The sequence below is a fragment of the Mus caroli genome, unplaced genomic scaffold, assembly GCF_978045245.1.
Source record: "Mus caroli unplaced genomic scaffold, Mus_caroli_1 scaffold_13, whole genome shotgun sequence".
NCBI classification, from domain to species: domain Eukaryota; kingdom Metazoa; phylum Chordata; class Mammalia; order Rodentia; family Muridae; genus Mus; species Mus caroli.
The window spans coordinates 120395598-120465571 of record NW_028227268.1 but is presented as its reverse complement, the minus strand read 5'-3'; the positions used below and the strand labels follow the sequence as shown (position 1 = coordinate 120465571).

The window sequence follows — 69974 nt, the reverse complement described above, 5'->3', positions numbered from 1 at the left end:
TTAATTGTGCTTGTTTTTACATTGAATTATATCTTTGTCAAAAATACTAGTTTTAGAGCCCGGCAGTGGTTGGTGCACACCTTTAATCCCAGCACTTGGGAGGCAGAGGCAGGCGGATTTCTGAGTTTGAGGCCAGCCTGGTCTACAGAGTGAGTTCCAGGACAGCCAGGGCTACACAGAGAAATCCTGTCCCGAAAAACCAAAACAAACAAACAAAAGATAGCTTTAGTGATTATCTGTATATTTAGAATGACTTGTTTTTTTGGACTTAATAATACAATATATTTATTAGTCTCCCTTCTGTCAGACTCTGAGCCAGCCACTTACTTTCCCAGGCTTACGGAGAAAGTACAGAAAGAAGAACATACAAGGTAGAAGAGACATGGGAGGAAGGACTGTGGAAGGCAGAGGTGGAAATATCTGCTTCATAGATTGAAGCAGATGAGAAAAGTCACCATTAGGCAAAAGAGTCCCATGGCTTCTGAGGGGGCAAAGCTCAGAATCACATAGGAGATGAGCTGGTACTTTGGAGAAGGGTTCCTGGTATAACCAGTCATGAAACTCCCCAAACAGTTCCAATTCAGCCACCCCAACTCTGGCATCCAAGCCCTAATGAACTCAGCTGTAGTGCTGATGTCCCTTGAAGTGGCAGGGGCTTGGAAGCTGTAGCTCGGGGCAGTGAGCATGGGATGTGAGACTGCCAAGCCAAGGTTCTGCAGCCCTAGAGCTAGAGATGAACTTTGTAGCTGAGCTCAGGAGTGGGTGGAGGTGAACCTGGAGCACACCTACATTGTCAGGGGTGAGGAGCTGAGGAAGGGGAGCCGCTGCAAGCAAAGACAAGACAGATGAGTTTTGTATTTGTTTTTTGTTTTGAGATAGGATATTATCATGTAGTGCTGACTGGACTCACTATATGGTCCTTACTGGCCTTGAGCTCACAGAAATGTGCCTGCCTTTGCCTTCCCAGAGCTGAGATTGAAGGTGTATACCACCATGCCTGATGCTGTCACGTGCTTACTTTTACTTACTAGAAGCCTCACCCTTGGGGAGAAAATTTTGGCTTTTGTTTTTCAAGACAGGATTTCTTTGTATAGCCCTGCCTGTCCTAGAACTCACTTTGTAGACCAGGCTGGTCTTGCACTCACAGAGATCAGCCTGCCTCTGCCTCCTGAGTGCTAGGATTGAAGGTGTGTGCCACTACTGGCTGGCCAATGAGATTTTTTGTTGTTGTTGCACATTCCTTTTTTGGTTTGGTTTCTGTTGCTGTGATGACGCTATGACCAAACAAATTGGAAGAAAGAATTTATTTGGTTTATAGGTTACAGTCTATTATTGAGGGAAGTCAAGCAGGGACCTGGAGGTTGTAACTAAAGCAGAGACCATGCAGGAGTGCTGTTTCCTGGCCTGACTCCTTCCCTCTGTCTCAGTTACCATTCTTCTAAGGCTCAGACCCATCTGCCCAGGGATAGCATCACCCATGATGCAGTGTGCCCTCTTATATCAATCAGTTACTAACTTAAAAAAATGCCTCTCAGACATGTCACAGTTCAATTTGATGGAGACAATCAACTAATTTCCTCTTCCCAGATGTGTGAACTTGACAACTAGTATTAGCCATCACCCTTCCTGAAAATTACAGACCTGTTTTCTTGGAGAGAGAATAACTCAAGAAGTCCCAATATCCTTCTAGTATCTAGACAACTCTTTTATGTTGTGGTGTTTGGGGTTGAACCGAAGGAGTTTCACATTCTCTAAGCACACACTATCACTGGACTACACTGTTAACTTAAGACCTTTCATAAGGATTCTTTGTGGGAACGCTCTTGAATCCTGCTCACTCCAGTAAGTAGGGTCCAACCTCTGTCACCTCTCCCTGCTTGGGGAGCAGCGCCCAAGAGTTATTTCTCTGTTGCAGAGATGGCTGTACAATTCCACCGTGCTACTGTGCTCCAGATACATTTCTGTGACTGGCAGTGGGCCTGGGAGTGGAGACAGAGCTTGTCTGCCCACCAGGCCTTGGTGGTGAAGCTGGCCGGGAAGATGGTCCTGCGGAGGGCCTTTGCACACTGGAAGCACTGTATCCTTCTTTGTACTGGAATGTCCATCTCCCCAGGGTGTCCCTAGTGTGAGGAGCTGGATGCCTTAGACACCCATCCTTACATTGTTCTTCAGGTCATGACTCATGCTCTATTTCAGCTTAATTTCTTGTGTTTGGTGAGCTAGGTAGGTTTCTATTTCTGTGATAAACACCATGACCAACAGCATCTTGGAGAGATGCTGACAGTTTCTACTCTATCATTAAGGGGCATCAGGATAGGAACTCAAGGCAGGAACTGAAGCAGAGGAACGATCATCCCTGGTTTGTTCTCCAAGGCTTGTTCAGCCTGCTCTTTAAACAACCCAGGACCACCTGCCCAGTGGTGGGACCACTTGTAGTGGACTGGGCCCTCCCACCTGAGTCTTTATCAAGAAAGTGTCCCACAGACTTATCTGCAGGCCAGTCAGATGGAAGCAATTTCTCAGTTGAGAGTCCCTCTTTCTAAATAATTCTGGCTGTGTCAAACTTTGAAAAAAAACTAATGAACACATGAGGGAAACTCAAAGCCTCACAGCAGTCATTGTCCAGTGGGGGAACCGCTATGAAAGTGGGTCTTGACAACATGGTGTGATTGTGCTATGGAAGGTTTGTCTGAGAACCATCCTGTGTGCCCATATCTCAGGAACAAGGAGGCAGAAGCATCTTAAATGCAAGGCTAGCATGACCGCACCATCCAGACCCTAGCTCCAGACCCTAGCTCAGACTTTTTTGTTTTAAATAAAAGTTTTTGGCATCCTAGGAAGTTCAGGCAAGGAAGAAGCATCGGAGCTCAGTGTCAGTCCTAGGTGACTGCAGGTTCTTCTGGCAGAGACTGGGTATTCATACAGGGTTATTGATGAACTACTAATGTTCAAGAATATGCAATAAGGGCTGGAGAGATGGCTCAGCAGTTAAGAGCACTGGCTGCTTTTTCAGAGGACCCCGGTTCAATTCCTAGCTCACATCTGTCTGTAGCTCCAGTTCCAGGACTTGTAATACCCCCACAGAGACATACATGCAGTCAAAACACCAATGAATATAAAAATAAGTTATATATTTAAAAACTTTAATGTGGTGGCCTGGTGGCACATGCCTCCCTCGAGTCTCAGCACTCAGGGCAGACGCAGGCAAATCTCTTTGAGTTTGAGGTCTGCCTTGTCTAATAATGAGTTCCAGGCCAGCCAAGGCTATGTAGTGAGACCCTGTCTCAAAAAAAAAACAAAAAGTGTTGAGTGTTACTCGGGGAGAGTCAGGATGGGCTAGGGGGCTTTCATCCCCTTTGTGCCCCACTCAGGGATTTACTCTTTATCGTGATGAGCTCAGGGCTTCAGACGAGTTCATAAGAATCAGTGCACTGAAATTTGTGCTTTAGAAAAGATGTTTCTAGGGCCAGTGAGATAGCTTGCTGCCAAGTCTGATGACCTGAGTTTGAGCCTTGGAACCTACTTGATAGAAGGAAGAACAGACTCCTGCAAGTTGTCCTCTGACCTTCACCACGGCACATACATACACACAAATAGAGATGCATGTAATACAGAGAATTATTTTAAAAGAGAAGATAGATGGCCCTAGAGACTTGCCCAGAAAGCCCATCTGTGTGTAGTCACATAAGGGATGAGTCAGAAGCGGAGCGGCTGTGAGAGAAAGTTGAGCAGAGCAGAGAGATGGCTTGGTGCTGAATGAGGATTGTGGGAGGAGAAAAGATCTGCAAACCCAAGCTTTTAGCTCAGCCATCTGACTGGATTGTGGTACCAGACAATGCAAGTTCTGCTTGCTAGATGATGGTTCCAAATGCTTATAGAAAGTAATAGCAAGTAACCTCAGGTCCTTTTTGCCTTACATAAAATGGGCATGACCTGGCTCTGATAGAACTTCCCTGGGTCACTAAGAGAAGACAGGTGACTGTTGGCCCGCTTAGCAGGCCTGTTATACTTAGAGGCATGCCCCTAGGTGGCCCACAGGAAGTATATATTGTGTAGGAACCTTGTTAGACTGGAGGCCTTAACTTCCTGGCAGACATGCTGCTACAGGCAGAAGAGGCTGCCCAGCGTGAGGCAGCAGCTGAACACCGCCAACACTACCTGCTGGTAAGAGTACCAGAGCCTGAGGCAGCTGCGGAGGCATGCGCTCAGGGCTCCTGCGCCATAGCCCCTGAGTGGAGCCAGTTCTCAGTTAGCTGTAGTCTGTGCTTGCATTTTGAAGCTGAGAAAGTAATGAGTAAAGTCAGAGATTTGGAGTTGAAAGGGAACCTGAAAGGGAAACTGACTCTGGGTCTTTACACAGTGGACCACTTTTGAGTGGCAGAGATCAAAGTCTTGATCCTAAACCTAAGTCAAGGTCTGGGGAGTTGGTTCTAGTTTTGTGGGCTGCCCCTCCCATAGGAGCTGGTCTTCAGAGGCTTTTAGGAACCCCTGGTGCTCCACAGAACACAGTGAATACTCCTAGCTCTGTCTAACCACAGAACACAGTGTGAAAACCCTTAGCTCTGTCTAACCTCTTCTCTCTGGCACTTTGCTTATATAGTATATATGCAATTGGTGACAGAGTTGGGAATGTGGCCCCAAGGATTCCGTCCTAGTGTCTTTTTCTCTTGAAAACAGGTTGGTTTTCCCATGTAAGTTAATACAAGGAATACAGTCCTCAGGAGACAGGAACAGACACCCATCTTGCAAATAATTGTAGATTCTGACAAGTTGACAATGAGTACCAATCATCACAGATTTACCTGAGATCATTCTGGCAAACCGCTTTTATAATTACGTAAATGTATTACATTACATTAACTCTTAGGTGGTTCCCAAGTCTGGGATTAGAGGCATGTATCACCATGCTGAGCCAACATTCAACCTCTTAGAATTCTTTTTCATATGGGTCAAGGGAAGTCCCCCAGTTTGAGGCAACGCTGTGTTTTTTGTGTGAAGCCAGTGTTACTGAGCCTGCTGGGTAAGCTAGTTTCTATTAGGAACTTGGCAGCAGAACTGCAGAGAACTGGAGCGGTCCTGAACCACAGTGGCTTCCAGTGGTGCTTTCCTGTTCATACTTCTACAGATCCTAATGCACCTTTATAACCCTCTTGTCATGTCTCTGGGTAGTATTCTTGCTTTAGAGCCTTCAAAGACAACGTGACCCAGGCCCGACTACAGCAAACAAGAAAGAAGCTTGCTCAGCAGCTGCGTGACACTACAGTAAGACTCTCCTGGCCCCAACCCCAGACAGGGCTCTGCTGTATGGGTAGCTCTGGTGGCCTCAAGCTCACTGTATAGTCTGGGCTGGTCTAGAATTCACAGTCCTCCTGAGTCCTGAAATTACAGGTATACTGTGCACAGTACTTCATTTCCTTTAGACTCCATAATCATACTGCCCGTTTCTACTGTTAGTCTGTACCTGCTGATAGAGAAATTTGTTTTAGCCTCTTTAGTGCTCCCTACCCACCCCGTCCTACTCCAGTTTGCTCAGAAAACCAGGGCCTGATTTGGATGTTAGGGACTGGCTTTTCTCCTGACCTAGGGTATTGTTAGACAGTACAGACCCCACGGAGTCCTATGCCTGAAAGGCTGTTGGTATGTTTCCCCCATAGGCAGTTCTCCTCAATAGTTGGTTGATCAGGGGCAACAATTCTCTTCATTGGTTTTATTTCTGAGTGTAGATTTTTTTAAAAAATGATTAAGCACATGATCTACATACTATGTAGCCTCAACATTCATTAGTATTTTGCTTCAAAAATTTCCCTAAATGACTTCAAAGTAAATTATAAACTCCTAAACACTTTGGTACGCATCACCCCCAAACAAGCAGTTTTACATCGCAGGGCCATCCAGGCCATTTTCGGATTTTCACAGTTGTCCTTGAAAACATCTTCTCAAGCAGTGTTACACTTCATTGTTATTGCTCCTTTGTTATTTGTTATTCCTCTCTCTTCTCATCGGGATAAACTCAGTTTTCTTCCTGTAGTTGCTTCACAGGTTCTGGAACCTCTGGCAGTGTCGAATTGAGCAGAGGGAGGAGAGGGTACAACCCCCCTCACTGCATGCAGCCCTGAGCTACTACAGGTAGGAGCTGGCTTCAGCCTTGGCCTTTCTAGGGACACCTGGTTAGTTTGATGCACAGTTGTCCAAGAGCAATTACTCTGGCCTGATAGTGCCCGACTCAGAAAGGTCTTTTAGCCAGATGTTGACAGTGCCCTTAACCCCAGTCCTCTGGTCTGCATAGCGTGTTCCAGAATAGCCAGGGATGCACAGTGATGCCTGTGTGGATATTTCCTGGCACCTTCTCTGTGTACATATCAACTATACTCTGATATGTTTGCACAGGACTGGAAATTACACCTGTAATTTCAGACTCAGGAGGACTGTGAATTCTAGACCAGCCCAGACTATACAGTGAGCTTGAGGCCACCGGAGCTACCCATACAGCAGAGCCCTGTCTGGGGTTGGTCACCAGGTTAATCTGCAGTTACTGGTCCAGTTTTGGAGCTTTTGTTTGTTTGTTTGTTTTGGTTTTTCGAGACAGGGTTTCTCTGTATAGCCTTGGCTGTCCTGGAACTCACTTTGTAGACCAGGCTGGCCTCGAACTCAGAAATCCACCTGCCTCTGCCTCCCGAGTACTGGGATTAAAGGCATGTGCCACCACGTCCGGTGGAGCTTTTTATTTCTTTATGTATGATTGATTGTTCTAGGGATCCAGTAGGTGTTCTCCCACACGTCACCTCCCCAGCCTCAGAGCACATTTTTAATGAGTCAGCAAGAATCCTAGTAGTAGTTCTCAGATCCCAGAGTGACGAGCAGCCATCGGTAACTCCTGTTCCAGAGAACCCGATGCCCTCTATGGACATATACACATGGTACACACATACATGCAGGCAAACATTTAGACGTATACAATTGAAAAAGAAAGAACAATTCAATTCAGAGTTGTCAAGGTATGTCCCTATTTTAAATCCTGGTTTACAAAATCAAGCATGTTATCTTCACATCTGGTATCATTATATGGAAGTGAGATCAGCCCTGGGGTTTGGCCATAACTCCAGGAAGTTTGAAGATTTCTGTCTTAAATCCCAGACATACTGTGCTTGGTGCTCTACTGAAGTTTCCAAATGAGTCATCAAGGGCTGGAGTGTAGCTTAACCGTAGGCCACCTGCTTAGCACATGTGCTCTGTAAAAACACCAACCAACCAACCAACCAACCAACCAACTACCAACCAGCCAGCCAGCCAGCCAGCCAACCAGACTCCAAGAAAATGCTGGAAGTTTAAAGCCAGCTAAAACCTAAGTTCAAGAGTTGGTGGTTTCAGGTCAGATAGTATGTTCTTCACTTTCTTCTCTTCGAGGATGAAACTAGTAAGTCCACACGGTGCACTGAACCCCCAAGAAGTAACTGTACCCAGATACGACTGCTTAAAAACACAGTAAAATCTTATGAGCTTGAAACCTGGCAGTATTGATCTGCAGTTCTTTGTTTTTTTGTGTTTTGTTCCAGGGTGACAGTCCTACACAAGTGTGTCAGGGTGTGGCTACGGTATGTGCACAAGAGACGATGCCAGCAGGTATGGAGCACAGTGGGGCAGACAGCTTAGCTGTCTACTAGTGGCGTTCACTGGCTTTGGGAAGATGTGTGGGGAAGGCCTGTGCAGTGGGTCTGGTTCTGGTCTGGAGGGTGCTAGGAAAGCACTGGAGTCTCCCTCAGCCCTTGCTGGGTCAGATCATGCACAACCCCTGCCCCTCTCCCTCCTCTCTAATGCCCCAAAATGCTGGGATTGTGTGAGTATGTCGACATGCCTGGCCCCCACACAAGAGAGACTTACTACACACCGGCTTTGCTTTAGACCCTGTGCCTATGTTGATGTGCTATGACACAAAAAAGAACTCCTGTGCTCCCAGCCCCAGGGTGGCAGGGAAGTGTGACAAGCAGGTCACTTTTGACAGTTGTCATGGGTGTCTGGAATGCTTAATGAAGGTTTCTGTGTGTGCATGTGTGCAGGTATGTGTGTGTATGTGTGCGTGCATGTGTATGTGTGTGTAATGTCTACAAGTGTCCACAGAGGCCACTTAGAGCTGGTGTTGAGTTGCTTGATGTGAATGCTAAGAACCAAGCTGACGTTCTCTGGAAGAGCAGAAATCACTCTTTACTGTTGAGTCGTCTCTTTAGCCCCTAAGGGTATTGATACCAGAGTGAAATTTAATAGGGATATCAGTTCACTTGATGATACCTTCATGAAAAGTGCCCGTGTTTGGCCGTCTTTGGCAGTAAGAGGAAGATACAAACTAAACTTCCCTCAGTTATTTTGGCACTGCTCTCTTTGCTACATCGATGTTGTCTGCTGCTACAGTCTGGTGGACATCTGGGCTAGCTCTTCACAGCCGTGGAATAGAGTGGGAGTTTGGAGCTAGGTAGACTCTGCCTAAGCTGTCTCTCCCAGACCGCCCTTCATAGCTCCCCTCTGCCACTCCGCTGCTAGTCACTCCTAAGTGTTCTGAGTGTGTCTGCCCCTTGCTGTCCCTGTAGCTCTGTAGCTCATGGCCTTGTCAGCATAGGGGCTTCCTCCACTCTTGCCACTGCCTGTGTGATTAATCAGAACATTAACATACAGTTGTGTGCTGATTTTTCAGTTAGGCTGTAGCTGCTGTTTCATTTGTTTGTTTGTTTCTGAAACAGGGTTTTTCTGAGTAGTCCTGGCTGTCCTCTAACTCAATCTGTAGATCAGTCCACCTGCTTCTGCCTCTCCAGTGCTGGGATTAAAGGCATGCACCAACACTGCCCAGCTTCTGCAGGGATGTTTAAAGTTCCCATTTTTGGTGATTTGAATATACTGGAGAACATCCCCAAGGGCTGAGTTTAAGGAGGGCAGGATCACACCTGCCTAGCCTGGTGCTAGTCTGCCATGCCTGCCATAGCCCAGAGCAGTGCTCAGCTGAGGTGCTGACTCATTTGCATGGGTAGCTGTCCTTGACCACATCACAGTGTTTCAGGTTGGCTATCTGGAAGTTGGGTGTGATGGCACATACCTGTAATACCAGCACCCAAGAGACACTGGTATTGCTGCAAGTTCAAGGCCAGTCTGAATAGTGAGGTTCAGACCAATTTGGGCTGCATTGTGAGACTACCTCAAAAAAAGGAACCAGGTGTACGGGTTCATACCCACCATCTTAGCACTCAGGAGGTAGAGACAGAAGATAAGAAGTTCAAGGTTGTCTTCAGATGCACAGCAGGTTCCAGGCCTGCCCGGGCTACACAATACCTTGTCTCATACAAAACAAAAAACAAAAATGTAGTTTGAAAAAGGGAGCTTGCCTGCCTATCATTTTAGTGCTTGTGATGTGGAGACATGAGGATCAGTAAGTAGTTCAAGGTTATTCTTGGCTGTTTAGTGAGTGTTGGCCATCCTAGGCTACATAAGTCCCTGTTTCGAGAAAACAAACCAGGCCATCATCGGCGCACTTCCCTGTTCACCTCTGACTCTGAGAATCTGTTGCTATCCGCCACCATGGTGAACTTCACAGTAGATCAGATCCGTGCCATCATGGACAGGAAAGCCAACATCCGGAACATGTCAGTCATCTCCATGTAGACCACGGCAAATCCACGCTGAACGACTCCCTTGTGTGCAAGGCTGGCATCATTGCCTCTGCCCGGGAGACACGCTTCACTGACATGCGCAAAGATGAGCAGGCACACTGCATCACAATCAAGTCCACCGCCATCTCCCTCTTCTATGAGCTCTCTGAGAACGACCTGAACCTCATTAAGTAGAGCAAGGATGGCTCGGGCTTCCTCATCAACCTTATCAACTCTCCAGGCCATGTGGACTTCTCTTCAGAGGTGACAGCTGCCTTGCGTGTCACCAATGGAGCTCTGGTGGTGGTGGACTGTGTGTCTGGCATGTGTGTGCAGACAGAAACGGTGCTGCGCCAGGCCGTCGCTGAGCACATCAAGCCCGCATCAAGCCCATGCCGATGATGAACAAGATGGACCAGGCCCTGCTAGAGCTGCAGCTGGAACCCGAGGAGCTCTACCAGACCTTCCAGCACATTGTGGAGAATGTCAACATCATCATCTCCACCTACGGTGAGGGTGAGAGTGGGCCCATGGGCAATATCATGATTGACCCCATCCTGGGCACCGTAGGCTTTGGTTCTGGCCTGCATGGCTGGGCCTTCACCCTGAAGCAGTTTGTGGAGATGTTCGTGGCCAAGTTTGCAGCCAAGGGCAGGGCCAGCTGGGCGTAGCCAAGCGTGCCAAGAAAGTAGAGGACATGATGAAGAAGCTGTGGGGAGACCGGTACTTTGATCTGACCTCATGGAGCCTGGAGATCCAGTGTCCTGAGCAAGTGGTGGGTGGCATCTACGGTGTCCTGAAAGTGTGGCCATGTGGCCCAGGTGGCCGGTACCCCCATGTTTGTGGTCAAGGCATACCTGCCTCTCAATGAGTCCTTTGGCTTCATTGCTGATCTGCGATCCAACACTGGTGGCCAGGCCTTCCCCAGTGCGTGTTTGACCACTGGCAGATCCTGCCTGGGGATCCTTTTGACAACAGCAGCCACCCCAGGCAAGTGGTAGCTGAGACCTGTAAGCACAAGGGCCTGAAAGCGGGCATCCCAGCGCTGGACAACTTCCTGGACAAACTGTAGGCAGCCTGATACTGCCACACGTTGCACAGTGCCCGCCCATCAGAAGACACCTTGAGACTGTCCCCACAGTGCTCCTCTGGAGACTGCTGGGGCCACCCTGACATCACTCAGCACTCACTTGCTACCAATTCTATTTATTTCGGAATTATAAGGCAGCTGGAATCTCTCTGCAGGCTGGACTGGCAGGCCATGGGGTGGGTGGGACATGGCTCTTAACATTTTCAGAGGGAAACAGGAAGATGTCCAAAAGTCTAAATAAATGCATTCAGAGGTTTATGAGGTCTATGGCTAAGTGGAGTTCCCCCAGAGGGGGAGGTGGGGTAAGTGCCTCCAGGAAGGCAGGCAGCCTGCCTTAGACTTGCAACCTGGCTATGGGAATCATCGGAGTAATAAACTACAGTGGTTGATCTGCAAAAAAAAAAAAAGAAAAGAAAACAAACCAAAAGAAAAAGAGTTTCCATGATGTCCAGGATGGTGCGGGTGGGAAGGGCTAGCTCAGGTCAGAAGGGCTAGCTCAGGTCAGAAGGGCTAGCTCAGGTCTCTCTTACCCTGTTCTAACTCAGTCTGCTTCTGGAGGAGAAAAAAGTCAAAGAGCAGCAGGAGCTTGCCCTGGCCACTACTCTGTAAAAGCTTTTTGCTAAAAACACCTTAAATATCACCTGTCCACGAAGCTATCTCGGGAGCACTTCTTTCTGTTTTAGGGAAACAAAAGGTTATTCATTGTGAGTTTCTTTTTAAAGTTAATGTAACCTGGCGCGGTGGCACATTTTTAATCCCAGCAGAGGCAGGCAGATCTCTGAGTTTGAGGCTAGTCTGGTCTACAGAATGATTTTTGGATAGCCAGGGCTAGACAGAGAAACTCTATCTTAAAAAACAAAAACAGACAAAAAGTATAATGGCCACCAGTGTTGTCTGCTTGTAATTCCAGTGCTTCAGACCTGAGGGGGATGATCATGAGTTTCATGCCAGTCTGAGCTACATACAGTGATTTTTGGGTCAGCCTGGTCCACAGAGTGAGTTCTAGGACAGTGAGGACTATAGAGAGAGACTCTGTCTCAAACAAACAAACAACAAACAAACAAACAAACAAGCAAAAGTAACATGTAGAATGGTAAAATATCGACTTGTTACTGAATTGGGAAGATAAGTTTGTGAGTTCATTAGACTTTTTAAGATTTATTTTACTTATGTGTACCCATGTCTGTGCACATAAGTGCAGTTCTTACAGAGGTCAGAAGAGGGTGTTGGATCCTCTAGAACTGGAGTTAAAGACAGTTGTGAGCCACCATGAGAGTCCTGAGTACTGAATCTGAGTCCTGTAGGAACAAGAATGCAGTTAACCACTGAGCCATCCCTCTACCACCCCTCAGCACCCAGAGTCATTTTTGTTGGCTTTAAAACAAAACAAAACAAAACAAAACTATTTTATTGAATTCTTATGTCTCTACCTCTTTTCCAACCCTTGCTCCACCGTAAACCTTTACAACCCCCAACACTAGGTAAGAGAGAAAGAAGGCCAGAGGGAAAGGGGGGTCGAAAACCTCTGTAAGCTACTTCCTGCCGATCAGGGGTCAGGGGGTTTCCTTGGGGCCAGTCCAATCTTTGTTATCAAAATATCCAGCAAACCAGCCATAGCAAACACAGCCTCGGGAACCAGCAGGGACTAGCAGCAGCAGGCCATCTCCAGAATCCCAAGTCTGCAGCTGGCTACTGTGAAAGGAAAATCATCATCACCTGCTGTGAAGTAGCCTCTTACCTCACGCCTGGGGTTAAAACAAAAACATACTTATAGAACATATCTGGGTTTTTTAAGAAACGAAAATTCTCACTGCACATTTTTTTAAAAAAAAATTATTTTTTAAAAAAAATTATTTTTTAAAAAAAAATTATTTTTAGGGACTCAGCAGTTAAGAGCACTGCCTGCTCTCTTCTAGAGGACTTGAGTTCAATTCCCAGCAACCACATGGTGCTCACAACCATCTGTAACAGAATCTGATGCCCTCTTCTGTGTCTGAAGACAGCTACAGTGTACTCATATACAATAAATAAATAAATAAATAAGTCTTTTTTAAAATTTATTTTTAGTTATGTGCATGTCTATTCTGCATATCTATGCAGAATCTGTGCAGTGTCTGAGTAAGCCCAAAGAGGACCTGAAATTACAGGACTGTGAGTGGCCTGACCTGGGTGTTGACAACTGTCCACAGAGTTCAAAAGAAGGCATAGGGCCTGCTGGGATTGGAGTTTCAGATGGCTCAGAACCACCATGTGGGGGCTGGGAATCAAACCCAGGTGCTCTTAAGTGCAGAGCCCTTTCCAGCTTGCTATCTGTCTGCCTGCCTGCCTGTCTGTCTATATGTCTGAGACAGGGTCTCATTGTACAGCCATGGTTGGACTGGCTTCAATTATGTAGACTAGGCTGGCCTGATGTGTGTAGACTAGTTTGGCCTTTAGACTCAGCAGAGATTGACCTGCCTCTGCCACTAGAGTGCTAGAATCAAACATGTATGTCACCAAACCCAGCTTCAGTTAAATACATAGGCGCACACACACACACACACACACACACACATTCTTATTCATTTGTGTCTAGAAAAATAACACTGCATACGATTAAAGATGCAAATAGTTTCATGTTTCACATTGCTTTTGTTGTTTGGTTTGTTGGTTTTGTTTTGTTGTAAAGACTTATTTAATGTATATGAGTACACTGTCATTTCAGACACACTAGAAGAGGGAGTCAGATCTCACTACATATAGCTGTGAGCCACCATGTGGTTGCTGGGAATTGAACTCAGGACCTCTGAAAGAGCAGCCAGTGTTCGCCACCTCTGAGCTGTCTCTCTAGCCCCTCATGGTAACCTAGTAGCAAACTGGTGAAAATCAAACATAACACTTCATTCTGTTCCTACCTGTATGAGAAGCAGTCTCTCAGAAGAGTGTGCCTCTGAGCGTTCACGGAGGCCTTTTGTTACTTTGTTTCAGTTATTGCGGGCCAGAGCAGATGGTCATTTCCAGCAGCGAGCACTGCCTGCTGCCTTCTACACGTGGTACAGAGGCTGGCTATGGCACCAGCAGAGACGGATCCTGCACACAAGAGCAGTGCATTTCCACAGGTATGCTGTGCAGTTCCCGTGTGTCTGGGACAGGCAGCTCTGATGTAGCTCTGGTGACTTTGGTATGCCTTGGCTTTGTGTTACTGGTTTCCCAGCTCCCAGTCCCTGGTCTTCTGGGTTTTCAGAATGAGGGCCTTTTGATCTCATGGAGCAGTAAAAATTAGCCTGTACTTTCTCCTGGGACAACTCTTGGCCATCCTTTTTGCAAGTGTTCTCAGAACAGCTTGTGTTTTATGGGTCTGCTCTTTCATGAGCACAATTTCCTGTTAGTGTAATGAGAGCTTTGCTGGAGTCTCACATTGTGCGATTTCCCTAAAATGCTGTGCTCCTGTTCTATAAAACACGGTCTTTTGAAGTCTTAGAATAGCAGTTCTCAACCTGTGGGTTGTGACCTTTTCACAGGGGTCTTAGACCATTTGAAAACACAATATTTACATTATGATTCATAGCAGTAGCAAGATTACAATTATGAAATAGCAGTAGAAAGAATTTTATAATTGGGGGGCGGTCACCACAACATGGGGAACTGTATTAAAGGGTTGTAGCATTAGGAAGACTGAGGACCACTGTCTTAGAACAATGGTCACTCACAGAGTTAAAAAGGTCAAGGAGCCGCAGGGTGGTAAAGTCGGTGGTAAACATCTTCAATCCTAGCACTTAGAAGGCAGAGGCAGTGTGCCCTCTGTGAGTTTGAGGCCAGTGTGAGTTCCAGGTGAGTTCCAGGTCAGCCAAGTGCTACACAGAAACACTAAAAACTAAAAATAAGAAATGTCTTTCGTTGGAAATGCTTGGCTTCTAGTCAGCTTTTCTCATTTCTGTGTATTTAGAGGGACATTAGAGAAGCAAGTATTTGTTCTCTGGAGGCAGAAGATGTCTCAGCATCGAGAAAACTGCTTGGCAGAGAGAATGGTGTGTAGTCTTCTTTGAGTGGGTTCCTGGGGGGTGGGGGAGGGGAAATGATCCATTTTATGCACTTGCCCTAGGGTGCTCCTCAGAAAATTATACAACCCTGGTCCACCCTGCCAGGTGCAGGAGCCTGGGAACATCCAGGCATTGATGTCTGTTGTCAGCTCAGTTCACGGGCAGCTGCTGGGGGAGGATCTCTTTTGCTGGTCACAGATTCTCCTCCAGCCTCTGAACTGTTCTCCTTCTGGATTGTTCTGTTTCCTCCCACCCCGCCTCAGGCTATATTGCAGGCAGAGCAGCAGCTTTTACGTAAGTTCTGGTTCGTGTGGCACCAGCAGGCAACAGTGTGTCAGCTGGAGCGACAGCAGCAAGCCATGGCCATTGCCCACCACCACAGCGGACTGCTCAGGAGGGCTTTCTGCATCTGGAGGGAAAGCGCCCAAGGATTTAGGATAGAGTAAGTGGCATTTCTACTCCAGAGCTTCTAACCCCCTCAGGCCAGCTTTGGCAGAAGCTCCAAGTGCCCAGCCATAGTGGTGTGTCAGGTAGGGCTGGTTGTATGTCCTGGAAATTCAGCTTGAATGAAGGACCTTGGAATCTGTCATTGGACTCAGATGCTCTGAAACTCAGCTCCACCTTGCTTCCTGACGGGAACCCATGTAGCTAGTGGCAGGGTATAAACTGATGAGCCCATTATCAGGTGGCCGGACACTTACTAGTGGGCAGGCTATGACGGTGTTTATCAGACCACAGGGCTACAATGGAGAGCGCATGCAGCCCACGTGTCTGGTGCAGAGATGTTGAAGCCCCATGAGGTTTCCTGAAATTTTCCTGAATCTCTGTGTCCCTACTTGGGAGAGGCCCAGATCATCAGACAGCTCTTCAGAGAATCCTTCACTCCCTGAGCTCAGTAGTTCTGAGGCCCCTTGTGGTCTGGCCCCTGCTGAGCTTCTCCTGTTTCTCCACAGGAGGATGGGCAGGGCACAGGCTGCACACTTCCACTCTGCACGGCTCCTGAGTTGGGCCTGGAGCATGTGGAGGGAGGTAAGGCTTTGGCATGGGCACAGCCTAAGTGTGGCTTTTGGACAGGTAGGGCTGTTTGTCCACATGACTCAGACAGATGGGTTCCTCCATATGCCTCTGGTCAAGGGCAACTGTGAGGCAGTGATAACTATGTGTGGGGCTGGTATCATCTGAACTTACTGAAGGTAAAGTTCCTGTCTGGCCGCTCACAGAAACTCTACAAAGGGTGTAATGTTGAAGCCAGTACCTGTCCAGCACATCCCGTCCGGCACTTGCTCATTTGACACCCACCAACCTCTATAGGTTTATATTTATAGATGAGATTGAGGCTCAATTGGTATATTCTCCTTCTGTGAGCTCACAGAATGAAAACCCCAAGACATTGCTGCCGTGAGCCCCTCCTGGCCCTTGGCCCACACTCCCCACTCTTCCCTGTGTACAGTGCCTGGCCCTGAGGCTGGAAGAGCAGCAGAAACTGAAGTGTGCCGCCCTGCACAGCCAGCGCACCCTGCTTCGCAGGGCTCTGCAGAAGTGGCTGGTAGGAGCCAGCTCTTTGTTCCAGGTCTCCTCACTGTGGGGTAGGGGAGGTTTCTGGAAGCGTTTATGTTCCTCCCCAGAGTGATCTGGCAAGGCTCAAAACATCAGGTGTCCCAGAAAGTGCTACCTGGGGTGCCAGCCATCATGGAAATCTGGTTTCTATATAAGAGTTCAGGAGTTGGGCCTTGTGGAACATTATAGTGGAGATAGGTGCTGGTCTTGGAATGGAGACCTTCAGCCTCTTCCCACTCTGACAGCTCTGGCCTGGCAGCCACTGTGGTAAATGCACCTCTGAGGCCTACGTATAGAGGGAGAAGTATGGTCCCAGGGTGGCCTCCAGTCTTCCTCATCTCCCACAGGTTTACCAGTACAGGGTGAGGAGTGTTCTGCAGGAGGTGGCGGCCAGGGAGAGACAGCACAACAGGCAGCTGTTGTGGTGAGTCTTGAGTCCTTTGGATCTCTCAGGCTGAGGAAAGACCTTCCAGAATCAGGTGTGGGTGGGTGGGGCAGTCCTGCCTAAGATGTGCAGAGAATGGCCTCAGTGCCTCCTACTGCTTAAGTGATTCTGGCTTCCCCATGGCAAGCTATGCATCTTCAGGCTCACCTCAGCATGCTCTGATCTGCCCGTGCAGGTAATAGACCCTCATCAGAGGCCCACATAGGAGCGTGTTTGTCATGTTCTGAGCCTTCTTCCCACCATGCTTCACATCTAACCTTCTCTCCTCCTGACGCGCTATTTCATTCCACTCCTGTGTGCAGCCTGCAGCCTCTCTGTCTGCCCCTCTAGGGCCATCTGTAACTCTCACCCACCCCCACTCCTTATGATTCAAGTTTCTGAACTCCTGCTCCCTCTCCCTTTGTATTTGTTTAGCACATGCTGTTCTGGCTGTGTGTAGGCCATGGGTCTTGTGGACTTTAAACAGTCACTCCCCTGAAGTCCTCAGGAAGCACCCTCAGATAGACCAGAATGAGAGAGCAAGTAGGTGCTGGGGTTCATGTGCCTCTTCTCTCACTGTGAATCACCTGAATTGTAATCGTCCGCTTACAGCTGTGCTCTCTTTATCATACACCTCCTGAGGACTCGGTGATGGCCTGGTGCACTGCTGGCCACCTGGTCCCACCTGGTACCTGGCACAGAGCAGAGACTCAGTATCTGTTGTTGGGTGTCGGCAAGAGCTTGAGGGTCGGCTTGAGGGTCACGAGACAGATGCTCTGAGGCACAGTTTTTACTTAGGCATGGGGAAGAATAAGTGTTTCACGGAAGCCTCCCAGGCCCAAACTGCTGTCACTCTTCTCACCTGACCCATGTCATTACAGGTGGGCGTTACAGTGCTGGAGAGAAAACACCGTGGCCCGTTTGGACGGAGCCAAAAAAACCTCTCAAGCAAGAGTCCACTACAGCAGGACTCTGTGCTCCAAGGTGAGGTATAGACTGGTTACCAGGGAGCCTGGGGCTCACATTACAGTCCTTATTGACACTTAGTAAGGACCTCCCAGGGTAGGTAACCATCTTTCACACATGCATGTCTGTAGGTATTTTTCTTTGTACTGAGTTAGGAATCACTGTTCATTAAAAGAAAACATGTCATATAGGAAGCAAACTAGTTCTTACCAGAACCAGTATTTTCCATACGTGTGCAACACTACACTCAGATAAAGCCTGGGAGCTGCTGAGATTCAGTATCCTTGTTGGAAGACTGTGCCAGATCTTACCCACTGGCACCCAGCCTGCATGCTCAGGAGGCCTGTCTGGAAGCATGGCGCCTCCCAAGAGGTTCTTGGTCATCTAGTTTGAAATGACCCAGACCACCTTGTCTCCTTGGCTAGGGTAGGTGTTGGAAATTTCCTGCAAGGTCCATGCTCTAGGGATGGGCAACACATTGGAATATAATACAAGGAAGTGGTTCAAACAGAAACAGTCCCAGAGGCTGTCCCTGGGTCATGGTTGTTCTGGAATAAAGCAGACTGTTGGGAACTCTGAGTGGCATAGATTTACCTGCTGGTGACCACGTAGTTCCCTGCAGAGGCAGCAGCTGCATTTAGTGAAGACTGGCATCTTCTCAGAAATGTTCAAGACATGTTGGGCGGTCCCTGCCTTGGGAGGAGATGACCAGATCTGGTTAGGTTTAATGCTCTGAAGAGAGACCACTCAGGTGGGAATGGAGTTTATGACTGGTGAAGCTGGTATCATGCTTCATCTGGTTCCCTGCTTTCTTTAGATGTGTTTAGTGGTACTGGTGAGATGTTCAAGCATGAGGACAGGAGTTCAAATCCCCAACACCCACATAAAGTTGAATATGACTGTGTGTACCTGGTCTTTGGTACTTTGTGAGTTCTTTTTCTACCTTTTATCCTTCCTGGTTTCACTCCCTATCACTAGATAGGAGAGAAAGAAGAATATATATATACAGAGAGAGATCCCTGAATCTAATTTCTTTCCTTTTGTTTCTTAGAGCTCAACTACTGACAAACTGCACCCAACCCCCCTAAATGACTAGCAACCACCAACTTCCTATTAGGGCTCTAGCATTTATTTACCCTCTGAAAAGTTCCCAGAATTCCAAAGGTCACAGGATCTGCAGCCGACAAACCACACCCCTGCTAGAGCATGAGGCATTCTTAGTTAGCTGCTGTAGAAGTCTGAAGCAGCCTGAGACTGAAACACATTCTAATCACTGCATCTGCATGTGTCTGTAACTCTGTCCTGGAGTTAGAGTCAAACTGAGAGGATCCTGGGACTCACTGTCTAGCCAGTCAGCCAAAGCAGGGAGCTTCAGCCTCTGACACTTGTCTTAGGGAATGATGGAGAGTGACTGAGGAAGACATTGGATTTTTGGTTCCTCTACACCCATAGACATGTGCATACACATACATGCACACACCCTACACAAAGGGTTTTGTGTTCTCTTTTGAGATACAGTCTTACTATGTAGCCCAGGCTAGACTAGAACTCACTATGGAGATCAGACTGGTCTCAAACTTATAGAAATCTACTTGTCTTTGTTACCCAAGTTCTGGGGTTAAAAGTGTGTACCACCACACACTACCCACAAAGGCTTCCTGTGTAAGAAAAAATATTCCAGGCAGTGGCGGCACACGCCTTTAATCCTAGCACTCAGGAGGCAGAGGCAGGTGGATCTCTCTAAGTTTGAAGCCAGCCTGGTCTACAGAGTGAGTTCCAGGACAGAGAGTCAGGGGTGCACAGAGAAACTCTGTCTTGAAAAACAAAAGAGGGGAAAAAAGGAAGAACTAACACAATGCTTAACAAATGATGGAGTATAACCCATGTAACTACTTCATTTCTATGGCACAATATCAAGTTTAAATCCTCCCGATAGGAAAGTCTCAGTGTCTGAGTAGTCAGGGTTCCCTTTAAGGGACCTGAAGCCCCAACCCAGGACCGAGTAGATGGCTGGCTACTTCCTGGATATGTTTGAGAGCCAGCTGTTAACCCTTCAATTCTTACCTCAAGAGGACCCAGCATTGGTCACAGTGTGTCCTTGATATCAAAGTATGAAATGAGCACTGTATTTTCTCTGCCTTGTCCGTAGGTCCTCGTCCAGTGGCGAGAGGTTACGTCAGTGCAGATATATTACCGACAAAAGGAGGCAGCTGCTCTCAGGGAGGCCCGGAAAGCACTGGACAAGGGTAAGAGAGGCCTGTGGGGACAAACAGTGACGGGAGTGTGAGCACAGGACTCCCTAAGGTTCCATGTGCTCTGCGGGCTCTGTCCATGTGTGCTCATTCCCTGGTGCTTTCATGGCCAGGAGGCTTCAAACAAGAATTAATTTTTCTCAGGGCCAGAGGCCAGAGGTTCTGGAGGAGTCCTCCCTGGGCTCCTCTGGCTCCTGCTTGTTGCCCTCTTTGGTATTCCTTGTGATGTATGTATGTATGTATGTATGTATACACGCACACACATATAATTGATATTATATGCTATATATTTATATAATATATACATTTATTAAGTGAGCTTTAAAATAATATTATCCACATAATACCTAAGATGCTCAGAATCCGATACTTGTCCTTGAGGCTGGACCTCAATAGCCAGTCAGTACTACTGGGTCAGGAAGCAGGGATGACAAGGAGGTTATGCAGTCTACAGAGTGGGCTGCCTCAGTAGTCCCATCGTGGCGCCGGAAGCCCAGAAAGTTCCTGGAGAACTGTTCGTTCTGAGTCTGCGAAGCTTGAAATGCTGATTGCTACGAGCAAAGGACTGAGCAGTTGAAGCCCTGTCTTAGTCAGGGCTTCTATTCCTGCACAAACATCATGACCAAGAAGCAGTTGGGAGGGAAAGGGTTTATTCGGCTTACTCTTCCACACTGCTGTTCATCACCAAAGGAAGTCAGGACTGGAACTCAAGCAGGTCAGGAAGCAGGAGCTGATGCAGGGGCCATGGAGGGATGTTCTTTACTGGCTTGCTTCCCCATGGCTTGCTCAGCCTGCTCTCTTATAGAACCAAGACTACCAGCCCAGGGATGGTCCCACCCACAAGGGGTCTTTCCCCCTTCATCACTAATTGAGAAAATGCCTTACAGTTGGATCTCATGGAGGCATTTCCTCAACTGAAGCTCCTTTTTCTGTGATAACTCCAGCTGTGTCAAGTTGACATAAAACGAGCCAGTACAAGCACCAACAGAGCTATCTCTGAAGGATTTTTTTTTAAGATTTATTTATTTATTATAAGTAAGTACACTGTCTGTCTCTTCAGACACAGCAAAAGAGGGTATCAGATCTCATTACAGATGGTTGTGAGCCATCATGTGGTTTCTGAAATTTGAACTCAGGACCTCTGGAAGAGTAGTCAGTGCTCTTAACTGCTGAGCCATCTCTCCAGCCCATGAAGAACTTTTTTTTTTTTTTTTTTTTTGGTTTTTCAAGACAGGGTTTCTCTGTATAGCCCTGGCTGTCCTGGAACTCACTCTGTAGACCAGGCTGGCCTCGAACTCAGAAATCCCCTGCCTCTGCCTCCCGAGTGCTGGCATTAAAGGCGTGCGCCACCATGCCCGGCAGTGAAGAACTTTTCTTAAAGGGGATAGTGGCACAGGGCAGGTCCTTGGAACAAGGAATTTAGTGGGTAAACACAAAGTACCATCCATGGGAAGGATGCAGTAGCATTGTGGTTTGGTGCCTTTTTTATTTTGTTTTGTTTTTGAGACAGGGTTTCTCTATAGCCCCGGCTGTCCTGGAACTCACTCTGTAGACCAGGCTGGCTTCCAACTCCCAGAAATGCTTTTGCCTCTGCCTCCTGAGTGCTGGGGTTAAGGGCCTGTACTCATTGTGTTGTCTGATATTAGACTTCAGGGTTTCTGCCACACCTTTTTAGAGCTCAGGGGAAAATATCCTTAGACACAGGCATAGACTTTTACAAAGTACAGGCTTGTAGTCCCAGCATTTGGAAGGTGGGAAGGAGGCATGCTGGAGCAAGGAGCTTGAGGGCAGCCTAGACCACACAGGGAGCACCCTTCCTTCCTTCCTTTCTTTTTCCTTCCTTTTTTTCTTTTCAGACTATATTATTTCTCTCCCTCTTCCCCCCACAAACCACTTTTGCTCTTTCAAATCCTGACCTGTTTTAGTTGTTACCTGTATCCTGCTCAGTCGGTATAGTGTTACTTACATGTCTTCAGGGCAGACCACTTAGTACTGAATAGCCAACTGGTGAGCTCTTTCCTGGGAAAGACTTTTTCTCCCACTCTCAGCATGTCTTAGTTTCCAAGTAGTTCTTTGTATAGATTAGAGGCTTCATGGGCCTTTCCCATCCACTGTGACTGTCCATCAGAGTTGTCCCTGTTTGGTTGCTATTTGGGTAGTCACATTGATGGCTTCTGACATTCCTAGAGACACATTCACACAGCAAACGCCCTGATCTTCCGGTTCTTAGAATCTTTTCTTCTCTTCCAAAATGTTCCTGAGCCTCAGGTGTGGGAGTGTTTTGTAGATATATCTGTTGGGTCTGGGTTCCGTAACTCTGCATTTCGTTCCCCTCTATCTTGTACCTTCCTGTTGTTCCTTAGCGATGATGCCATCCATGGTGGTAGCTAGGGAGATAGGGACACTTAAGGCTACACCCAAGATGTGAAATGGCTGGTGGACACCATCCAAGATAAGGCTCATGACTGCTGCCTTCTCTGGAGCCTGTGAATGGCTCCAGAGGTACCTCCTGTATTAGGCATTCCCAGGATCCAGGACACAGCCTAAACCGTGAGGCCCCAACAGAACACTTTACTACTTTACAGGTCATACCTCAGGCTTACTGGACTTCACTCTCTGAACTTTATTTCCTGCCGCCAAGGCTGAGCTCTAGCAGGAAGCTCCCTTTTTGGGACTAAGAGCCTCCTTCTGTATGCCTAGCATCTGTTGGTGTTGCTCTGTGGGTCCTGGAATACCTGCATTGACTGTGGACAGCTATGGGGACAGCACTTGGGAGATGCAGCAGCAAAAAGAAATTCTAGTTCTAGTTTCCAGACTGTAGAGATGACCAGACCTGCCTGGCCTTCCATAGTGGCCATGTCCTGTGTCGCTTTTTCTCACAAAAGGCTGACTGTCACATCACATAACCTCTTCACTGTCTATGCCTTCCCGTGCCACAAAGTCACTTATGAATGAAAGTCCTGTAGTTTTCAGCCAGCTTACATTTGCTTCAGGTCGTCTCCGGAACTGGTTTCAGCACTGGCGATTCTGCAGCCAGAGGGCGGCCCAGCAGAGATTCCAGCTGGGACAGGCGGCTCAGCATCACCGCTGGCAGCTGCTGATGGAAGCAATGGCCAGGTGGAAGGCACACCATCTGGGGTGTATCAGAAAGAAGGTGAGGCACGTGGTGGCAGCTTTCCAAGCTCTGTATGAGTCTTGAGCAAGTGCCCGTGTCTTGAGGAGGCATCTCCAGACAGAACTCTGGAAAACAAGTATTAGCGCTGGGATTCTGCAGGAACAAGGCTGCGGGAGCTGCTGCAGTCTCCTGTAATCGTAGGAATAGCCACCCTCAGAATCAAGGCTACCCCAGGAGAAGGCTGCTCAGAAGAGAAATCTGCTTTCTCCTGACTCTTGACTTTAGATCTGGGGAAACTACGGGGGCAGGAACCCTTGGCAGAAAGGTGTTCATTTGGGTGGAGTCTCCCCTTGCAGCTGCCCCAGGGGCTGGGGATAGACCCTGAGTTAGGTGACTGTGGAGTCTGACCCTGTGACATTTGCTCTCCAGTTTCTGCAGAGGCAAGCTGCCCAACTCCTGGCACAGAGACTCAGTCGGGCCTGCTTCTGCCAGTGGAGGAAGCAGGTGAGAACCAGTGTAGCACTTCTTGCCTACTGGCAAGACTTCAGCTTAGAGCCATCTCAGCCTCACATCTAGTTCAGTCTTTAATACTGTCTTTGTCCCAGGGCTCCATCCCTGTGCCTCCCCTCCAACTCCCGCACTATCAGCTTCCTTCATACGCCATTTGTAGAAGGCTAGTCTCTTCAATTCAGGTTTCTCTTAAAGTATCATCTTAAACACACTGGAATAATACCCAAAAATTAATGTGAAGTGAATTTTAAGCCTTTGTTGGGGTCTTGATAAAAAACCAGAAGGCCACACACAGTCTGCTCAGCACAGCCAAGTTTATAGTCTGTTCTTGCTCTAGGCTGGAAAGCCTTCCTTCCGGCTCTGCACCCAGTTCCCCCAGCATTGTTCTGTCCATTCACTGTCCAGTCAGAGGTGTCTGTGCATTCTTCCTTTTGTACTGTCCTTTTCCCTTCACAGTCCCTGAATACATTAACTATCTCAAGGTCAGGATGAGGCCAGGCCCTGAACCCTTCCCAGTAGGAGGGTAGATGCTTTAGCTGGTGGGCTGAGAGTGGCCATTGCCACGTTGCCTGTATATTCCTCTGAATAACCCAATCTTTCTGGCCCACAGCTGACAGTCCGGAAGCAAGAACAGTGGGGCACAGCCCGGGCCCTGTGGTTCTGGGCCTTCTCACTACAAGCAAAGGTAATGGTTCTAATTCCTGGGCACTCCTACCTTCAGGGGCTGCTCTGTAGGCTGGGTTGTGGGATCCATCATGGAAGCTTGAGTCTTATCTCTTGTCCTCTCTTCTGCAAGGTGTGGACTGCATGGCTGGGCTTCGTACTTAAGAGGAGGAGGAAGAAGGCACGGCTGGAACAGGCTATGCAAGCCTACCAGCAGCAGCTCCTACAGGAGGGTGCCACACGGCTTCTGCGCTTCACAGCTGGCATGAAGGCCTTCCGGCAGCAGCTCCAGGCCCAGCAGCAGGTCCAGGTAAGCCAGAGCTGCTGGTGAGAGGCTGGCAGGGCAGAGCAGGGCAGGAGCTGATGAGAGCTGTGTTGTAGGCAGCCCACAGCCTCCACTGTGCAGTCCGCCACTGTGCTGAGCTCTGGAAAAAGAAGGTGCTTGGTCCAGGCAAGACTTCTCAACCACCAGCACCCACCACATCCAGCAAGAGAGTGACATTTAAGGATTCCTTCCTCTCTGGACGTGCCGCTGGAGATGCCACCCTGGAGACGAAGCAGCTTCGAGCTCCCCCGTCTCAGGGAGGCCTGGGTAGTTTGGCAGGAGCTGCTGGGGAGCCCTGCCTCCTAGACCTGTGAGTGGCCTGTGGTTCACCTCTGCCTCTAGTCCTAGAGCCAAAGCTGGGCACACACAAGAGGGACAAACAGCTGTAGGAAGGACAAAATGAGAGTGCCACAGCCTCATCACACCAGAGCTGCTCAGGGGCCTGTGTCAGCCTTTCTTCCCTGGGCATTGTTCTGAGGAGACTGTTGTCCCTTCCTGGGTGACATCTGCTTCTCCCTGTATTATGATACTCAGCAGTCAAGCCTTCATGCCTTGTCTTAAGCTTGTAGCTTCCCTTCTTCCCTATCAGAGCTCCACTTTTTGTGGGCACCCAATCTTTTCTCCACCTCCATGGATGGCTTCTCTCAGCTCTGTGTGCACCACCCTTGAGAGGCAGTTGTCGTTCCCAGAGTAACCAGCACTGAGCCTCAGAACTCATGGCCAGCCCCTATTTGTCCCCACTCTTTACCCCTCACCACTAACCTTGGCAGGACCCTGAATATCTCAGAGGGTCTTCTCATAGGAAAGAATACAAACTGTCAGCTTGCTGTGAAGGTCAAAAGAAACAGGTGCAGCTCCAGCACCCAGGAATCAGTCAGGAAGGCTGTAAGGGTCATGTTGAGTTGTCTAGGCTCAGACCTACCCTGTGCACATGCTGGCCTTCAGTCTCCCTGTAAAATGCTAAGGACTGAACCTTAGCAAGATCTCAGGTGCCCTCGCAGACCTTGTCAGTCCAAGGAACAGACTATTTCTCTCCAGCAATGCAGCCCGCTCATCACGGAAACAGCCCCGACGTCCATCCTTCCTGCTTGAGCGTTTGGGGAGCCAGAGGTCCCCAGAGTGGTACACCCTTGTGGAGCAGCAGTAAGTTGAACGGTTGTGAGTCCAAAGGCACTGAAAACTCTCTGTTCCTATATTTTATGGGATGTCTGGTCCCTTTAATCCAGAGAAAGATTCCATGGTGTGAGCAGCTTCTGCTTCTGCTCAGGTTAGAGAAGCCCCCAGAGGAGGAAAGCATGGCTCTGCTGGGAGACTCTTCACTGACAAGACCCTTCCTACCTGGGGTCTTGCCGAATGTTCCTGGTCCAAAGCTGCCTCCTACGGCCAGTCCAGGCCTGGAGCTGCTGCCTCCCTCCTCCATCATGCCCCGTGCAGCAGGAGGCAGTGCCAGGGTGAGTTCTCCACTGTGCTGCCACTCACTCTCCTTTGGTGTTCATTCTCCAACCCTTACTACTCTTCTTTCTAGAATACCGTGGTCACTTGACAAGCTTGGGTGCCCTGCACACCAGGCCTAAAACAGCAGTGGCTAGTCTTCCAACACCCCAGCCCTTGAGCAATGACTGGTGTCTGGACAACCAGAAGAACCTTATAGGCGGGCTCCCAGCAGGGCCTCTGGTCTTGGGGGACAGGTGGGAGCTTGGAGTGGGAAGAGGAAGAAATTGAGGGGCTGTTGTAGGGCACCACATCTGGCCTGGACTCAGAGCACCAAGTGCAGGGGCAGCCACGAGCCGTGGTGTTATCAGACAGACATGCTAGTGCTCTGGCTGTAGCCTCTCACTGGTGTGTGTGTGAGACAGTCTGTTGGGGACTGTCTGTGGTAGGACTTGCTATGGTAGGTATGGTGAGGGAGGAAGAGGAATCCAGGGTCACTAAAATTCTTTTACTAAAAGATGGAATCTGGGGTAGGGTCCAGTGTCTGGTGAGGCAGTCGGTCCCCACTCCATCAGCCTTCAAGGCTATGAGTATCTACACTGCATGGCAAAGCATCACCTCAAAGAACATAGGGGACATGGAGTCCTGGGCAGAGGTAGCCAGGGGGTACTCCTGAAAACAGCCAGTCGGCAGTTCTTAAAAGTTGGTGCTGACTGGGGAGGGGTGGAGACAGGAAGGAGGTAGCTTCTGGTGAAGCGTGGCTGGTAACAGAAGCGACATACCCCCAATCTCAGCACTTAAGCAATAGAGGCAGGAGGATGGAGAGCTCAAAATGAGCCTGGGCTTCACAGCAAGACTGTCTCAGTAAATTAGTATTTAAGTGAGTATTTAAAAAAAAATAGTGGCACGCAGAAGAGAAGCCTTAGGGGTGCAGGAGTGGTAGGACAGGAGTGCTGCCCTGTAACAGTCTTCCCTGAGGCTCAACAGGCAGGGCAGTCACCCTCAGCACTGCAAGGCCTGGTGGGCAATGAATCGGGACAGGACTCCCTTCCCAGGGTCCCTACTAGCTTTCTTGTTCAGCATCCACCCTTTGCTCCTCTACAGGTATCAGCAAAGCCCAGCATCCCTGGACCTCAGTCTTGGGGGTGCCCGTCCTTACCCAGGGATCTTGATCCCCATCTCCTCCCTGGAGATTCCATAAGCACCCGGACTGGGCCTGTTTATGGCTCAGAGGCTACAGGTGAGTAAGTCAGGGTGCTGGGGTCACCCTCTACCAAAGCCCTACCAGTCTCCTGGGTCCTAAAGGGATGGTGGGCAAGGCCAAGCTTATCTTCCTGTTGCTGCAGGCCACACAGAGCTTGAGGCTGAGTTGGAGGGGATCCAGCAGCAGTTACAACACTACCAAACCACCAAGCAGAACCTTTGGTGAGGCCCGCCAGGTGCCCTGGGACCTGTCTATGGGAATAGCTGTGGCTTGGAAAGGCAGTTGGTTCCACTTCCTGCAGCAGGGCCTGGGACTCCTCTGTGTGGTTTAACTCCAGGGGGTGGGGTAAGTGTCCTCTGGCACCTTTATCCACTCCGGGAAGGGCCAAGTTGGCCTTACCTAGGGCTGGAAGTCCTGCTTTCCTGGGTTCTGTTACCTACCTGACAACTGTGACTGTAATGTTAACAAGGGACAGACAGCATGGGCCTGGGTCCTACTTATACCCAGTGTTCTGGGGACAGTTGACATACAGCAGCTTTCAGAGACCTCAGTGAAAAAGACTGGTCCCTCTAGAAAGGGACAGGAAGAGAAGTTTTCACACGCCTCACATGAGTTGCTGTTTGCTGGGGAAGACAGAAGATTGTTGGCCATTCTCTCGAAGCACTTTATTAGCCAATATACCTCTTCAAAGGGCTCGCTTGAGGCTGTGCCAAAAACCCAGCCTGATAGGTGTCCCCATCTCCAGGTCATGCCAGCGACAAGCCAACAGCCTGCGTAGGTGGCTGGAGCTAAGCCAGGAGGAGCCGAGATCTGAGGACCTTCATCTAGAAGAGCAGGTGAAAACAGAACTGGAGGAGGTAAGACCAGGTCAGCCCAGGGCCAGCCCCTGGCTGTCCTTCCTTTCAGCTGGCCTTGTCCCTCCCTCTTGCCCATGTCCCCAGGTGGAACTACAGATCCAGCAGCTGGCTAAGGAGCTTGAGGCCCAGCGTCAGCCTGTTGGTACATGCATTGCTCGTGTTTGGGCCCTGAGACGGGCTCTGTGCTAGTGGGCCCGTCCCTGGGGGACAGGTGTTATCCTTCACAAGGCCTTGGACATCCCGCCGCACCCTCAACTGTGGTCTCCCTTCCCCCAGCCTGGAACCTGCCTGCTCTAGGGTGGAGCTACCGGCTCATTCGTCCTGCCACGCCCACTGCTGGAACCTGACTCTGCTGCCTGGAGTCACACACGTGTTCGTCCTGCTACTGGACCCTGAGTTACTTGGCGGGAAATTGGGTTCCCTCCCCCGTCCTTTATAAACTGAGTGTCTGGAAATATTAAATTGAGTCTTGATCAGAATCTGTTTGTCTTGACTCCATTGTTTCTTCCGCCCCGTCTAGTTACCTCTCTTTGCAGGGAACTGCCATTCTCAGTGAACCGTTCGTGTTGTGGACCGCGGGCGGGCCGCAACAGTTGGCGCCAGAACTGGGACATGAAGAATGGCAAAGAGATGCTAAGAGAAACGATTGCTGTGTGGAGCTCCACAAGAAAGGAAAGAATCTTCGTATCGGAGGAGGAGCATCGGAGCAACGGACAGGTACACATGCTAGCGCTAGCCCAAAAAAATTTCAGTTTTGAAAGTGTTGCGGGGATGCAGTAGGATACGAAGCAAGTTTGAAGCAGTGCTAACCCAACGCTGGTTCACTTAGGTTCAGCAGTGAAGCTTAAGAGGAGCTAGGCACAGGCGGTAGGCCGTGGCTAGAAAAAAGCTACATTGTTAGGTGTGAGAAAGGAAAGGGTTTATTAAAAGGAAATTAATACAGGCGGATTGCCCCAGTTATAAAAACTGCATCATGAGGGAGGAAATTGTCCCAAATAGCAGGAGTACTCTGCCCCATTTTGTGTCTTGTTTATGTCTGGTGCACCAATCTGTTCTCGTGTTCAATTCATGTATGTTCGTGTCCAGTCTGTATGAATGAATGTTCTATGTTTTATGTTGGATAATAAAAATGGTATAAAAAACTTTATCTGCAAGGCCGAGAGCTGCCACGTGTTTCAGCCAAAAACCAGACACGTGGCAGGAAGGCCCCTGATGGAAAAAATGTTCGTTTTAAGAAAAAGCAGCGAGTACACAGCCTCTTAGTTTCAAATCTGATAAATGGTTCATAATTAATGTGTTTGACAATGGTAAAGTGCTTTTTTATTCTATGATTGTAGCTACAAAGATTAATATTCTCTGATTGGTCTAAAATTAACTGCTTCATTTGGTTCTTTATTAAAAATGTGCTCTGTATGTTTTCGCATTCAGCTCATAAGTTGTTGGTTAAAATTAATAATTGTTACATTGCTACAGATGGTTAATGTTAAATTTGATAACTTAAGTTTAGAGTCCTTCCGACACGTGGCCTAAGGCAGCCCTAGAGGCTGAGTCTCTTAAGATATTTCTAGTTTAGATAATAATTAATGTGGTTCCTATCCTAAATAGTAAAATTTAAGATAAGATATAAAGCAATGCCTCTTTATTAAAGCGTTAAAGCTTGCTTTAATAGGTATTCATAGGTATTAATTGATATCCAAACTTTGTAATATGATAGTAATGCTTCTAATATTGATTTTAACAGTGATAAATTGTTTTAAACATAGGTTTTGCTTTCCCAAAGTTGTAGGTATTATCCTAACCTTGCACAAAAACTTAAAAATTATGGTTAAAACTGCCATTGTTCCATTGACTGCAGCTTGCAGTTTAATTGCAAATTTAAGATTAATGCTCAGATTAAAAAGTATTTTACCTTTGAGTCAATACAGGGCTCTGGGCAGTCCCAGAGCGGCTTGTGAACTTTCTTTTGTTTTGCAAACAATGCCTAAAAAAGTTTTTCCCTGTGTTCAAGAAAATTTCTTTTTAACAGTGTTACAGATCTATTCAGATGTTTAAAATAATGTTTAAATTCAAAGATTTTTGCTTCTAGTAAACTGGTAATCACTAGAAAATTTTGCCTCTACGTATGGCTAATATAGCTTTACATTATGTAAGAAAAATGTTTATTGTTTCTGCTTCTTTACGAGAAGCCAAAAGTTTTAATCTTTCAGTATATATTGTTTCCTAAGTGGAAAGTATTTTATTAACTAATGCTTCTCAAGGGAAGTTTACCTTAAATCCTTGCTCTCACCCAAAAGATTCAGAGACAGTATCCTTTTATTATTTGGTGTTTTGGTTTGCTGCAAGGGGTTTTGCAGGAAATAAAGAAAGCTTTTATAATTGTTGTTAATTGGTAATTAAAAATTGGTTGTGCCCAAGACAATTCTTTGGCCAGAAAAAACATTATTGTAAAGTCATTTTTCTCATCCTCCCAGCCAATCGTTAGCCCACGTGGGCCCAACTAGCTGCTGTGGAGCGGAGTCTTAAGACACACAGTTGCCCCTATTCCAGCACAAATAATCTGGTTGTGTGCTGTAGATGGTGTTTTAAAATGCTGAACAATCAAACCTTAATTTATATATTAATAGTCAATGCTATATCTCTGAGCTCATAATTACTTAAAATTGTTCGTCCCTCAGATACTATTAATTCTCAAATTTACAATTGCTTATACATAGTTCTAGTTAATAAATAAATAAATTATGCACGTGTGACTCTTAATAACTTTTCTAGCCTTCTAGTTACAACCGTTCCTTAAGAAAAATGATTGAAAGTGCAATTAGTCACTGCCCCTTTACAGCCAAATATTTAAAATGTTTTGTCCAAAAAGTTATTAATTCAAAAGGTTAGATATTGTAAAATTTTAAACTTTAACCTCTTAAAAGACAAAAGAGAAATTGTATCCCCATATATACTATTTAGTGCATTTCCATGCACACTATTTAAAACATACCTTTATTTTCAAAATTTGAGATTAAAATGTCAAATTTAATAAATGCTTTTTAGTATCTTAAAAGGATCTACTTATTGGCTTATAAATCGATTCTAAAACAGCTACCTTATTAGAAAAGGGAAAGACAGGTTCTCTCCACAGAACTCTACAGAAGCATATTGGTAATTCGTGTGCTGAGCTGACAGGTAAGTTAACTCAGTGTCCTGATTAAAAGGACTAAAAGATTAAATTCATGTTTTAGATCCATCCTTGCTTGTCATTTTTCCAGTTTGGACTAGCTTCTAGCCTTTTAACTTTATGGCAATAGTACATCAGAGACTGTATATTCAAACTTAGTAAAATTAGTCATTTAATAGAGTCATAATGATTTTTCACTTTTCTTCAGTGTGACCAGCCATTCTAACTCAATCTTAGACTGGTCTAATATTCAGTTCAATTATTAGAGATTCCTATATTCTAAATTACCTAGCAAAGTTAATTCAGAGCATTTGCCCCAAAGTCACCAAAGGCTCATCTTGCCTTTACCTTATTTGTCCTAAACTTTTTGCAAACTGACATTAAAGGTCAGTCTGCAGCGGAACGTCACTGGCACCCAGTTACTTCTAATTCTTATGCATTGGCAAAATGGAAGGACCCCTTGACTAATAAATGGAAGGGTCCAGATCCAGTCCTAATTTGGGGAAGAGGGTCGGTTTGTGTTTTTTCACGAGATGAAGATGAAGCACGGTGGCTACCAGAGAGATTAATTCGTCAGGTAAACACAGATTCTGTCTCTCCTCGTAAGTATTCACCTTGAGGACTAAAACTTCCTCTTGAGCTGGGAGTGGAAGCTCTCAAAAAACACTGTTTCCTCTGAGCCAATTCCCCTACAAAAGGCCGGAGACAAACTTTAGCTTTACAATTTGCATCTAAATAAAGTACCTTGACTTCTCCAAACAGAAAATTTACATTACTACACTCTAACTGTTTAGTATTCTTCCTTCTCTCAAGCAGGTCAATCTACATTCTCCGGTTCTCCTCCCAGCCCCTAAGAGCAAACAGGTGGTTCTGCTAATCTCAGCATGTGGCCTTTCAGTCTAAGATAGGATTTAGATTTACCAGGAGAGCTAGGGAAGTAGAAATTTCATATATATTTACAAAGATTAGTTCTTATTTTGATAGATATAGGTTTAGTCCCTTAGCTGGCCTCTGGCTTTTCACCCTTGCTGTTACTGCAAGGTGTCCTTAGTTCCTCAGGCTACTGGGAATAACAGAGATGAAGAGAAAAGACCTTCAGCTCCTATTTTAACCAAAATTAATGGTGTTAATACTGACATAATTCTTGTCTAGGCCTTGCTAAATCTGAGGTTGACAAGTCTCACATAGAGGCCTCGCAATAACTCAGAATTGCGATACTAATTCATAATCATATGAATACGGTATGGGTACCGCTTGGCGCAGGAGATCACTGCGGAGGGAAGGTCCAGCTTGACCGTTTCTGAGTTCCCTGTGCGACACACCTGATTTAAAAAGAGGTTGGTATCTGACTCCAGATAAAAACCAAAATACTTACGGCTCTGCCTCCCCTCCCCAAAAGATACCAAGAGCCACAGATGTGAGTTGTTACAATACTCACGGGAGGATCAGGTTAATGTCCACCCAAGTCAAGGTTAAGGCCCACTCATCTACGGATGAGAAAATCTTTTGATCACCTCTGTTAAGCATTGCCTATTTAAACTTAATTAATAGGGGGGAGAGAGATTGGAGACCTTGCTGTCGTAAGAGCAGGCCCTTCACTGCCTCCCACCCAAAAAATAAAAAAGCCAATTGGCCTTGTACTAGGAGCCAGCCAGTCTTAATCGCTTCTCACTGTTTCCCCTGCCTGTCACCCAAAATTGTGGATAATTATCAGTTCAGTGTTATTCTAAAATTGTTTAGCTAAACTCAGCCAGGGTTCCAACGCCCTACTTAAAAGGCAAACAGGTAGCTACCTATTCAGCACTAATTAGCATTATAAAGTCAGAGCCTACAGCCTTAGCCAGATACAGTTTACCATTAGAATAGTTAAGAAATCCCACGGAAATAGGTTTTTTCTTTAGCCCTAGGAATTCAGGCAGAACTATTGAACATAGATAATCTTTCTGCCACAGGCCACCCCTTTTTTATTTTTATTTTTGTTATCTAATGGGGGGAAATGTGGTCTCCCTTCCCCCAGCCTGGAACCTGCCTGCTCTAGGGTGGAGCTACCGGCTCATTCGTCCTGCCACGCCCACTGCTGGAACCTGACTCTGCTGCCTGGAGTCACACACGTGTTCGTCCTGCTACTGGACCCTGAGTTACTTGGCGGGAAATTGGGTTCCCTCCCCCGTCCTTTATAAACTGAGTGTCTGGAAATATTAAATTGAGTCTTGATCAGAATCTGTTTGTCTTGACTCCATTGTTTCTTCCGCCCCGTCTAGTTACCTCTCTTTGCAGGGAACTGCCATTCTCAGTGAACCGTTCGTGTTGTGGACCGCGGGCGGGCCGCAACACTCAACAACAAAATACAAAGCTACAGTAGTTTTTGTTTTTTCAAATTTCAAAATGTCTTGCAATGAAATGAATTACTGTTCAGAAGTCTCCTACGTTTCATACAAAATACGGTACTACTGATACAGCTGAAAGTTAAATGATTTCTCCTGCAGAGAAATTCATGGCATTCCCAAGATCGACATGAACTCTGGTCTTGTCCCTACAACTGGGTTCCCCATGGCCTGCATACCTGTTTTCTAGGTACTGACCTCTATACCCTCTGCCTCCAACACAGTCCCTAGACCAAAATCAGCATGTCCCCTACTTCTGCAGGGCAGGGCCTCCACCTGCCCTTTCATTCACTCCAGACTCTACCAGACAAGCCAGTGATTAATTGGTCTTGCCTACCAGCAAAAGGATTCAGCCAGCTTCTTAGAGCCTACAAAGGTCTACATACATCATTAGTCATTGTCCTCAGAAGACACTGGCAGAGCCCAGGACAACACATTCAGCAATATATAAATGACTTTACTTTTCCAGCATGCAGACGGGTGAAATTTGGGAGCAGAAAGCAGTTATGAAGGCCATGTGGCTCGCTCTAGGAAGACAGTGGATCTACAGTCTGTGCCCAGCAGTCATCTCGCCCTGTGATGGGTGGGGCGCAGCTAGAGGGTGTGGTAGTACACAGCCAGGAGTTAGGGGTGGGAAGCTCTAGCTTGTACAACACCCCTGAAAGTGACTTTGGGGTCAAATCACACCCACCATACTCTGGAAAGGGGTCTAGGTCCTGAGAGACCCAGAACCTCTCCTCTGCACCCATGGACAGGCAGGAACACATCATTCAGGTCTTATAAGGTCAGCCCCGCAGTGCCCCTCACCCAGACAGCCTGGGGCTCCGCTGAAGACCCTCATGCTCCTGTGTGGAAAGATCCCTTGGCAGCCATAACCAAGAGGACTAGAGGGAGCCCAGTGCTTCCGCAAAGCAGATCTTCTGCCCTGCCTTCAGCCTGAAGTCCTTGGGTGCCTTGAAGATGAGCACGATGGTGGAGCCCAGGTTGAACTCGCCCAGGGGCTCACCCTTGTGCATGGGAATGCCCTCCTTGTTGGCGTGTGTTACAAAGCTCAGGTCATTGTAGTACCTTGCTGTACCTGGGGCTGTTTGTGTGCAAGTCCTAGGAGCAAGAAGGTTGAGAAGTTTGAGCCTCAACTCTGCCCAGCCCAGGTGGCAGAGACAAGCCTCTCAGGGCAAAGGCCTAACTAATCAACTCCCACTACCTGCTGCGACTTTGACAAGGAGGGGCGGGGGTCAGACATAAATGCTGAAAGGCTAGCGCCAGCAGCAGTCATTAACACCTAAAAAGGCAGAGTGGGTACCAGATTTTCTCACCCAAGGCAACTCTACCCTCCTACAGGCTCCATCCTTGCTTCCGATCAGGGCTCCTGGCAGAAGCCATGTGTTAAGATGTGGGATTGGTTCAGGCAGGTGAATGGCCACAGATTGGGCAACAGGGAGAGGGAGGCTGAGCTGGCATGGGTGTCTGCAGAGCAGCTACTCAGCAGAGCCAAGCCTGGTCAGAGCTAGATAATCCCTCCCGCACCACAAAATTTATAAGCCCAAAGATATGGCTGTACAGCAACTGAAGTGGTTGGACTCAAGAGGTTTGGCCTGTGGGCTTTGCTCACTTGGTCAAAGTGGATACAGATAGAGCCCACATTGGTGGCTCCCACTGCTGTCAACGAGAAGAACCCATGTTTCCAGTCTCCAGTTAAGACTCATTGTGACAAAAGAGCTCTTTGATCCATCGGGCCATGCCAGGGTTCACTGACATCAGGGAACCTGAAGAGACAAGAGAATATGCTACTTTCTGCTCAGAGCCTGACATGTTCACATCAGAATGGTCGAAGAGCCACAGGGACTCACAGGCCAAGTGTTCCAAAATCTAAGCAGGACCCCAGATACCCTTGCCTATAGCCAGCCACTCCAAGTAGTCCTCTCCTGGCCTTGACAACACCAGCCTCAAGCCCAATCCTCTCAAGTCAAAAGGCCAAGGGCCTCTAATGCCCACTCCTGGGCAGACCCAGGAAGTGGCGCCGATGTGAGACAGTCCAGTCAGTGGGGGAGTGGAAGCAGTGGTAGTCTCCTGGGGCCAGGTAGATGACACAGTGGTAGAGCTCATTCCCTTCCCGGGGAACCAGCTGGTTTCTGAAGGAGTCACTGGAGGAAGCTATTGGGTGGGACAGAAAGAAGGCCTGGCTTTTGGACAAGCTCCAGGTGCCATTCATCCCACAGTGAGCACCTGTACATGGCCTGCATGTAGCCTAGCTGGGGGCTCCAATAATGACTTTTGGCTACATAGCAGCCTGTTGCCCCAAAGCTTGCCCAGCCTTTATTCCCTCAGCCCCCTATGCCTTTTGTTACTAGCCTTTGCTGTCTACCCCAGCTCCAATCCTGACTAAGCAATGACCTGCCTGGAGGGAAGGGCAGGTCCTCTGTACTGGCTCGGGGGCCCAGGAAGGACTCTAAGGAGTAGGTTACACCCTTTACCTGCTCCACCTCAGAGTTCTTCACCTGCCCAAAGTGAAGAACCCTTGCCTATAGACAACCTGATGGGCTGGTCTGGAGGAGACAGAGTTTTGATGGTAAGGAGGGGGTAGTCCTCACCTTCGGTGGCTCCCCAAACTCTACCACCTGCCAAGTACTCAGGGAGCTCCGGTCCAGGTCAGGAGGGAGCCTCCCAGAGTACCACGGCCATGCGGTGCCGCTAAGCCTGGCTTAAAGGCAGACAAGGATTTCATTTCCTAATGAAGAATGGAGACAAGGGCCAGGCCTTACCACACAGTGCAAATCGCAGACAGGCCGTGCCTGAGGCTTCAGCTTACGCCGGAAGAACTCGCTGAGGTTGCGGTAGTGGTGCAGGTCCTCCACTGCAGCCTCAGTCATGTTCACCCCAAAGGTCCAGATATACAGGCTGTAGACTGGCCTCTGGAGCCAGTAAGGAAGTTCTACTTGGTTGAGGCGACCACAGGTACATGACAGCAAACGAGTTGGCACAGTTTTATACAGGGACATCTGTAGGCCACAGTGCAGGAGGCTGAGTTGGTCACAAATTTGAGTACTTTCATACACTCCAACCCCCCCATCCCTACATGAGTGAGAGAGAAAGAAACTCTACAGATGCCACCACTAAGGCTCACGTGTTCAGGCTGGTTTGTGAGGTGGCTGTTTCTCAGAAGGAACCAGACTGCTCACCAAATACTCAAAAAAGGCTGGATATACATTGTAGCCTGTATCATTTTTGCTATTGCACACAAAGGTCAAAGAGCAGCTGCCTTAATCCCAGAGGCAGAGACTGGGCTGTATAGCCTTGGTTCTTACAAATGGAAGATGAGGACAGAAACAGACCTGGTGCAAGCCTGAAAAACCACCAAGAGGCATACTGCTCTTGTGCCAGCTCACTGCCCACATTACAGACCACTCAAGAAGGCATCAGGCTCCCAAGAGCAAAGGGCAGCCCTACAGTCCTGAGCATCCTCTTCAAAAGGAAACAAGAATGGTGTTTTCACTCCCAGATCTACATCACCCTGCCACATATGCACCTGAGCAAGCCCATGGGCTCTCCACACAGGCAGGAGGAAGCCCTCTAGTACAGAGCACCAGGAGGCAGGTACCAGTCCCACTTTCAGGCCAGAGGGTCCTGCAGAGCACTTGAGTGTCTGCCACCACTGCTGTGGTAGCAGCACCAACTCCCTTAGGAGTGAAGTAATTTTACCAAGTTTCAACAACAGTCCCTCCACACTAAGTCAGTGTCTTCTGACTGATGTTAGTGACTTGGACAGAGCAATACCATCAAGTGGCCCCGGGCTATGCTCTAGTGTCTAGTATACTTCCTTGGGCTTTTGTGGTGCCTACCTAGGCTACCAGTGTCCTAGAAGCAGGGCTTCCTTTTTGGAGTCAGTCTGTCAAGAAGCTGAGAGAGAGAGAACCTTCTGGTACCTGCTGGCCAGGGCCTGCCTGAGATGCTGCCTGTGCAGTCCTGAGCTCAGCATGTACTCCAACTAACAGGCCCAGCCTGGCTACAGCTTCCTAAACTACCCTCTGCTGGCTAGACTCTGCTTGGTTTTTTCTTACAATCACCTGTTTTCTTCTGCATGTGGAAACCAGTGACATTGTTTTCTGATTGACAAACGTAAGTTCCTTCCAAAACCAGTGCGTTCTGAACTGTCACAGGGCTGCCAACCAAACAACCTTCTCACACATATTTACTCATGATTGCTGTCTCTGATAAGTTGTTTCCTTCTCTGTGCTTCCCCTTCAGGCCTGTCCAAGGGAGGGTCATGGCCAGGAGGCCTATTTACACTTACCCTGCTCAGGGGCCTCCATCCCACCTGGCTGAGGGGCCTGAGCACACAGAAGGGCAGGAGGTAGTGGAGGATGGTCAGCAGCCAGGAGCGCAGTTTCAGAGCAGGTCTGGACATGCAGCTCAGCTGGCCTAGCCTCTGCCATAGGGCCAGCTGGGGAAAGTACAACCTGCAGGACACATGTCCAACCGTGGCCTGGGTCAGTGCCTAAGTCTGGAGGAACCTGAGGAGCAACCCCTCAGCCAGTGCCGGTCCTGCTCCCTACCCCACCCCACCCTCCCCGCCAGCAAGCTGCCTCTCTCCCCAATGGAACCAAAGAGTTCCAGCAGGCATTGCAGTGCCCATTCAATTCTAACCAACTCTAGTTGTGAGGCAGGGGCCTGGCTGCCTGACTACTGGGCTTATTTCCTAGTGTCTCCCACCTGCCGGCCGGCTGAGTAAGCAGCAGCTCAGGAACGACTCCTAGGAACCTCTAAGTACAGCAGCAGCCTGAGCAAAGGCCTTGGAGCCCCAAATGGGAAGGAAGAGAATCTGCCGTATACCCACAACCTCCCATGCTTAGGAGGGTTGGGACCCAAAGACAGTTCTATCCTCACAGGTGCCAGAAAGACGAGACACAGTGCCATGAGCCTAGACAGTTGGGCAACACCTGCCAAGTCTTTTGTTACTCCATTGTGGCACCTGGGAAAACCTTCAGTCTTTTGCTTCCTCTTCTGCTAAATGGTAGGGTGTAGCAGTGGCTTCATCCACAGGCTCAGGAGGCTCTCCACCTAGCTCCAAAGCCGCCTCCCTGCTCTGGTAGAACCACATGTATGACCCACTAGTTTTACAAGGTCATTGTCTTCTATTCAGCCAGCTTTCCAAAGGCACAGAGAGGCCTTTTCACTGTAAGCTCAGCTTCCTGAATGTAACTAAGTTCCCTGTCACACAGTGGGCATCATGAGACTATACTGCCACCCAGTCTAGGATGTTTGAAAAAGCACAGTTGATTAAACAAGCTCAGGCTGCCATCTGAGCCTTGCTCAAGAGAAGCTGAGTCCTGTGTCTCCTAGAAACTGAGCAAAGCGAAGAACAAAAGGGGATTGCAGCAGAGAACTGGTGAGCAGCACAGGCGCCAAGACCACAGCACACCAACTGTCCTGCTCTCCTCCTTTCTCTTCCACAGGACCCCACTGTGTCTCTAAAAAACCAGAGGAGGTGGCAGGGACCAAGCAAAGACAAATCAGCATTCTCCTGTGGGCTGCCCTGCCCAAGTCATTGTAGAAGAGTGGACGCCAGTCCAGAAGACCTCGGGGGGAGGAACAGGTGGAGGAAGCAGGGGTCTAGGGAGGAAAAAGGGGGCCTTGGTGTCCTTGCCAAAGACCAAGACACGGGATAGAAGCCCACTACTTCCCCTGCCTTACCCCCTGCCCCCAGCCAGAGCCCTGGGTACCTGAAGTGAGTCTCCTACTCAGGGCACAGTGGACTCCCTCTCCAGGCCCCTTTAGCCAGCCCCCTACTGCCACTTCCCCCTGAGGCCACTGGACTTGGTGTCTGACCCTTCTGAGATTATGCTGGGGTACATTGAGGGTTAGGTCTCGTGGGCAGCATCTCACCATTTCGCTGCTGCTTGGAGCTCCAGTCCTGGATTCTTCTTGACTGACACATCTTGGGTAGGCACAGGGAGGGTGTGAGCCTCCACGAGAGTGCACTCATGTGCTTGCTGGCTTGCTCACTCACTTGCCTTTGTTTTTCTCCTTACTCTCTTTCCCCCTCACCAGAGGAACTTTAGCTCCAGTTGCTGGTGGCAATACTTCTAGTTTCCGTTCACTCTTGGTGGCTCATAGGCACAGGTTAGGGGACCACAGCTATTGCAAACACACAGGCACCAGTCAAACACCTGTTTGAACCTCCTGTTCAGGTCACCTGCCAGGGTGCTACCAGGGCAGAAGCCCTTGTACTGGGCCAGCCCTATCACTCAGCTTTGGTCACCTGTCTGTTCCCTGCTCTGCTGGAGGGCAACAGGTGGGTAAAGCCCTGGGGCTGTCTGCTCCAGCCAGCCTGGAGAGAGGTGACCAGACACTGCCAGCGCCACTGGGTTCTAAAAGCACAAGGTGGGAATCTGAGCCCTCCCTCGGGCTCCGGGCTGATGGCCCCTCCCTCAGAGGACCTGACCCATTTTCCACTCAGGTAGCATCTGAGGAATGACAAAAGGGGCAGCCAGGACATCCAGGTAAGGCATCATGTACTGGCACTGTAACATACGGTTATCCCTCCTGGCCTTAAAGCCTTCAGCACCTGACTGTGTGTAGTCCAGGCACCTTCACAAGCTGTACACCTGGGCTATTTCAGAGAAAACTAGCTGGGCAGTAGCCAGCACTGAAGCCCAAATCTTCCTAGCTGGCTCTTTCAGTCTGTCTTCAAAAAGGAACCTTGGCCAAGCCATTCCATGGCAACCTTTATACACATGTACACATGTGTAGCAGCCTCAAATACAAGGCACACATGTTCACATGTACAGCAGCAGCACACCCAGGCACACTTTTATACATGTGCTGCAGCAGCCCACATGAGGCATACATGTACACATTTGCTACAGCAGCATACACAAGGCACATTTGTACACATGTAGAGTTACATCAAACACTGGTCATGCATGTAATGTAGTTTTAAAAACAAGGCAGACATGTCCAGCGGCATCAACCAACATGCACAAATGAACACATGTGAAGCAGCATCACTCACCAGGCACACAATATACACATGTGAAGGAGCTTCACACACCAAGCACACAGGTGTAACAGCATCACACACCAGTCACGCAATACAGTGGCATCACACACCATGTACACATGTACAACAAAATCACACACCAGGCACACATGTATACATGTACAGCAGCATCACACATAGAGCCACACATGAACTCATGTGCTACAGCATCACATACCAGGCACACATGAACAGCATCATCTCACACATGGATCACATGTCAAGTGGTATCACACATCAGGCAAACACCAGGTACACATGAACACATGAGCAGCATTATCACACACCAGGCACATTAACAGTGAAATCACATACCAGGCACACATGTAGAGAGGCAGAACACACCCCTGGCACACATGTAAAGTGGCAACACATACCAGGCATATATGCACAGGGTCATAACACACCAGGCACACATGTAAACAAGTGTAGCAGCAATGCACACCAGGCACACTTGTACACATACATGTGCAGCAGCATCACACACTAGGTACACATGGACACATATACATTGTCATCAAACACAGCATACATGTACACATATATAGCAGCATCACACCGCCTAGAGGCCTGTTGGCAGTGCCTAAAGTCTGTGGGAGGGAGAGGAATGAGAGCGGGTGTGAGACTGAGGCAGGGGGATTCCGTTGAGTAAGGAAGGAGCTGAGGCAGGGGGATGACATGATGATGTAGCCACCCACTTAATCCGCCTGTCAATCATGCACTCTGCCCACTCAGCTGTGCTCGCCAATCAGCTGGGCGGTGGTGGCACACACCTTTAATTCCAGCACTTGGGAGGCAGAGGCAGGTGGACATCTGAGTTCGAGGCCAGCCTAGTCTACAGAGTGAGTTCCAGGACAACCAGGGCTACACAGAGAAACCCTGTCTTGAAAAAAGAAACCAAACCAAACCAAACCAAACAAAAAAAAGCAAGCGGGAGCATTGCAGTGACAACCTGTCGCCACCGGGTGGCGTGCGGAGCAACCGTCTCAGGGTTAAGCCCAGAGAAACCAAGTCTTGAAAAAAACAAAAAACAGGTAGGCGGATCCCAGCACTTGGGAGGCAGAGGCAGGTGTATTTCTGAGTTAAAGGCCAGCCTGATCTACAGATCTACTGATCTACAGAGTGAGTTCCAGGAACAGCCAGGGCCTGCCTCTCTCTCTGCCTCTCTCTCTCTCTCTCTCTCTCTCTCTCTCTCTCTCTCTCTCACACACACACACACACACACACACAGTCTCAGGGTTAAGCCCAGAGACACCAAGTCTGGGAAAAAACAAATTTAAATTCAATCAATCAATAAATAAATAGATAAATAGATACATTTTAAACATTCAAAAATTAAAAATAAAAAATAATTAGAAAAAAAAAGTTGGAACGTTGAAGTGACAACTTGTTGCCACCAGTTGGCGTGCCAGAGCAACCGCCTCAGGGTTAAACCCAGAGACGGGAAAAACCAAAAATAAATTCAATAAAAAAGAATAGATAGATAGATAAATATTAAACATTGAAAAATTAAAAATAAAAAATAATTAGAAAAAAAATAACAACCCAGTCTCGAAAAAAAATCCAAAAAAAGAAAAAAAAAGGGGGGGGCGGGGCTCAGAGGACCCAAAGTCGGGACATAACTACAACTCCCAGCATGCCTCGGGGCTACCGCGAGCTCACTTCCTGTGGCAGACAGGAAATCATTCGCGAGGCTACACTTAGAAGCCCTACACTACACTACAACTCCCACCATGCCCTGCAGAGACCGAACCACAACTTCCTGCGCCAGACAGGAAGTGCCTCCATATTAAGTTCGCTCGGTCTGCTGCGGGGGCTGATGGGAGATGTAGTCAGTGTATGGCTCCTGCTAGCTAGTGCCTAAGAAAAAAAGGACCCCAATTATACTTCACACTTCGGCGGCCGGGAATCCCGGGCGGGCGCGCGGGCGAGTCTGACGTCTTGCGGCGGCGGTGGTGGCGGGGAAGCAGAGCAGGGGCATGCCTACGCCTGCACTGACCTGAGATGGCGGAAGAGAGACTTCCTGTCCGTGGCCATTGACTGCCTGCTTCCAATCCGCGATCAGCGGCGGCGGGGAAACTGCGCATGCGCTGCGTGAATTGGCTGTGTATGGCGGGAAAACGGGAGGCTCCAGTCTGTGCACCAACGCCGCTTGAGAGTTCCAGTCCACGGCGGGAAGTCCCGCCCGCTCGGCCGTGATTGACGGCAGTGGCTTCCAATCGGGAAGCTTCCCCACTCGTTTCCAGGAGTAGGGAACAGCGCCAGAAGTCCCGCCCGCCCGCCTGGCCGTGACTGACTGTGGAGCCTGTGAAAGTGTGGTACAGTGAAATAAACACATCACAAACTGATACATACACACCACTCAAAGTCAAATGTATATCCTAGAGAGCAATGTACCTGTATTTAGAACACCTAACAACTATTCATGTGATTGAAAAATGCCAGCGGGATATCATCTTTCCTCTTTATTTCTTTAGTTCCCTTCTTAGAATTTAGGCAAGCTTGAGACCCAGGTGTATTTATCTAGTCTGAACACTGACAAATACTTAAAGAATAGGATGCACAAAAGCAGAAATTCAGTTAGTAAGCAAGCTCAGGATAGTGTTCATTTTTATTAATAATTTATATAATGTAAAGCTTATAAAAGGGAGATTAAAACACAAATTTCTTGTTTTTGTTTTTGTGGGGTTTTTTTGTGTGTGTGTGTTATTGTTTGTTTGTTTTGTTTTTCAAGATAGGGTAGCCCTGGCTGTTTTGGAACTCACTCTGTAGACCAGGCTTCCCTCAAACTCAGAAATTCGCCTGCCTCTGCCTCCCAAGTGCTGGGATTTAAGGCGTGTGACACCATGCCAGGCACAAATTTCTTGTTGAGGATCTCCCACTGTACCAGTCCCAGGCACTGAGGATAGAGTTTATTGCTAACACCTGCTAAGCAAGTACTGTATCTCTGAATTGTCTCCCTAGCCCTTGAGATTTGTAGATTGAAATGTTAGCTGCCATGTGAGAACTTGTACTTTACATATTGTTAGAGTTGGTGATGTGTACAAGAATAATAAGCTGTCAATGACCTCTAAACTAGTAATCCTTTTTTTCACATTTTGAAATATTTTTATTCACTTTGATTTGCCAAATACTTAATAAATTATTTTTAGCTAATATTTAGGGGAAAAAAGATGTTTAGGCCCAAATGATGACTCACACTTATAATCCCAATACTTGAGAAGCTGAACCAGGATTGTCACAAGCTCGAGGCCAATATAATGAGTTCCAGACCTGTAGCCTGGGCTACAGTGTGAAACTGTCTCCAAAAAACCAAAATAATAATCAATAAATATAAATAAGTAAATGGAACAAATTTGTGTTAAGATTTAAAAGCAGATGATTCCATTTTATGCCAAAGTCATAAAAATTATGGTAGATTACTATGTCATCTTGGACATAGTAACAAATCTGGAAGGATAGAAAAAATGGGAACATGTTTACAGGTGTCAGGAAAAAAGTATGAAGATCATATTATTGAGGACCTGCTATGAAATACAACAAAAAGGGCCAAGGATGAATTTAGCTTGAGCTGTCACATTCAGTTTTTCTCTAGTTTCCTCTCTCCCCATACACCATCATACCTTTTTAATCACTAAAAGAGATAATCAATTACATCTATCTGTTTTACCAATACATTATGTTTAAACCACATTATGGATAACTAAGTGAAAGAATTTGATTTGCACTATTCTTAGTATCCCTATTAATATAATACCCATTTGATACACATACCTTTAAAATGAACTTATAAGTTACTGTTAATACCATCAGGACCTATATTGTATTTCCTAGGAGACATACCTCACTCAGGACATATCTATGAGGGATTATCTAGGTCCTGAGTATGCCTACAGTGGACTGTGATAAAAATATTAACTGACTTAGGAAGACTCACACTTCCAAGTGTACAACACCCCTCCCTAGGTTTGGGTACTGGACAGTATAAGAAAAAAACTAATTAAGCTCAAGCATCCACCACTCTCTGTCTCTGGGGAAAAAAGCATATAATTTGTGTGCTGAGCACCAAATACAACAGTGAATGATGAGTGCCTTTTCTTTTCAAAGCTTTTATAGAAATTTACTTCTTCCACCTTCAGCTCCATCTTTCTCTTTATCTTCCTCCTCCTCATCATCATAGTCTTCTTCATCTTCCTCAGAAGATGTGTCCCCTGTTCCATCAACTTGCAGTACCAATGGAGCTTGCTGTTGAGCAGGCTGGGCCTGTGGCTGCTGCTGTCCAGCTGCAGGCATCTGTGCTTGTGCCATTGTGGGTACTGCCACTGTTATAGGAATGACCTGAGTCTTATTTCCTGTAAATAAGATTTTCTATGGCTGGATGATGACACCTGTCTGTGATGACATCCTTCCAGAAAGTGGAGCTAGGACCTGCTGGATAACAGGTGCTTGTACCAGGTTGCATTTCTGGTATAACTTGTTGTTATAGAACAACTGACTGCTGAGGCTGAAAGATAACTGAGCACCATTGGCTGCTCTGATCACCTGAAGCAGCTGGCCTGAATTTGTTAGTATCTGTTGACAGGAGTCATGTCTGCAGGGAGTGCCAAGGTAGCAGCTGTAGCAATAGCACTCAGAACACTTGATGCATTCATTAGAATCAGGAACAATAACTGGTAGTGCTGTAGCTTGCTTGCTATGATGCAGGAATAAGAACCTGGTGGGTCTGTGCTTACTGAGGTAACCTTTGCTGAGGTTGTACTTGCTGCTGCTGCTGCTGCTGGTGGTGGTGGTGGTGGTGCTGCTGCTGCTGCTAATGATGCTGCTGCTGGTGATGGTGATGCTGAACTTGCAACAAAAGCTGCTGTTCTTCTGAATGAAATCCATCTACTGCTCTTGACTGCATTCGTTTATTCTCCCACAAAGTTTTCAGTTCCATCAGGACCTGTTCATCCACTCCATCATCCAGAAAAATGTCTTGTACGTCATTAATAACATCTTCTATCACAGATCCATACAATTTAGTCATGGTGTTTGTGTTTGCTGAGTTCACCATTTCCACACACAACACAAACAAGAGGGAACGAGATATAAAGAGAAAAAAATTTGAAAAAAAGAAAAAACTGAGACCCGGAGGGTGACCCAAGTCACCCGCAAGAGTGAGGCAAAAATGTCTCAACAAAACTGATCCAGAAGGAGTAAGAGGTGGGAGACCAGGAGGAGGGGGCACTCTTCCCGCAGCTAAAAACCTAGAGAATAGCCTAAAGAAAGAAAATGAGAAAAAAATTAGCCATGACTCCTTAGGGGAATTGGGGGCATCACCCGCACCCCACTTGGCGCCTAGGAGGGAAAACAACACCAGTCACCGCTCCCTGTGCCACCACTGCTGCCAGCCACCAGCTGCAGCTCCAGCCTTCTGGTCCGCCTGCTTCTCCCCTTTATATAGAGAGCCAACAAGCTGTGCAAGCCGCTGCCACCCTCGATGCTGCCGAGAGACAGGGCGGAGGGCAGTAATTCTATTTCTTAGAATCCAACCTAAGGAATCAATTGGAAAATGTGAACTAGAAAATAAGATAGATGATAGTAGTCTTGTTAAGATGGCGGGATCATCACGAAATTTTGTCTTTTAAAGGTGTAGAGATCGTGATTATGTTACTTTTAAAATTAAGACCTGTAACTTAAAAAGATAAGAATTAAGGCTGGGCCTGGTTCTCCAGGATCACCTGGGTCCCCAGGCTCTCCAGGCTCTCCTGGATCTGTCCCTGAAAGTACATCTCAGATGGCAGCTGTTACCACAAAGGGAGGACTGTGGGTCTGGTAGATTATCCTGATGATGAAGAAGATGACGATGAGGATGAAGACAAGGAAGACACACTACCAGTTTCAAAGAAAGCAAAATTTGAGTCCTAATAATAGCAACTGCCTGTGATCAGTACCTGTTGACAAAACTAGTTCTTTACCCCTCCCCCACCCTACAAAATCCACATCAAAGTGCAGTGGTCTCTTGTGCATGACTGATACTGATCAGCACCACATTGGACTTCTGCTCATCAAGTGTCAATTCAATGGAGCAGGAGGAGGGGGATGCCGGGCAGTTAGGGGGAAGACATAAGCCTGTGAGCTCTCCAGCTTGGACCACACATTGCCCTTTTCTCAGGGAAGGAAATGGAAATAAAAAGCCAACAGGGCAGGGGTTTTTTCAGGGAAACTCTGGATTGACTAGTCAATTGCTACAATCAGAACCTGCTTTCTTGGACCATGTTTGAGACTTAGAGGAATGGGTCTTTCTGCCATAGTTCCTCACTAGAAAAGAATGCCAGCAGTTTCTTTGTATAAATAGACCTGCCTTTAAAATCATACATTCTGAACATTTTAGTCAAGCCACAAGTTTGGAAAATCCTTTGTGGGGGAGGGACAATTTTTTTTTAAAGTCTGTCCCCTTTGCCCTTCAAAATGCAGATTTTTTTTTCCCTCAAAGTGTGGATTTGTCCCTACTTGATTAAAGATTGAGTGGGGAAAAAAGAATTAAGGTTGGGATGACATTCTGTGGTTGGATGCTCACCTAGCATGGATGAGGCCTGGGTTTAATACCCCAGCACTGCAAAAGGAATAAATGAAAGAATCTGCTCACTTCAAAGGTATTACCTCAAAAATAGACTTACAGAGTTGGGAGTGGTGGCCCAAACCTACAGTCCCAGCACTTGGGAGGCTGAGGCAGGGTAACTGTAAACATTTTGGTGATGTGGCTCTAAATATGTAGTTAATACCCATGTGTTCCTTCTTTTTCTCAAAAACCTGAAGCCTTACTGGTGCCTATGGAGGAAAACTCAAACTCCATAGCTTGGTGTTCAAAATTCCCCTTGCCTTTTTTCAGACTCTGCTTTTTGATCTTCAATTCTTGTCATTCTTGTTGAATTCCATTCACCATACTTACTACTCAGATCTGCTGGTTTCGGTTCCTAATTAGAGGCAGCACATTGAACCTGTGTTCCTAGCTCCTGCCTCCATGTCCACTTGGCCCCCACTCTGCCCATGAAGGATCATTCTAGTCATCCTTGCACAGTAACCTCCCTTTTTGTTTGCTTTTTTTTTTTTTTTTCCAGTTGAAGTGGCCTTAGGTGCTTGTAACTAAAGAAAGACTCCAAATTCTCATAGGTTGGGGATTCCTGTTATAGGAGATAGTTAGTAGAACTCAACATCCTAGTACCTCTTCTCTTGTCACCTTGTTTATGGCAGTCTTGTTTGCCACCTCCTTCCTTTGATTACATGAATATATATATATATATATATATATATATATATATATATATATATATGTACATATATATATGTACATATATATATTAATAATATATATATATTAGAGAGGGGGGAGGATAAGGAAAGAAGGAAATGTATGTAAGCAAGACAAGCTTTCCCCCCAAATTCCCAGAGTCCACTTGTGTGGAATCAGTAATTCTGGCTCTGAGTTACTGGTGTGTGTGTGTGTTTCTTCTGCTGGAAAAAGCTATTCCAGAACATGTTCTTGTTGAATTCTTCATTTTCTACTCCCCAGTACCTAGTTTATGGGTCATAACCTAATAGATATTTATTTAGTTCATAGCCTAAAAGATGTTGACTGACTGACAAAAAGAGCATGCAGAATGCAGAAGGCCTGAGTTTGATCTCTCACTGACTCACTCATTGACTTGCTTGATAGAAGGAGAGAATTGGTTCCTACAAAATTTCCTCTGATCTACACACACACACACACACACACACACAAAATATAATTAAAATTAATTAATTAATTATGAAAAACTTGTTAGCAAAAATGTTCGAGGCTGTTTGTCTAATGTTATTGACCTTAATTATACATTGATAGTGACTTACTAAAAATGTCCTTTATGAATGATAATTTAGAATTGAAATTTGATAATTATTTAAGCTTAGTCATACTATCAAGATTTTTGTGTCTTGTTTGTTTGGACCAAATGCCATAACAGTCTCTCTGTATGTGGAGCAATGAGTTCCACTTCTCTTTCTCCTGACAACGGATTTTAGATCATTTAGTTTTCTACTGTGTCTTGGTCTCCTTTACCCAAAAATCATGGGAGGAATACTTCAAAAAATAAAAAGGAAGTTCATAATAAAGACCTGGCCACAATAGATGGCAGGTCCTTGTTCCAATTCTGAAAGTAATTTTAAGTTTCGTCAAGTGTATTGAGTGGATTTGGTCAATATCTGCTTAAACATGCTCTTATTTTTAGACACTGGCCTCAATATTTTAGTTTTAAGCAATTTTCCAAATATAAATCTTAAAGGGAGGACTTTTCTTCAAATTTATATTGATTTTTACGTTGATTCCAGAAGTAGAATAATGTGAAAAGAAATTGTATGACTCTGGATACATAATTAAATAGCTTTCCATTAGGCAAAGCCAGGCTGGATGTGGTAGATCACACCTGGAGGTCAGTCAGCTTGATTATGCAACAAAAGTCTCTCAAAAAAGAGGAAAAAATAAATAAAAGGCAAAACCAATTTATATCCCACTGATAATCTAAGAGATCCCGAGTCATCACATTCCTTTGGGTCTTACTTATATAGTTCTGGCTGACTTGGAAATGGCTACACAGGCCAAGCTATCCTTGAACTCATACAGATCTCTTACCTTCTACCTCCTAAGTGCTAGGATTAAAGGTTTATGTGTGTCACCTTCTAGTAACATTTTACACAGACCTTTAACATTGGCAAATTTGATAGCTCCTCCCCAATTCTTGTATTTCTATTTATTTTTATGAGCTACCTACCCTCTCAACAAAGCTTTCCTAATCAGCTACTCTCTTACCAGGTTTTAAAATGTCCCTTAAAATGCTGCAGAACTTTAGCTACCATGTAGTAAATGGTATTCGAGCTCTCAGCACCTTCTGCAGGAGGTTCTGGACTGTGAAGTTAGAGGAAATACCATAATTTCATCTTGCTTGGAAGAATCTCCTTCATGAATCTTTGAAACTGCCTGAAGAGGAATATTAGCCAACAAAATGGATCAGTGGGGAAAGGGTGCTTGCTTCCAAGCCTGACAATCTAAGTTAGGTCTCTGGGATCCACATAATAGAAGGAAACAACACACTGACATAACTTGTCCTATGACCTCCACTCACATAAGGGATTCTTATCTTCAATAGTAACCAGAACACAAAAGTGAACTGGTGAAATGTTTGATGAATACTATTGTTTACTTTATAGACATTAATGTGGAATGCCAAATTTTGTAATTCTCCTAGAAAATTTCCAGTTTATGGTTTTATGTGTGAATTTGGCAAGAACCAATTAAGTGGCATTGTATTTCTCTCTCTCTCTCTCTCTCTCTCTCTCTCTCTCTCTCTCTCTCTCTCTCTCTCTCTCCTTTTGTTTTCTTTGGTTTGGTTTTGAGAAAAGGTCTCACTATATATCCATGGTGACTTCAAACTCACAGTCCTGTCTCAGCCTCTGAATGCCACACTCACAGATGTGTGCTATTGTTCCTGGCTTAGTTACTCTCTTAAATTCCCAAGTGCATATAATATACTTTTTAAAGCATTTTAATGGCACTAAACTTTAAATACAATTTGATGCAACCTTTACAGAATTTTTTTCAAAAATGCGTTCCAATAAATTCCTCTATGAAAAACATAAAGGGCAGTCCAGGCAATGGTGGCTTAAACCTTTGATTCCAGCACTTGGGAGGCAGAAGCAGGTGGATCTCTGAGTTTGAAGCCAGCCTGGTGTACAGAGTGAGTTCCAGAACAGCTAAGTCAGCCCTTTAGTTAGAGATTTTTCCCATTGAGTCCTTACGTTAGTTACTTTTCTCAATTTTGCCAGTTACCTAGCAAAACACCTTAAGGGAAGGATTTACTTTGGCTTACAATTGAGGGTTTAACTCATGATAGTAGAGAAGGCATATTGGCCAGAGCATATGTGGCAGTTAATTACAGAGTTCTCAGCCAGGAAGCAGAGGTAAATGGTACTGTTAGCTCTCTGTCTTCCTTTCAGTCTAAACTCCTAGCCTGCAAGGATGGTGCTGCCTACATTCAGGGTTGGTTTTCCCCATTCTCTTAAACATTATTATTATTAGAAACACTATATTCCCACATGTGTGTCCATATATGTGTTCATAGTGATTCTAAATTCAATCAAGGTCACAATAAAAATTATAACCATCACAGTTCAAGACAGTGAAACTGAATTGTCTCCTGCTAATATTGTGGGATAATTTATCAACACATTAATTCACATTGTTCTTAGTGTATCTTCTAGCTTTCTCCTTCAAGTCATTAGCCATACTCTTAAGTGTTCCTTTCCAAGGGGCACAGAAATAAAAAACTACTCTTGTTTTTCTTAAGGGATAGCATTTTTCTTTTTAGTTAAACAATTTTGGATTTTTGACTGTGTCCTTAGCTAGAGGTCAATTTTATTTATTTTTGTTCTTCCCCAATAATCTTTTGAACTACACATTGTAAATTGTTTCCATTGTTCTGAGAATTGACTAACCATATAATGTTTCATGGTATGTAACTCTCTGACTTTAAGCCCGTAACATTTCTGACCATAACCCCGTAACATAAACATTTCCCATGATCACAAAAATACTGCAAAATTCTGGTTTTTTTCACATCACTTTCTCATTTGCCCTAAAAGTCTTTCTGTTTCTGGTCTGAGCCACTTTCATTCTCCTTCTCCTGAGAAGACTGTAAAGCTTGCATGGTCGTGATTTTTTTCCTTGTAACATCTCAGTGTTAGCCCCTGGTTTTTAATAGCATAAAAGTTTTATAAAGCCCCTGGAAGGAATACTTGAAAGTGTAGCTAATGACTTAAAGGAGGAGGCTAGAAATTTACAGTCTGTCTCTGGGGCTTGGAGGAAGTTAAAGGAAAGACAGCAATGAGGAAGGGGCTAAAGGCTGGAAAGCCATGGGAAGATCACTGTTAGCTAGAGCTTGCTCCTACCCTCTCCCCCCACAAAAAATTTCTGGGACTTCTTAAAAAGAGCCACTTTCCCTATTTAAATACTAATGAAGTAATTAACCTAACTGGACTATAGTTTCCCAAAATTATGTCATTATCTAAACATTACCTTCCAATTCAATGAGAAGTTTTCCTTCATCAGTGGATTTTCTTTTTCTTACTAGTAAAAGGAAGCTAACCTAGTTTGATTGTCATATACATACAAAAAAAAAATCCACGGTAATGGAATTGAGGAAAATTAAAGAATCAGTTACATATATTGGATGAGTAATTATTTGTAAACCCTTATAAGGAACCTTATAAGGAACTCTTAGATAGAATCAAGGGTGCAAAACGGGGCCAGGAGCTAGCTCAATTGCTAACATGCTTGCTAGGCAAGCATAAAGACCTGAGTCCAATCTTCAGAACTCAGTTTTTAAAAGCCAGACATGGTAGTGCTTATAATTCCCACACTGGAGAAGATAAGACTTGCAGCTCACTGGCTAGCCAACTAAGAATACTTGGTGAGTTCCAGGCTAGTTAAGAAACCATGTCTCTCTAGGTGGTGGTGGCGGCGCATGCCTTTAATCCCAGCACATGGGAGGCAGAGGCAGGTGGATTTCTGAGTTTGAGACCAGCCTGGTCTACAAAGTGAGTTCCCAGACAACCAGGGCTATACAGAGAAACCCTGTCTCGAAAAACCAAAAAAAGAAAACAAACAAAAAACAAAACAAAACAACAACAAAAAGCCACGTCTCAAACAAACAAAACAGTAAATATCACCTGAAAATTAACACCTAAGGCTGTCCTCTGATCTTTGTATGCACAGGCTTATGTGTACACAGGTACCCACGTACATGAACACAGCAATGCACACACATGAAAGACATGATAAAACAATAATTATTTACCTTAAGATAGGTAATTGTGACATTTTTTGGGCATCTCTTATGAAATTTTAAACATCCAGATAAATTCTTGCCAAATTCCTCACACATTTCTCCATTTTGCTCAGGGAACATCTCTGAAGTCATACCTCTCTGGTCTAACTCTGTAGGGAATACAATATTCACACATAAACATTCCTGGAACTTCTCTATACAGGGCAGGGGAGATGGTTAATTTAGTATTGTGCTTATTACACAAGCATGAGGATCAAAATTTGATTCCTAGAACTCCTGAAAAAAGCCAAGTGTGGTGTAGCATGTACTTTTAATATAAGTACTTGGGAAGTGGAAATGGGTGTGGTGACAAACATTTTTTAATCACAGCAGACTTGGGCAGATCTCTAAGTTTGACTCCAGCCTGGTCAACAAAGCAAGGTCCAGGACAGCCATGGATTCAGAAACATCCTGTCTTGAAACAAACAAACAAAAAATTGGCAAAGGTAGTGGGAGAAAGAAAAGGGGACTTGAGAGATACTTTAGTCAGTAAATGCCTAACATTCAAGCATAAACACATGCGTTCCCAGCACCCCCTAAGAAGCTGCACATAATGGCATACTTGTAATACCAGTGACGGAGAGGCACAAAGAGGATGATCCCTGAGATTTGTTGGTCAGGCAGTCTAACCAAACCAGTGAGCTTCAGGTCTTAGTAAGAGACCCTATCTCAAAACAAGATAGTCTGCTTCTAAGGAATAATACTTAAAGTTGATCTCTGGCTTCTACATGCATATACATGTACATACATATAGGGCCACATACAACATGTTCACCAGCACATATGTGAACATGTAGACACCAGCATACACCACAAAAAAAGCAAAAGGAAAGAAAGAAAGGAAGGAAGGAAGTGAAAGAACCTAGTGGGGAAACCCCCATTCAACTCCCGATTCGGCGTGCACCCAAGAATCACAAATAGAACACAACACCTTGATGTAACAACATGAGGTATTTTAATGGCGGAGCTCTGGGTCAAAACGTATCTCACACAGGAGACAGTGGAATCGACCACGAGGCTTGGAAGCTAGGGGTTTTTATAGAAAAGGAGTGGGGCTGGGGGAGGAATTGGCGCGGTTTCACATGATTGGTCCATTTAAACATCAGCAGCCTGTTAACATTTAACTTAGGTCAGAGGGGTGGGAGATAGGGAGGCGATGGGCCTGCCCGGGCATGTCCTGGTCCGTTCTGCTATGTTCTCAGCCCCAGGTTTCAAAGCTCACAAACAACTCTTTGGGCTATTTGACATACATTACATGAATCAGAGGTCTCAAGTTTTATTTCCTTTCAGAAGGAAGGAAGAAAAAGGAAGGAAGAAAGAGAGAGAGAAAGCAAGAAAGAACAAGAGAGAAAAGGGGAGAAAAAAGGGAGAGAGAAAAGAGGGGTCTTTAGTAATTGGCCTTTGTGCAGTCTTCAATTGCATTGAGTGTCTTCATTATTGTTTGTTGGACTCTGCCACAAATAGAGGGAAATTATGAAACAGCTGGAATATATTGGGAATGTCCTGAAAGACCCACAACGTGAGGACTCCCCCACGTTCTGACTCAGGAGAGGCGACACCCCAAATCACACAAGAAACGGTCTTGCTGCAACTGCAAGAGGATTTTTATTCGAGAGCGTTCTCGGGCCCATGGTCATACACCACACAGGGGTAGAGGACCATGGCGCCCCGAGTAGCTGTATAAGGGGGTATTTAAAGGAAGAAACCACAACTCAAGGAAGTGGGGAGGGCGTTGTTGGAAAAATACCAAAGATACCAGTTAAGAGTCACAAGGAAGTGTAAAGTCACAAGAGTCACAGAGAATACCTGGTAATTGTTTTGGTTAACTCTCAGTTTCTAAGAGCCCCTAACAATAGCACATTTGCATGGCAGTTTCCAGTTTCCGGCGTTGGTCAGGGTGACTTTCTTTGAATGAACACTCTTTGAACTCAGGAAGCAGGTAGGTGGAGGAAGGAATGTCGCTATCAAGGTATGATTAGCATACCTTGGAGCAATGAGTCACAAAGGTTACATTCCCAAGCCTCGACCTAAAGGCCTAGAATTTTGTTACTTCTTCAGTCCCACCTTTGCCCAAGCTCTTCCTTTTTGGCTATCTCCTTAGACAAAGCTGGTGGGGGGTGTAGCTCCTTTAATTCCACATCAGACATGAAGTATAATTGAAAAGCCTGGTCAAAGTCTTGCTGAGCCTGTTAAAAAATGTAAAAATTCATGTTGAAAAGAAATTTCACATCTCCAGGCAGCTGGCTGAACAGGTTTTCTATCTGTACCACATGTAAATCTTCCGTAGTCAGCTGCTGTAGCCTCTCTCAGCCCTGAAGAAGGCTGATCCAGACTTTGACTTTGCTGCCACCTAGGGTGGAGTGTTGGGGCCGGCCTGTGGCTCTCATGTCTGGGTTCCAGCCTGGGATGCATCTTGGAACTGAAAGAAAAGAGGAATCGAGGTGGGTAAAGAGAGAAATGGAGTCAACACTGTATTCTGATCAAGACTCAACTTTAATGTCGGCAAACATGCTTTATAAAGAAGAGGGGAGGCCCATTACCAATCACGCAAAGTTCCTTTGAAGTTGTCAGATCAGCCTTTTAGTAGGAACTTGTGAAGATCACAGTTCGGTGCTAACTCTGGAAAATCTTGGAGAACTGGTTCGGCCTCAGGCAGGTAGCAGGTAGTGGCACATCAAAGGAGAGTGATGAGAAGCAGCACAGCAGGTGGCTCCGCTTAGGTGGCAGATGGTCATAGCCAGCCTTGCTAGGCTGGAAGGAGGTAACAGTGGAGCCTTCCGACCTAGATGGCTCTTTTGTTCTGTCACCTGCCACTGCCCTCTTCAAGACACTGCTACCTGCTGAGAGGCCCCTGAGATATTCCAGAGGAACAGCCTATCCTGCATGTCACCTGCAGGATCCAGACACCAAGAATAGACTGGCAGGGGATGGGCTTTCCCCCTTATAAGCACACTCTCTTAGTAAACTGGCGGGTCTTGATCTCCATTAATCTCTCACCGTCTAAGTCTCTTTCAGCCCCAGCCTTCCTCCCAGGTGTACCGGGTTCAAGTAGGCCGAGAGCCAGTATACAACAAATTGGCATCCGAGCCAGGGACCTTGGGAAAGGTGGGAAAACACTGAGGGAATCGCTGTCTTGTACGGAATTCCAAGTGAAGGAAAGAATCAGAGGATCATATCGGGCATGGTGAGAAACAGGTATTTATGCTAGCGCTGGCTTTAAACTTCATTTTTAAAAAGTATTGCTGGAGGTGCGGAAGGATACGGGCTAAGTTTGGAACAGTGCTAACCCGGCACATTTTCCACTTAGGATTTGACAGCGAAATATGTGTGGGACTAGAAACTGTGAATCAGGCAGTTGTCTGCAGCTTTTAAAAGCTGTTTCAGGGGCTGGTGAGATGGCTCAGTGGGTAAGAGCACCCGACTGCTCTTCCAAAGGTCCAGAGTTCAAATCCCAGCAACCACATGTTGGCTAACAACCATCCGTAACGAGATCTGGCGCCCTCTTCTGGAGTGTCTGAAGACAGCTACAGTGTACTTACATATAATAAATAAATAAATCTTAAAAAAAAAAAAAAAAAAGCTGTTTCAGGTGAGAGGAATAGGGTTTAAAATAATGAAACAGGCGGTTGTCTGCAGTCAAGAACATCAGGCTAGAGGAATAGGGCTTAAAATGATGGAGTAAAATATATAGAGGAAAATGGATTTTGAAACTCTTCCAGAGACAGAGAGATATCGGGGGACACCCAGCTCTATTCTCTCTGGCTCTACAGCAGAAGTTCTCTGCCCTCTTTGTGTTGTCTAATGTCTGGTGCACCGGTCTGTTTACATGTCAATTCATGTGTGTTTTGACTCGTTGTATGAATGACTGAATATTCTATGTTTCATGTTGGAAAATAAAAATGGTTAAGACTATCTGCTGGTTCAGCAAAGCCTGAGAGTTGCCACACACTTTAGCCAAGGATCAGGCACAGCAGGGGAGCCACTGCTGGAAAAGCTGCTTTCAAAGAAAGGGAGTCTGCAGCATCTTAGTTTTAAGGCAAAAAAGCTGATAGTTGGTTCCTTCCTAGAAAATTCTCTGCAGTCGTGATTAGTGTGTTTGGCAAATGACAAAGTACTTTTTTTTTATCTTATAATTATAGCTAGAAAAATTAAAATTCTTTGATTGGTCTAAATTTATAAGACTCGTGTGGCTGCCTCATTTGGTTTTTTAATGGTCTTAGAGGTGTAATATGCTCTGCGTGTCTTCATCACAAGAGTATTAGCTTATAAGTTATTGAGTTTGATCAAATAGGTGTAACACTGGTTACTAGGAACTTAGCTTTAAATTGGTAACTCAGGTTTGGAGTGTTTCAAACACGTGGCCAAGAGGCTGGGCCTCTAAAGATACTTCTAGTTGAGATAATATTTAATGTGATTCTTATCCTAGAAAGTAGAATTAAAGATAAGATTTAAAGCAATGTCTCTTTAGTGAAGCATTAAAATTTGCACTGCCATGGTATAAATTAGCAGCCAAACTTGGTAACATGGTAAAATGCCTCTAACATTTATTCTAAGGTGATAAATTGTTTTGAAATTGGGTTTTGCTTTCCCAAAGTTGTAGTTTTAGTCTAATATTGCAAAAGAAACTTAAAAATTCTAAAATCTGTCCTCAAGGCAAGAGGAACAAAGCTCAGAGCAGCCTCTGTGGGGCTTGTGTGACTTTCTTTTTGTCTTGCAAACGGTGCCTAAGGAAGCTCTTGAAACTTGCCTCTCCTTGCCTTCAGGGAATATTCCTTTTAGCTAAAAGAACACTGTTACAGATCTATCCAGATGTTGTTCCAAATAAAGTTCAAATTCAAAGTTTATAAAGGGTCAATCAGACTGTAGAACTTATAAAGACATTACAATCTGGCTTGCCTACTTCATGTAAAGTTATTATAGGTTTAAAAGTTTGTTTTTTCCTTTGAATTCTGATAATTGTAAAGAGTTTTGCTTCTAGTGAACTGGTAATCACTGGAAAATTTTGCCCCTGGGTATGGCTAATATAGCTTTACCTCATGTAAGAAAAATTCTTTTTCTCTCTGCTTCAATACAAGAAGCTAAGAGTTTTAATCTTTCAGTGTATATTGTTTCCTAAGTGGAAAGTATTTTATTAACTAATGCTTCTAAAGGGAAGTTTACTTCAAATCCTTGCTCTCCCACAAGGAGCTTTTAAGTTCTGTGGAGTAGCTGTTGCTCCAGAAAATATTCAGAGGCAATATCTTTTTAATACTTAGGGTTTTAGTTATACTATAAAATTGTGGTATAGAAAATATAAGAAGGAAAAATTGATCTTTTCCAAAATTTTATTTTCAAAAGCTTCCAGGAGATGTTAATTGGCTAAGACCTAACCTTGAGGCCTTAAAGCTACTTAAACCTTTGTTAGGTGCTATCAAGTGAGATTCAAATTAACTGGTGAGAAACAAAAGGGCTTTACAGAAAGCAGAGGAAACTTCTGTGATCAATTGTTATCAATTAATCAGTGGTAACTAAATATTACCTGCTTATTTTAGTTATGTGCCCACAGCAATTCTTTGGCAAGAGAAAACATTGTTGTAAAATCATCCTTTTTCACCTCAAAGCACAGTTTTAACATCCTATTAAGGCTGCTGTGGTGCTAATAAAGAATTGTAGGATAAATTTGTATATTTTAGAAAACCTGTAACAATAATCGTTTCTTAAGAACTTGGCAAACTGTCTGTTTCCTTGTTCCAAACAGCAATTTTGTGCTGTAGATGGTGTTTTATAATGTTGAATTATCAAGCTTTAATTTGCATATTTATCAATATGTATCTCAGAGCTTACAATTGCTTAAAATTGTTCATCCTTCAGATACTATAAATTCTCAAATTTGCAATTTTTTATGCATATACAACTCATAAGAAAAAATGCTGTTCCTTTAAGAAGACTGTTTTTGGACAGTTAAGAATTTGTCCTGAGTTGCCTGGAAAAGACCCCCAGGATTTGCTTTTGTGTTATAGAGGTTTACAAAAAGCTTTAGCTGATAAAGGATTACAGATAGCTCCTGAAAAGATACAAACTCAGGATCCTTATAATTATTTGGGTTTTAGACTTACTAATCATGCTGTTTTTCCCCAGAAGATAGTTATTCGCAGAGACAACTTAAGGACTTTAAATGATTTTCAAAAATTGTTAGGTGATATTAATTGGCTTCACCCCTATTTAAAGCTTACTACAGGGGAATTGAAACCTTTATTTGATATTCTTAAAGGGAGTTCTGATCCTACCTCCCCTAGAACTTTCACCTCAGAAGGATTGCTGGCCTTGCAACTAGCAGAAAAAGCTATTGAAGAAAAAATTGTCACTTATATAGATTACTCTTTGCCTTTATATCTGTTAATTTTTAATATGATTCATATGTCTACAGGATTGTTATGGCAAAAGTCTCCTCTAATGTGGATACACTTGAGGATTTCTCCTAAACATAATATCTTGCCATATTATGAAGCAGTAGCTCAGATGATTATCCTTGGAAGGAAGCAGGCACTAACTTATTTTGGCAAAAGAGCCAGATATTATTGTTCAGCCTTACAGCGTAGGTCAAGACACTTGGCTGAAACAGCACAGTACAGATTGGTTGCTTGCTCAAATAGGGTTTAAAGGAACTATAGACAGCCACTACCCTCAAGATAGGTTGATAAAATTTTTAAATGAACATGAGGTGATATTTCCTAATATGACCTCTTTACAACCCTTACACAATGCTGTTCTGGTGTTTACTGATGGCTCCTCTAAATGGTGAGCTGGATATCTTATAAATAATCAACAGGTAATCATAAAGACTCCTGGCCTCTCAGGTCAATTAGCAGAATTAACAGCAGTACTGAATGTCTTTTAGTCTGTACACGAGGCTTTTAATATTTTTACTGATAGTTTAAAACATCTGTTCTATATTGGCCACACACTATCTCATTCTGGTCTTCCTGGACCTTTAGCTGAAGGCAATGATTGCATCGACAGAGCTCTAATAGGAGAAACCTTAATTTCAGATCCTGTTGCTTTGGCCAAACCTGATCATGAAAAATTTCATCATATCTTAGGGCTCCAACATCAGATCACTAAGGAGCAGGTAAGAATGATTGTAAAACAATGTCCTAAATGTATTATATTATCTCCAGTGTCACATTTAGGAGTTAAGTTAATCCATGAGGTCTTATGCCTAATCATATTTGGCAAATGGATGTAACTCATTATGCAGAATTTGGAAAATTAAAATATATAAATGTTTGTATTGACACTTGTTCAGGATTTTTTTTTTCTTCTCTGCATACTGGAGAGGCCTCTAGAAATGTAATTGATCATTGCCTCCAAGCCTTTAATGCTATGGGATTGCCCAAACTCATTAAGACAGATAACGGGCCATCCTATTCTAGCAAAAATTTTACTTCATTTTGTAAGGAATTTGGTATCAAACATAAAACTGGAATTCCTTATAACCCCATGAGACAAGGAATAGTTGAACGTGCTCATCGCACTTTAAAAAAAATGGCTTTTAAAAACAAAACAGGGGTAATTATATCCCCCAAGGTTACCAAAGGCACATCTTGCTTTTGCTTTATTTGTTCTAAATTTTTTTGCAAACTGATGTTAAAAGGTCTGTCTGCAGCGGATCACCACTGACATCCAGTTACTTCTAGTTCTTATGCCATGGTGAAGTGGCGGGACCCATTAACTAATGAATAGAAGGGTCCAGACCCGGTCCTAATCTGGGGATGGGGCTTGGTCTGTGTTTTTTCACAAAAAGAAGATGGAGCTCGATGGCTGCCTGAAAGATTAGTTTGTCAATTGGACACAGATCCTGAATCTCCCAGTATGTATGACTCTGACCTTGATTATGGCTAAAAATCCTCTTTAGCCAAAAAGTTAATTTGGAGCACAGCCTCCCAGAAAAGTTACAGCCTTTCTGTGATTCTCAAAGCCACCTCCCCCACACTGGGAGCTCAAAGTCTGAGTGTGATAGTTGCTAATTTGCAAATGAATGGAGTACCTGGACTTCCCCAAAGAAGCTTTTGTACTGTTGCTTTTCACTGTCTCCCATTGTTTTTCAAGCAGGTTAGTCAAAGCCCTTCAGCCTGACTGCAGCAGGTGTGCAGCCAACAACTATCAGGTCATGGCTGGCATTCAGACCAGAATAAAAAGGGAGTAAGCAGCTGGACACTGTCTTCAGTTTCCTGATATACAATTCATTACATAGTTTATTCAACTGAAGTATATAGTCCAATAGGTTTTAGTGTGTTCATTGATAGATGCAAGTACACAGCGCAGCCACTATGAAGAATCTGCTAAAACTAATAGATCTATAGTATGATCCAGCTATAACACTCCTTGGCAGATGCCCAAAGGACTCAACTTCCTAGCCCATCCACACTTGCTCAGCCATGATTATTGATGCTCTAGTCACAATAGCTAGAAAATGGAAACAACCAAAATGTCTTTCAGCTGATTACTAGATTATGAAAGCATGCTACACACACATGCACAATGAAATTCTATTCAACTGTAAAGGAAAATAAAATCATGACATTTTCAGGTGAACGATAGAACTAGAAAATGTTATACAAGGTCACCCAGATTCAGATAAATACCACATCTCTCTTATTTGTGGACTCTGGCTCTGGCTTCTTAGAAATAGTATATAATGCAGAAGAACCACATAACCCAAAAATGTAACAAGGAATTATAGGAGGGAAGAGGGGAAGCATCTCTAGAATGGAGATAGTAGGACACAGGTGCTATGAAGGGGAACATGGGAAAATGAGGGGTGTTATTTAAGTGGGAATGGGGATGGAAGGGCAAAGAGAGAGGGAAGAAGGAGGGGTAAGTAACACTATGGATGTCTGAATAGGCCATAGGGAGACATATTACTTATATCTACATAAATGCAATGAATTTGAGATGGAATGGGTAGAGGGAGGGAGAAATGATGTAAATATAGTATGAGATTCTTAAAAAAAATTGAAAAAAATTTTTTAAAAGTGTGAATCTATGTAATGAGGTGGGTGGTGTCCTTGGAGGGAAGAGAAGAATGTGCTAAGAAAGTCAGAAGCCTCCCATGCTCCAAACCAGGTAGGTGGGCTCATGGATTTTACATCATCCTTTAAAGGTACATCCCATACAGGGAGTATTCCTGGCGGTGAGTTGGAAGAAGTGGGAGAAGATGTTGCTGCTTCATCCCTGCTTCGGCTCAGCAGACATGTTGGAGTTCAGTTAGAACTTTTCAGACTACCTGGAAAGGAAAATCTCCTTTGAAGAGTTGAAAAGGCAATGAGAGGAGAGAAATATCCAAGAAAAGAAAATTCTTGGGGAAAAAGGAAAATCGTTACTCAAAGAAAAAGTAATGATTCTAAAGTCCCATACCAACAGGAAGTGACTCCGCTAACTTCCAGGACAAAGATGCCAATAAAGGAGAAACATCAGAGAAGTAAGTCAGTTCACAAAATCTTTGTTTCCATGCTTGGAAAGACAGAAGAAGAAGAAGAAGGAGGAGGAGGAGGAGGAGGAGGAGGGAGAGGGGAAGGGGGAGGGGGAGGGGAAGGGGAAGAGGAAGAGGAAGTGGTAGAAGAAGAAGAAGAGGTAGAAGAGGAAGGAGAAGAGGAAGAAGAGGAGGACAAGGATGATGATGAGGAAACACCTGAGCAAACCACTGCAGGTGACATATTTGTGTCAGAAATGATTCTCAACCCTAAAACAAACAAACAAAAATGATGAAAGAGAAGAGGCTTCTCTAAGATGAACTCCCCAGTGTCCTGAAAGGTCTCAAGGGTGAAGCCAATAGTCGCTTTGCTGCAGGAGAACAAAAAGAGGCAATATTGATATGCATGCAAATCATAAAACAAACTCCTTTGGCTTCTGAGCCATTCTCTATACTTGCTTCCATGGAGTATGAGGACCAAAGTGGCATAGAGACATCATTGTAGTATTAGTTGATTGCTGCACACTTAAATTCCAGTGACACAGAAGAATGGATTAGGTTGGCATAAATGTCTCTGAAACAAGATGATATTAAGCAGGCTATTTTTTCCTATACAAACGCTCTTAAATATGAGCCTACTAACATCAGTTACCTGTGGAAGGGGTCAAACATTTATGAGCAGATGGATGATCATAAAATGACCATCGATGGTTATAAGCATATTATAAATCTTTGCCTCCATCTGATGGAGAACATTTTATGCAGTTGGTTACAGATATAGTCATGAGTGTAAAGCCATGATATGAAGCCAATGATAGTACTTCAACTATAAACATAATTGAAGAAAATTTCTCAAAGCACCAAGGCTTAGTCTCCATGGAAGACATTAACACGGCAGCTGAATTATATATTTCCAACAGGCAGTATAGCAAAACTTTGTTGCTAATTACAGATTTTTTTCTGAAATTATCCTAGAAAAGGAAACATTAGAAGAAGCTACCTCAGAAGAAAATAAAGGTTGTAGTTACCTCCAGAAGAAGAGAAGGAGGGAGTAGGGAAGAAAGGAAAGAGAACCTACAAGTGTCTCTTTAAAATGTCCAGCTGGGCAGGTGCACAAGAATAAGAGAAACAGGAAAAGAAACTGTACCAACTAACAATGTCTTATTACTATATAATTTTATTGCTTATTTTTATGGCTTTTATGGTTACTTGGCATCTATTGACAGGGTCTACATATTAGGAAAGCCAGGGAATAGTTGGCAGTAATGCCGGACACAAGAGATGCCTACTGTTCCCAGGTAGTGAGTCTTTTCAATCTTGTATTGGGAAGTTAAGGTAAAAATATTCGTTGATGTGGTTTTCATCCCTAGAGATTCTTTGACAGTCATGTCTTCTCTTTTCCAATGTATTTTATTAAGTGACAGATATGTTTTTAGAGAAAGCATCAAGAAAACAATTTCTCACTGTAAAGAAAAAAATCCATTCTTGAATTTGGAGATTCAAAAAGCATTGGGATTAAAGAAGAGGAAAATCTTTGGGAGAAAAAAAATCAGAGGCTTAAGAGTTGAAGTTCCCAGCAAGTTTGTGACTTGGTGGGAAGGGTACCGGTGGGAGAATGTGTTTTTCCACTATAGGAGACTGGGAAAGGTCCTGGAGATGGGACTTCTGACTCTAGTCAGAAGCAGAAGGATGTAGGCGTGACTAAGCTCATAACTAACTGATCCTGACACCAGGGCTTTTAGCTGTCCTGGACTGAGCTACGTGAAAGGTGAAGGTCTGCAGAAGCCTATCTTCCACACACACAAGCACACTCACTCATACACACACACTATCACATGCATACACACACATACACACACCCAAACTCACTAACACATATCAATATGCTCTCATGAATACACACACACAGCAGCACACACTGACACTTCAACATGCTCACTGTCACTCACATGCTGACACACACTTGCACTCAGTCCAAAACACCCAGTCACATGCCACCATTCTCACACTCACACACACCAACACCCCCCCCCCACTATCATTAACACACTTCCAACAGACACACACATACACTCTCACACATACAACCCCTCACACACACTCAGATGCGCTATGAATTCAGGATATTCACAAGACACCTGTACACACACTCAAAGAAAACACACTTACATAGGCACACCCATATACATTTTCACTTATACATTCTCACATACTTACACAAACTTATAGGATACACATGAGTATGCATGCAATTCCCGAATCTATACTTTTAAACACTTCCACTTCTTCCACTCACTGGAACCTCTCTTCTTCCATTTGTCCTCTCTCTCCCTCTCTCCTTCAACTCTCTGCTTAAGCATCAGAGTAAGTCTTCCTGGCCATCTTTTACAAGTACCCTAGGCTTTCCTTGTGCTTACCCTCCTTGTCCCTCCCCATGTTTCTGAAACACTTACCTGATACTATCATCATGTCTTGATTCTCTGCATTCAGAGAGCCATGGTTTTCTTGTCTTTGCTTTTGTGATTTTAGTGTTTTCTTCACTACCATATGTCTAGGATTAGAACAGTAGCTGGACTAAAAAATTGTTGATTAAATATAAGAATAAATGAATGAATCTCAATGCCTCTTTCTTGACAGCTGTGTAAGCCTCCATGGAAACCAGTCATTCCCTTACAGAAAGAGTGAAGAAGAGAACACTGAAGGTATCAAGGAAAACGGTGTCTCTTACCTTTACTCTGATTTGATCCAGAACTAGTCTGTACAAGTTGGCAGAAAGAAGACTGGAGAAATTAAGTTTAACAACAAATTTTTTTAAATACACCTGATATATACCTAAGTTTGGGGGCACAAGAGATCTGCCTACTAGCAATCCTTTAACATTTAATGTTGTATGTATATTTAATTATACTCTCATAAATTTATTTTTAAATTTTCATACAATATTTTTTGTCATATTTCCCTCTTAAGTTTTTAATAAATATATGTATTCAACAGGTAACTTTTGTAAAACATTTTATCTTCGCACATCTCCAGGCCACTGTGTACAGATTAATTCCCTATTTGTACTGCATCTAGAGCATTTTGTTTGTATGAATCAAACCCCAAATGACTTTAGGTTATTTCTGTTTGTTTTTTAACTATGTCCCCCCCACCAAAAAAAATCTCTAAACATATTGATTCCCACAAAACCAGGATTGCTCAGCCAGTGAGGAGTATTCCTCACCAGACAGCCCTGGCTAGCTGGGATATTGCTATCTGGAGCAGTGTGGCCTCTGCCTCCTGCACACTGGGCTTACAGACATGCATCGGCACACCTGGCTAGGAGTGGTTTGATTAAGGTGAGGTGAGAATAAGTCATCCCACTTGTGAACGAGAGGTAACTGAGATAAACAGCTGCAACAGTAGAAGAGGAACAGATCCGTTCCCAAGCAGGCCGTAGAGGAAGGAAAGGATCTCAGTCTACACTGTCAGAATAGGAATTAGCCGCCTGTATGGGAAGACAGGGAGAGTCTTGGCTGCTGAAAGCAGGCAGAAAATACTCATGGGCTCATAGGTCTGTGTTGACAAAGCAGACAAATCCCTTGCCAGCCTCTTTTCTCTTAGAATAAGATGTGGACAAGCCCTAATTTCAACTGTTTTTTCTTTATTATCAGTGTGTGTGTGTGTGTGTGTGTGTGTGTGTGTGTGTGTGTGTACCTGCACGTGTGCATGCCACGTCTTGTGTGTAGAGGTCAGAGGACAACTTTGTGGAGTTGCTTCTTTTCCTTTCACATTTATGTGAGTTTCAGGAGTTGAACTCAGGTAAATTGCCTTTACCTGCTGAGCCATCCTTTTAGACCTCAATAAAGAGTTTTTGTTGTGTATTTTCTGCAAAGGCATTTAGTGGCTGGATGTCAAGAAATGGCCAAATGGTTGAATTTCTGGGAGGCTAAAGGCAAACAAGGCAGCAGGAACAAAGAGAGTGAATATGCAGTGGCTGAAGGGCCTGAGGTCTGGGCGACAAAGCTGCCCTGAGAGGACAAACCAACAGGATCTTGGAGTCTGAGAGAGAGCACAGAGTTTCAAGCACTTGGGAGGCTGAGGAAGGAAGACTACAAGTTTGAGGCTAGCATAAGCTATGTACTGAGACCCTGAAGAGAGAAAGATCAGTGGGTATGAGTGATGGCTTCAAAAGCTTGCAGACCTGAGTTCAAAGTTCCAGGATCCATGCTTTTAGAAAAAAAAAAAAATCCAAGTGTGTGTGTGTGTGTGTGTGTGTGTGTGTGTGTGTATGTATGTGTGTCTGGAGGGGGGGGCTCTGTGTGTTTGTGTGTCTGTGTGTGTGTACGACTGTGACCTCAATACTGTGAGAGGTGAGGAGAGAGGGATCCCTGCAGTTTTCTGGCTTCCCATCTAGGTCTTGGTTTAGTGAGAGAGCCCATCTTAGAGGGATATAGTACAGAGTACTGAAGCAGTGTCCTTCCTTAGCTTCTGTGCTCTCTCTCCCTCCCCCTCCCCTCCCCCCCTCCCCCTCTCCCTCTCCCTCTCCCTCTCAAGGATCTGGATTATCGCGAGAAATTCTGAAAAACGTGGAAAATGAGAAAATCACACTGTAGGACCAGGAATATGGCCAGAAACCCTAATAAATGTGGAAAATTAACAACTCACACTGAAGGACCTGGAATATGGCGATAAACCCTGAAAAAAGTGGAAAATTAAAAACCCACAGTGATGGACCCAGAATATCCGAGAAACCCTGAAAATCGTGGAAAATGAGAAATCACACTTTAGGACCCAGAATATCCGAGAAACCCTGAAAAACGTGGAAAAGTAAAAACCCACACTGAAGAACCTGGAGTATGGCGAGAAACACTGAAAAAGGTGGAAAATGAGAAAATCACACTGTAGGTCACAGAAAATGGGGAGAAACCCTGAAAAACGTGAAAAAAAAAAAAACCTCTCACTGAAGGACCTGGAATATGCCTAGAAATAAAAAAAACTTGGAAAATGAGAAAATCATACTGTAGGACCCAGAATATGGCAAGAAAAGCTGAAAAAACATGGAAAATTCACAACTCACAATCAAGGATCTGGAATATGGCAAGAAAACCAGAGAAAAGGTGGAAAATGAGAAAATCACACTTTAGGACCTGGAATATGGCAAAAAACACTGAAAATGTGGAAAAGGAGAAAATAACACTGTATGACCCAGAATATGGCCAGAAACCCTAAAAAAGGTGGAAAATTAACAACTCACACTGAAGGACCTGGAATATGGCGATAAACCCTGAAAAACGAGGAAAATTAAAAACTCACAGTGAAGGACCCAGAATATCCGAGAAACCATGAAAAACGTGGAAAATGAGAAATCACACTTTAAGACCCAGAATATGGCAAGAAAACCTAAAAAACATAGAAAATTCCCAACTCACACTCAAGGATCTCGAATATGGCAAGAAAACCTGAAAAAGGTGGAACATGAGAAAATCACATTGTAGGACACAGAATATGGGGAGAAACCATGAAAAACGTAGAAAATTAAAAACTCACACTGAAGGATCTGGAATATGGCGAGAAAACCAGTAAAAAAATGGAAAATTAACAACTCACTCTCAAGGATCTGGATTATCGCAAGAAATCCTGAAAAACGTGGAAAATGAGAAAAATCACACTGTAGGACCCAGAATATGGCCAGAAACCCTAAAAAACGTGGAAAATTAAAAACTCACACTGAAGGACCTGGAATATGGTGATAAACCCTGAAAAACGTGGAAAATTAAAAACTCACACTGAAGAGCATGGAATATGGCGAGAAACCCTGAACAACGTGGAAAATGAGAAATCACACTGAAGGACCTGGAATATGGTGATAAACCCTGAAAAACGTGGAAAATTAAAAACTCACACTGAAGAGCATGGAATATGGCGAGAAACCCTGAACAACGTGGAAAATGAGAAATCACACTGTAGGACCCAGAATATGGCAAGAAAATCTGAAAAACATGGAAAATTCACAACTCACACTCAAGGATCTGGAATATGGCAAGAAAACCAGAGAAAAGGTGGAAAATGAGAAAATCACACCTTAGGACCTGGAATATGGCAAAAAACCCTGAAAATGTAGAAAAGGAGAAAACAACACTGTATGACCCAGAATATGGCGAGAAACCCTTTAAAACGTGGAAAATTTAAAACTCACACTTAAGAACCTGGAATATGGCGAGAAGTCCTGAAAAAGCTGAAAAATGTGAAAATCACACTGTAGGACCCAGAATATGGCAAGAAACCCTGAAAAACATGGAAAATTAAACACTCACACTCAAGGTCCTGGATTATGGCGAAAAATCCTGAAAAATGTGGAAAAATAAAAACTCACACTGAAGGACCTGGAATATGCCTAGACATCAAAAAAAAAAAAAAAAAAAAAAAAAAAAAAAAAAAAAAAAAAAACCTTGGAAAATGAGAAAATCACACCGTAGGACCCAGAATATGGCAAGAAAAGCTCAAAAACATTGAAAATTAAAAACTCACACTGAAGTACCTGGAATATGGAGAGAAGTCCTGAAAAAGCTGCAAAATGTGAAAATCACACTGTAGGATCCAGAATATGGCAAGAAAACCTGAAAAACAAGGAAAATTAACAACTCGAACTCATTGACCTAGAATATGACGAGAAATCCTGAAAAACGTGGAAAATGAGAAAATCACAGAGTAGGGCCCAGAATATGGCGAGAAAACCTGAAAAAAATGGAAAATTAGCAACTCATACTGAAGGACCTGGAAAATAGAAGAAAAGCTGAAAAGAGTAGAAAATGAGAAAATCACACTGTAGGACACAGAATATGGGAGAAACCATAAAAAAACGTAGAAAATTAAAAACTCACACTGAAGGATGTGGAATATGCAAGAAAACCAGTAAAATATGGAAAATTAACAACTCACTCTCAAGGATCTGGATTATCTCGAGAAATCCTGAAAAACGTGGAAAATGAGAAAATCACACTGTAAGACCCAGAATATGACCAGAAACCCTAAAAAAGGTGGAAAATTAACAACTCACACTGAAGGACCTGGAATATGGCGATAAACCCTGAAAAACGTGTAAAATTAAAAACTCACAGTGACGTGCCCAGAATATCCTAGAAACCCTGAAAAACGTGGAAAATTAAAAACCCACACTGAAGAACCTGGAATATGGCGGCAAACCCTGAAAAACGTAGAAAAAGAGAAATCACACTTTAGGACCCAGAATATGGCGAGAAAACCTAAAAAACATGGAAAATTCCCAACTCACACTCAAGGATCTCAAATATGGCAAGAAAACCTGAAAAAGGTGGAAAATGAGAAAATGACACTGTGGAGGACACAGAAAATGGGGAGAAACCCTGAAAAACGTGGAAAAATAAAAACTCACACTGATGGACCTGGAATATGCCTAGAAATCAACAAAAACTTGGAAAATGAGATAATCACACTCGAGGATCCAGAATATGGCAAGAAAAACTGAAAAACATGGAAAATTCACAACTCACACTCAAGGATCTGGAATATGGCAAGAAAACCAGAGAAAAGGTGGAAAATGAGAAAATCACACTTTAGGACCTGGAATATGGCAAGAAACCCTGAAAAGGTGGAAAATAAAAAATCACACTGTATGACCCAGAATATGTCGAGAAAACCTGAAAAACATTGAAAATTAACAAATCACACTCAAGGATCTGGAATATGGCTAGAAAACCTGAAAAATTGGAAAATTAAAAACTCACACTGAAGGATATGGAATATGGCGAGAAACCAAGAAAACGTGGAAAAATTAAAAATTCACACTGAAGGACCTGGAATATGGTGAGAAACCCTGAAAAATGAGGAAAATTAAAAACTCAAGACTGAAAGCCTGGAATATGGTGAGAAATCCTTAAAAACGTGGAAAATTAAAAACTCACACTGAAAGACCTGGAATATGGCGAGAAATCCTGAAAAACGTGGAAAAGGAAAAAATCACACTGTAGGACCTGG

General features: G+C 44.9%; 2 protein-coding genes and 2 pseudogenes across 12 annotated transcripts in view; 2 read left to right on the top strand and 2 right to left on the bottom strand.

Moving 5' to 3' along the window:
* LOC147001617 (protein SFI1 homolog) overlaps positions 1-28773 on the top strand; it is a 51201-nt gene extending 22428 nt beyond the window's left edge. The window contains exons 6-29 of the mRNA XM_085829335.1: positions 1916-2077; positions 4094-4164; positions 5170-5262; positions 6029-6126; positions 7554-7620; positions 13687-13817; positions 14645-14726; positions 15002-15180; positions 15692-15767; positions 16189-16284; positions 16643-16719; positions 17601-17703; positions 19835-19931; positions 22931-23091; positions 23482-23556; positions 24173-24247; positions 24359-24535; positions 24607-24860; positions 25589-25693; positions 25818-26001; positions 27086-27221; positions 27328-27406; positions 27931-28042; positions 28127-28773. Coding sequence (XP_085685461.1) covers positions 1916-2077; positions 4094-4164; positions 5170-5262; positions 6029-6126; positions 7554-7620; positions 13687-13817; positions 14645-14726; positions 15002-15180; positions 15692-15767; positions 16189-16284; positions 16643-16719; positions 17601-17703; positions 19835-19931; positions 22931-23091; positions 23482-23556; positions 24173-24247; positions 24359-24535; positions 24607-24860; positions 25589-25693; positions 25818-26001; positions 27086-27221; positions 27328-27406; positions 27931-28042; positions 28127-28231 — 2795 coding nt within the window. The 3' untranslated portion in view covers positions 28232-28773. The remainder of the gene's footprint in view (positions 1-1915; positions 2078-4093; positions 4165-5169; positions 5263-6028; positions 6127-7553; positions 7621-13686; positions 13818-14644; positions 14727-15001; positions 15181-15691; positions 15768-16188; positions 16285-16642; positions 16720-17600; positions 17704-19834; positions 19932-22930; positions 23092-23481; positions 23557-24172; positions 24248-24358; positions 24536-24606; positions 24861-25588; positions 25694-25817; positions 26002-27085; positions 27222-27327; positions 27407-27930; positions 28043-28126) is intronic.
* Positions 28774-34028: 5255 nt separating this feature from the next.
* Positions 34029-43026, bottom strand: LOC147001616 (phosphatidylserine decarboxylase proenzyme, mitochondrial-like). 11 transcript variants are annotated; one of them, XM_085829169.1, is made up of 5 exons: positions 42519-43021; positions 39476-39727; positions 37884-38049; positions 36355-36591; positions 35365-35746 (listed from the first exon to the last, which is right to left on the bottom strand). In XM_085829169.1, the coding sequence occupies exons 3-5, from the start codon at positions 37995-37997 to the stop codon at positions 35462-35464; spliced, it is 636 nt and encodes a 211-aa protein (XP_085685295.1). In that variant the 5' UTR covers positions 37998-38049; positions 39476-39727; positions 42519-43021; the 3' UTR covers positions 35365-35461. The 11 variants fall into 11 exon arrangements, 8 of the variants coding, with proteins under 8 accessions (XP_085685299.1, XP_085685295.1, XP_085685293.1 ...); XR_015044820.1 differs by lacking the exons at positions 35365-35746; positions 37884-38049; positions 39476-39727 and adding exons at positions 34029-34693; positions 35205-35358 and having other exon boundaries at positions 42631-43008; XR_015044821.1 differs by lacking the exons at positions 35365-35746; positions 37884-38049 and adding an exon at positions 34029-35358 and having other exon boundaries at positions 42519-43004.
* Positions 43027-44741: 1715 nt separating this feature from the next.
* On the bottom strand, positions 44742-45684 carry LOC147001615 (transcription initiation factor IIA subunit 1 pseudogene; annotated as a pseudogene).
* A 15961-nt stretch (positions 45685-61645) lies between these two features.
* LOC147001614 (general transcription factor 3C polypeptide 3 pseudogene) lies at positions 61646-63034 on the top strand (annotated as a pseudogene).
* Positions 63035-69974: the final 6940 nt, after the last annotated feature.

Coding starts and splice junctions, on each gene's coding strand:
- LOC147001616 (XM_085829166.1), bottom strand. CDS start 42,984: ATGTATCAGTTTGTGATGTGTTTATTTCACTGTACCACACTTTCACAG. Junction 36,592..42,630: donor TCTCTCTTCCGCCATCTCAG/GTCAGTGCAGGC, acceptor TGTGGCCTACAG/ATGTCCCTGTATAAAACTGT. Junction 35,747..36,354: donor TCTGCGATTTGCACTGTGTG/GTAAGGCCTGGC, acceptor CCCACCCAATAG/CTTCCTCCAGTGACTCCTTC.